Below are 72,089 nucleotides of genomic sequence, written 5' to 3' on the forward strand. Positions count from 1 at the left end.
GCCTAGAGTTTGACATGTGCTCAAAGAAATCTAACTACATCAACATCAACCATTACAATGCCAAGAGTGTGCAAAGTTGTCATCAAGGCAAAGGATGGCTACTTTGAAGAATCACAAATATAAAATAAATGTAGACTTGTTTAATACTTTTATGGTTACTACATGAGTCCATATGTGTTATTTCATAGTTTTGATGTCTTCACTATTATTCTACATTGTAGAAAATAGTAAAAAGAAAAGAAAAACCCAGGAATGAGTAGGTGAGTCCAAACTTCTGACTGGTACTGTATATATATATATTTTTTTACATCTTTATTGAGCTCATTTATACAGGACTGAACAGAATGGATACAATATATTTGTTGTGTATCTCTGGCTTGCTGTAGTGTGATAAGATCCTATGGAAACAGAAGTATCTGCCATTCTATTTCTCACAGTGGGTTAACCTTGTGAAAAGAGCTATATTTTCCTTGAGAAACATGTAAACATAAACAACAGCTTCTAAAATGATTTTCCTCCAATGGAAACCGCATAAGAAGTAGAGGTGACCGTACTATCGACAGGCTAGATGGCCACCAGCAAGTCAAGTGCATCTGGTGAGGGGACGAGCAGCAGTCTTCCTTTGAAGCCCATGTATGCGTCCCAAATGGCACCCTATTCCCTACATAGTGCATTACACCCCTATGGGATTTGGCCAAAAGTAGTGCACTACATAGGGAATAGGGTGCCATTTGGGAAGAAGCCAAATGGCATCTCACAAGTTAAACTGGAGTAAATTACGTTTTTTGAAAGTGTTTTAAAGGAAAATGCTTCATTCTTTGATGAAAGTCCTATTCAGTCCCACTTTAAACATATCAGTCCGAAGTAGGAGTTAGAAACTGTTACCCCCTTTTTAAAAGAATGAGCTGGAGGTCGAAGAGAGGACTTTCCTCTCATCCTCTTCCCCTTTCCTAACTGATGATAGCAGGGTATGGCAGAACAGGATAGCTAATGCTAAAACTGTTTTGCTGTCCCTTCTGCTGACTGATCTGTATTCATTTAATAAAACAAACGTAACAGCAATGATTCAATGGCAGAATCGTTCATTTAAATGTTTATTGTACAGTACAATCAAATAGCTAATTCATATATAATCAGTATAAACCCAACATAAGCTTCATGCAATGCAATGTCACTGATAAGAATATGCAGACATGTATGGTATTTACAGTATTAGCCATTACAGATGGATGTAAGGTGTGAGCTTTTTCTTCTGAAATTACATAACATTCACTACACCTTTCCTGCAGTCAAATGACCAAATCGCCCTCTAGTGGCCTTATGGGTGGAATGTTATTAATATTTTTTATAATTTCATAATTAATAAACATTCTTTTACAAAACACGGCAAAAATCTCACGGTTTTGTTATATTTCAGTCTTCTGTGAAGTATATAAAGTGTAATATTGGGATGCAAACTCAAAAGTGTAATACATTTTAACTCTATATCTGACATGGTGTCTTCTTTTTTTAAAGCCCATAACCATGTTTAAGAGATGTATACTTTGGTTTCAAAGTAGATTTGATTAAGACTACCAAGATATGTTTCCAATAGAGAGCCAACGCTCTGATCATCAGGGTCTATCTCTGAATTCTCTAAGTTAAGTTTATAGTTTCAGTCGCCTGTCAGAGGCCTTGTGTCCAGAGGTTAGGGTGTGAGATAACCAAACAAGCCTGCTGGTCACTCTGACCCATGACCGCTTACCCAAGCATGACAGGTCAGAGCTGGAGGCATGGGAGACGGGCACACTGCCGCTGAGCTCCTATCCACAGCTCATGTCCAAGGGGTCACTCTGTGTCCCTATATGCACCCTGCTGACACCTGTGTTACTGCCTTGGAGCTTAGTGGGGTCTGTGGGGTAGAGGTGGTGCTGCTGGTGCTGGTAAATGCTTTCCCCCTGCTGGCTACAGGTGAAGTATGTGTCTGGATGGAGTCATCATAACTGCCCCTGAGGCCTAACAGGTAGGTGGACATCATCCAGATCCAGAGGAAAGAAATCAGTTGGTGGAGTCACTCTCAATGTCTATACCTCCTACATAGAAGTCAAGGTTGAGGAGCTCAGGGTCAGAGTCAGTGCAGGAGGGGGCGGGCTTTTCTATACATATACACTGCAACAGTTCCTGGTCTACGGGACGCTGAGCACTCGGCATCCAATCAGATGTGTCCCAGTGATAGCCTATTCGGGGCGAAAATGTTATCAGTAAAAAACAAGCATGCATGTAACAATGGTTCATATTTTGGCACAAATAAGCTGTGCATCGCTGTGAATGAGAAGTGATTTAGCTTTATAATTAGTACACAAATAGATTCTCTCAAAGTGTCTGTCTCCCCTTAGACAGAAATATACATACAGACATGCGAAAATCATCTCAGTAGTCTGTTACTGTGGCCATTGCTGGAGAATAGTCTGATAGGAGGTTTGGAGAATATAAACTGTGGATTATTATAAAGTGTCCAATCAAAAACTCTTATTTTGACCAATAGGTAAAATAATGTGTAGATACTCCACTAAGAAAACCAATGGTCCAAACCTTATGTCTCTCTCATAATCTCATAACCCTTGTAGGATGGCCAAGATTAGGGTCACAGTAACTAAACTCATCATCTGTCTTCTCCAATCAGGAGGACATAAAACAACATAGAGGTAAGACACAGTTGAAGTCGGAAGTTTACATACACCTTAGCCAAATACATTTAAACTCAGTTTCACAATTCCTGACATTTAATACTAGTAAAAATTCCCTGTCTTTGTCACAGGATCCAACGAAAGTGGCGCCCCTCCTCGGTCGGGCGGCGCTCGGCGGTCGTCGTCGCCGGCCTATTAGCTGCCACCGATCGTTGTTTCTGTGTCGTTTAGTTTTGTCTGTCTGTTCCGCACCTGTTTTGTGTATGTCATTAGTGGGGACTTATTTAATGTGTGTTTTCAGTTGGGATTTTGTGCAGGATTGTTTATTGTCCACGTTGTGTGATCGATAGTTTGTTTTTGTGAAAGGATTTACCGGGCTGCGCTCCTTGCCTTAGAAAGTGTATTTTTGTTTGTGCTGTACGGGCGCAGTTTACCAGTTACTGGAACTTTGTATAGCACCCTGTGCTTTTCGGCGTGTGAGTAGGATCATTAAAGACACTCACCTCCAACACCTCTGTCTCCTGCACTTGATTCCACCCATCCACCAGTCCAAGTCAAACGTGACAGTCTTAGGTCAGTTAGGATCACAACTTTATTTTAAGAATGTGAAATGTCAGAATAATAGTAGAGAGAATGATTTATTTCAGCTTTTATTTCTTTCATCACATTCCCAGTGGGTCAGAAATGTACATACACTCAATTAGTATTTGGTAGCATTGCCTTTAAATTGTTTAACTTGGGTCAAATGTTTTGTGTTGCCTTCCACAAGCTTCCCACAATAAGTTGGGTGAATTTTGGCCCATTCTTCCTGACAGAGCTGGTGTAACTGAGTCAGGTTTGTAGGCTTCTTTGCTCGCACACACTTTTTCAGTTCTGCGCACAAATTTTCTATAGGGTTGAGGTCAGGGCTTTGTGATGGCCACTCCAACACCTTGACTTTGTTGTCCTTAAGCCATTTTGCCACAACTTTGGAAGTATGCTTGGGGTCATTGTCCATTTGGAAGACCCATTTGAAACCAAGTTTTAACTTCCTGACTGATGTTTTGAGATGTTGCTTCAATATATCCACATCATTTTCCTACCTCATGATGCCATCTATTTTGTGAATTGCACCAGTCCCTCCTGCAGCAAAGCACCCCCACAACATGATGCTGCCACCCCTGTGCTTTACGGTTGGGATGGTGTTCTTCGGCTTGCAAGCCTCCCCCTTTTCCATCCAAACATAACGATGGTCATTATGGCCAAACAGTTCTATTTTTGTTTCATCAGACCAGAGGACATTTCTCCAAAAAGTACGATCTGTGTCCCCATGTGCAGTTGCAAACCATAGTCTGGCTTTTTTATGGCGGTTTTGGAGCAGTGGCTTCTTCCGTGCTGAGCGGCCTTTCAGGTTATGTTGATATAGGACTCGTTTTACTGTGGATATAGATGATTTTGTACCTGTTTCCTCCAGCATCTTCACAAGGTCCTTTGCTGTCGTTCTGGGATTGATTTCCACTTTTCGCACCAAAGTACATTCATCTCTAGCAGACAGAACACGTCTCCTTCCTGAGCGGTATGACGGCTGCGTGGTCCCATGGTGTTTATTCATGCATACTATTGTTTGTACAGATGAACGTGGTACCTTCAGGTGTTTGGAAATTATTCACAAGGATGAACCAGACTTGTAGAGGTCTACAATTATTTTCTGAGGTCTTGGCTGGTTTCTTTTGATTTTCCCATTATGTCAAGGAAAGAGGCACTGAGTTTGAAGGTAGGCCTTGAAATACATCCACAGGTACCCCTCCAATTGACTAAAATTAGCCTATCAGAAGCTTCTAAAACCATGACATCATTTTCTGGAATTTTCCAAGCTGTTTAAAGGCACAGTCAACTTAGTGTATGTAAACTTCTGACCCACTGGGATTGTGATACAGTGAATTATAAGTGAAATAATCTGTAAAAAATTGTTGGAAAAATTACTTGTGTCATGCACAAAGTAGCTGTCCTAACCGACTTGCCAAAACTATAACTTGTTAACAACAAATTTGTGTAGTGGTTGAAAAACGAGTTTTAATGACTCCAACATAAGTGTATGTAAACTTCCGACTTCAACTGTAGATATCAATTTTGAGACATGACATCTTAATATTTTAGTATACACTTTTCATATTAATGAGACATTTCTCAGAAAAACAGGTGTATCTCTATGAAATGTCAACAGAGCACTGAGCGTACCGCAAGCTATTTATTTTCAAAGTCTTTTACATTTAATTTACAACATATTCAAATAATGATTGAGAGACATTTTCATTAAAAACATTATTTTGATGAATTTATTCATACTATTTCTTCCACAAGATATAGTCCTGACCCAAATCTGGGGTTGCAACTCAAGCTGGCTAGTCGTTCGTTCTATCGGTTCGGTTGCCAGAGACGCGATCCAGTAGTTAAGTCTTTTTGTTCTAAATCTATGGACACAACGTTCCGTTGCCATGATGGCTGGCAATGTTCTTATCCCTTGCCTGCTACCTAATCAACTTTGACTAACACAGTCAGGGACTGCGGTTGAAAATTAGCCGGCTGGCTAAAACCGGCACTTTTACTGAAACGTTGATTAATGTGCACTGTCCCTGTAAAAATAAAATAAACTCAAATAAACATTGTAGCCAGAATAACAGTAAAGTAGCTGCATTTGTGTTTGTTTAAGCTGTTTTTCAGTGACTTTTTGGGGGATACATCCATAACAATGAGCTAATGTGTGATTTCGCCTGGCCTAGAAAATGTGCTCTCTTGCTGTTCACTGTTCAGAAGAGATAGCCAACTACACAGCTAACATAATAATTTCAAACTGAAGCCGGAATGACAACAGACTAGCTGCATTTTGTCTTTTTCTATTGACATTTCTTTGTATATATCCATAAAATGCTGATTCATGATTTCGACTGGCAGCGAAAAGCTGCCAGCCTGTCTGTTTCGTCCCGGCACCACATTCATTACCATAGAACAGCTGGAGACTGAATTTCAATATTGAAACAGACAGCAAGGTTATTACACATCTCCGCTGTTGAAAACCAAATGCTAGTCTAAAAGAAACGGGAGATAATGTCTAGATGCTTTTTAGAATGTAGATCTAGTATATAAAATGCCTGTCTGAGCTGATTAGACTGTGGATTACGCAGTCAGACAGAACAGAGTAAATCGGCTAAATCTATGACGTTAAAATGCCTGTGGTAACTTGTGGAATAGACACTGGCTGGAATGCATTTTTAACCAATCAGCATCCAGTATTAGACCCACCCGTTGTATAATTAAGCTTTTTGCGACCCACGGAAAAAACTTTGCAGACAACCACAGCATATAAAATCCTCAAAAGTCACTGTGAGAAGATATTGGTACGTATTATTGGATGTATTAGGTTACAAAATCCAACTTTAGGATACAATGTTAATGTATTTTAGAGAAAGACCTCACAGAATGATTCAGAACATGAACAATCATATTTGTCTTGGTAAAATGTATTTTATAACATAAGGAAGTGAAATTCCATCACCAAACACGTTTTCGACACCTAATAATTAGTGATTTCTCAACATCATTGTGAAATCTCCTCTGTATTAAATCAGATTAGAGACCCACAGGCCTTCAGCAGCACATTCAACGGTAAGATGTTATAGAGGGTTTATTTACAAGGCAGCACATTGTTAAACGGTCCTTTCGGAGTACAATTCTGCATTCGCTATGGTAAGCTAACAGAGCATGAGAGGAGAGAAGACAAGCACATCACCTCTGGTGTTTTGAAGATCACAAGCCTAGTAATGACAGCTGAGAGAGAAATAAAATATTTCACGTTTAAAATCAAGAGTTTATACTACAAAGAGACAATTTAACACCCATGGGAGTCAGTGTATTGGACTGATGCCTACTGAAGAGCATATACTGCATGTAAGGATATAGCCAGAACCACTGAGACCTAGTCAGAACCACTGAGACCTCTAGCCAGAACCACTGGGACCTCTAGCCAGAACCACTGAGACCTAGTCAGAACCACTGAGACCTCTAGCCAGAACCACTGAGACCTCTAGCTAGAACCACTGAGACCTAGTCAGAACCACTGAGACCTCTAGCCAGAACCACTGGGACCTCTAGCCAGAACCACTGAGACCTCTAGCCAGAACCACTGAGACCTAGTCAGAACCCCTGAGACCTCTAGCCAGAACCACTGAGACCTCTAGCCAGAACCACTGAGACCTCTAGCCAGAACCACTGAGATCTAGTCTGAACCACTGAGACCTCTAGCCAGAACCACAGAGACCTCTAGCCAGAACCACTGGGACCTCTAGCCAGAACCACTGGGACCTCTAGCCAGAACCACTGGGACCTAGTCAGAATCACTTACAGCCAACATTACCTCATCTACTGACTCCCTAAACACAATGATCTACTGACTCCCTGAACACAACTACAGTGGCTTGCAAAAGTATTCAGCCCCTTGGCACTTTTCCTATTTTGTTGCCTTACAATCTGGAATTAACATTTATTTTGGGGGGGGGGGGGGGGGGGGGGGGTTGTATCATTTGATTTACACAACATGCTTAACACTTTGAAGATGCAAAATATTTTTTATTGTGAAACAAACAAGAAATGACACAAAAAAACATAACTTGAGCGTGCATAACTATTCACCCCATCAAAGTCAATACTTTGTAGAGCCACCTTTTGCAGCAATTACAGCTGCAAGTCTCTTGGGGTACGTCTCTATAAGCTTGGCACATCTAGCCACCGGGATTTTTTCCCATTCTTCAAGGGAAAACTGCTCCAGCTCCTTCAAGTTGGATGGGTTCCGCTGGTGTACAGCAATCTTTAGGTCATATCACAGATTCTCAATTGGATTGAGGTCTGGGCTTTGACTAGGCCATTCCAAGACATTTAAATGTTTCCCCTTAACCTGTCTGGGATAGGGGGCAGTATTTTCACGGCCGGATAAAAAAACGTACCCGATTTAAACTGGTTACTACTCTTGCCCAGAAACGAGAATATGCATATTATTAGTAGATTTGGATAGAAAACACTCTAACGTTTCTAAAACTGTTTGAATGGTGTCTGTGAGTATAACAGAACTCAAAAACCTGAGAAGATTCCAAGCAGGAAGTGGCCTGTCTGACAATTTGTAGTCCTTCTGTTGCATCTCTATCGAAATTACAGTATCTGTGCTGTTACATGACACTTTCTAAGGCTTCCATTGGCTCTCTAAAGCCTTCAGAAACCGGATTGACGCGTCTCCTGTCTCTGGGCAGATAACAGCAGCTTAGTTTGTCAGTGGACTGCCTGGTGACAGAGAGACTGGAGATGCGCGTTCACGAGACCTCGCCATTTTTTTCTTTCCCTCTTTGAATGAATACAACGTTGTCCGGTTGGAATATTAGCGCTATTTTACAAGAAAAATAGCATAAACATTTATTTTAAACAGCGTTTGACATGCTTCTAAGTACGGTAAAGGAACATTTTGAACATTTTTGTCACGAAATGCGCTCGCGCGTTACCCTTTGGATAGTGACCTGAACGCACAAACAAAACAGAGGTATTTGGATATAACTATGGATTATTTGGAACCAAAACAACATTTGTTGTTGAAGTAGAAGTCCTGGGAGTGCATTCTGATGAAGAACAGCAAAGGTAATCCAATTTTTCTAATAGTAATTCTGAGTTTAGTGAGCCCCGACCTTGGCAGGTGTCTGAATAGCTAGCCTGTGATGGCTGAGCTATGTACTCAGAATATTGCAAAATGTGTTTTCGCCGAAAAGCTATTTTAAAATCGGACATAGCGATTGCATTAAAGGAGTTCTGTATCTATAATTCTTAAAATAATTGTTATGTATTTTGTCAATGTTTATGATGAGTAATTTAGTAAATTCACCGGAAGTTTTCGCTGGGTATGCTAGTTCTGAACATCACATGCTAATGTAAAAAGCTGTTTTTTTATATGAATATGAACTTGATTGAACAAAACATGCATGTATTGTATAACATAATGTCCTAGGAGTGTCATCTGATGAAGATCATCAAAGGTTAGTGCTGCATTTAGCTGTGGTTTGGGTTTTTGTGACATATATGCTTGCTTTGAAAATGGCTGTGTGATTATTTTTGGCTGGGTACTCTCCTGACATAATCTAATGTTTTGTTTTCACTGTAAAGCCTTTTTGAAATCGGACAATGTGGTTGGATTAACGAGAGTCTTATCTTTCAAATGGTGTAAAATAGTCATATGTTTGAGAAATTGAAGTCATAGCATTTTTGAGGTATTTGTATTTCGCACCACGCGATTCCACTGGCTGTTGAATAGAGTGGGACGCTAACATCCCACCTAGACCAGAGAGGCTAAACCACTGGAGTGTTGCTTTAGCAACAGTGGAGTGTTGCCACTGGAGTGTTGCTTCGGGTCATTGTCCTGCTGGAAGGTGAACCTCTGTCCCAATCTCAAATCTCTGGAAGACTGAAACAGGTTTCCCTCAAGAATTTACCTGTATTTAGCGCCATCCATCATTCCTTCAACTCTGACCAGTTTCCCAGTCCCTGCCAATGAAAAACATACCCACATCATGATGCTGCCACCACCATGCTTCACTGTGGGGATGGTGTTCTCGGGGTGATGAGAGGTGTTGGCTTTGCGCCAGACAGTGTTTTCCTCGATAGCCAAAAAGCTCAATTTTAGTCTCATCTGACCAGAGTACCTTCTTCCATATGTTTGGGGAGTCTCCCACATGCCTTTTGGTGAACACCAAACGTTTGCTAATTTTTTTCTTTCAGCAATAACTTTTTTTATGGTCACTCTTCCATAAAGCCCAGCTCTGTGGAGTGTATGGCTTAAGGTGGTCCTATGGACAGACACTCCAATCTCCGGTGTGGAGCTTTGCAGCGCCTTCAGGGTTATCTTTGGTCTCTTTGTTGCCTCTCTGATTAATCCCCTCCTTGCCTGGTCCGTGAGTTTTGGTGGGCAGCCCTCTCTTGACAGGTTAGTTGTGGTGCCATATTATTTCTATTTTTTAATAATGAATTTAATGGTGCTCCATGGGATGTTCAAAGTTTTGGATATTTTTTTATAACCCAACCCTGATCTGTACTTTCCACAACTTTCTCCCTGACCTGTTTGGAGAGCTCCATGGTCTTCATGGTGCACCAGATCTTATTTAGGGGCTTCACAGTAAAGGGGTGAATACATATGCATGCACCACTTTTCCGTTTTTTCATTTTTTTTCATTTCACTCCACCAATTTGGCCTATTTTGTGTATGTCAATTACATGAAATCCAAATAAAAATCCATTGAAATTACAGGTTGTAATGCAACAAAATAGGAAACATGCAATGGGTGAAGAATACTTTTGCAAGGCACTGTATCTCCTGCCTCCCTCAACATAACTATCTCCTGCCTCCCTAAACACAACTGTCTCCTGAAACAACTAGTGTAGTATAAGATAGGAATGATACCTTATTTTCCACAGTAAATACTGTGTGATTGAAGTCCTATGAGGGCTAAGGAGGGAGTGACAAGAGAAATCTAACATTAGCACACAATAAATTTACCAAATACTTCATAGGGTTAATACTCCATTGAGTAATAGAGTTGGAAATAAATAGATGGGAATTTAACCATATTTTTCAGAATAAACAAATGCTAATGGTATGGATTGGAACCACAGAAGCCACAAACTACACTTAACACAAGAGTTCAGGACAACAAAAGGATGTGCTCTTACACTTACAACAGGAGACTATCAGGAGACTGTCAAACTATCAGGAGACTATCAGTTGATTGCCAGTTTATCAGTACTGTACATGTAGATTGCCAGACTATCAGCAGACTATCAGCAGATTATCAAGAGATTGTAAGACTATCAGGAGACTATTGGGCTACATCCCACGTCGTCAATGTAAATGACAACTTACACTGTGCCCCCTGTTAAACCCTGACCTGGGGCTGTGCATAGATTTAATCCAAACTGGAGCTGAGACTAGAGAAAAGGAGAGGAAGAAGGACAAGTGACGTAAGAGAGAACACTCATTCAGAGGTATCATTACAGGTAGAAGGTGTTACCTAATAACATGCATTAGCCTGGATTACAGCACTTACACTGTGATGTCTCACCCTGTCATCTTGGGACGAGTAACGAAACCTACCGTTCTCATCTCCTGATCCTGACTGGTAGGAACAGAGGGACTCTGAGGCACTGCCACGGTTTTCCAGGTCTTTCCTAGATCTCTGAGTGGAGACCGGCTCCAGCTCCACTACCTCTTCTGGGGGAGACAAAGATACAAATCACTTATTCATCCTTATGACCCTCCTGATGAAGACAACATTGTTTGATTCACCATAAACACAAAGGTATCATACTGTACTGTACGTAAAGCCACATCAAATGTGCAATTTAATTTTGTTGTTTACAACAAAAATACATGCATGTTATCAAAGTAAAGCTGATAGGTCAAAATGTGAAAACTATGAATGGCAAAACAGTGTCTTCTCATTTCCTGCTCCCAGCCTCCAGTCATCTGCTCTCTCACCATCATAGTGGTAGTCCCAGCAGGGTTTCTGGATGGACTCCGTCTCTGAAGGGGTGTTGGAATGCAAACGGCGTGGCAGGGTGGGAGCCACACTGCACACTGCCACCCCTCTCCTCAGCATGGGCACGGGGTCTGGGTCAGGGGTGCTGTGCTCTGTGGGTTCCACTAACCCAAGACTTTCGCAGGAACCCTTGTTCAGGTTGTAGCGTGAGTTGCTGGGGTAACTAGGGGTGTAGGAGATAGGTCTAACTGGGATCTGTGGTGGAACGTCCAAGTAGACTGGGACTCCCCGGCTGGACTTGACCTCCAGGTAAGCTCTCCCAAAGAACTCTTTACCATCTTCATCCTTAAGGTTCAAAGTTCGAACGTCACAATTATTTGCCATATATTCAAAAATACAATCAATCACTTACTGACAACAGATATGATACCTCATATTCCTTAGATCTGTCCTGTTTGGCCCTCTTCCGGACGGCTACAAAGAGCAGCGACAGGCCGAAGATGGTGACCAGGAACAAGGCCAGTCCCAGGAGTTCCTCCAGGCCGATGGACCAGCTGGTGAACAGCAGCTCGTTCCTGACCAACACCTCGAGCTCACACTGCCGCCCAGCGAACCCCATCACGCAGCTACAGTTGAAGGAGCCGTAGGTGTTTACACACATACCTCCGTTAGAGCAGAGGCTCTCTGTCTGCATACACTCATCTACATCCCCAAGGCACCTGGGCAGAAGAACACTGTCCAGAGTCACATTCACATACAGCATCTATATGGAGTGTGTTCCAAATGGTCCCAATATAGTGCACTACTTTTGACCAGAGCTCTGTAGTGCACTATGTAGGGAATAGGGTGCCATTTGGGACGCATACATCCAGAACCTATATACAGTATATATTGCAGCTCTGGCACAGTGTGACATCATGGATGTGTCATACCAAACCCGGAGTGGAAGAAAGCGGGTTAGTGAGAGTAATGGATGTTTCTGCTTACCGTTCTCCCTGAAACCCCGGCTCACACTCACACACAGCCCCATCCAGACTGTCGATACAACGTCCACTGTTTCTGCAGGGGTTATCTTTGCAGTACGGACCAACCGCACACCTGGAACATAGACACGCTTTTTAACTTCCCATACATCATCTATTTTCTTCAGTTTTTCACCAACAACAACAATGCTATGAGAAACGTCCAACCCCACAGGATAGCAGACATGTGACTAACACTATAAGGTTCTATCTGCGCAAAGCATAGTTCAGAGAAAATGAGCATTAAAGTCACAGAACTGTTTTGTAGTGATTTCGTCCTTCATAACCCATTAAGGTCCTCACCATAAAGGTACAGTGCTTTCAGAAAGTATTCACACCTCTTGACTTTTTACACATATTGTTGTGTTACAGCCATATTTGAGCCACTGGCCTACATACAATACCCCATAACGTGGAATTATGTTTTCGAAAAATTAAAAGCTGAAATATCTTGAGTCAATAAGTATTTAACCCCTTTGTTATGGCAAGCCTAAAGTTCAGGAGTAAAAATGTGCTTAACAAGTCACATAACAAGTTGCATGGGCTCACTCTGTGTGCAATCACCGTTCAGCAGGACAATAACCTAAAACACAAGGCCAAATCTACACTGGAGTTGTTTACCAAGACAGTGAATGTTCCTGAGTGGCCTAGTTACAGTTTTGACTTAAATCTACTTGTACGGCAAGACTGAAAATGGATGTTCAGCAATTGTTGTCCGGACCTCTGGCAGTCTCTATGGAGGTGCCACAGGGTTCAATTCTAGGGCCGACTCTTTTCTCTGTATACATCAATGATGTCGCTCTTGCTGCTGGTGATTCTCTGATCCACCTCTACGCAGACGACACCATTCTGTATACCTCTGGCCCTTCTTTGGACACTGTGTTAACTAACCTCCAGACAAGCTTCAATGCCATACAACTCTCCTTCCGTGGCCTCCAACTGCTCTTAAATGCAAGTAAAACTAAATGCATGCTCTTCAACCGATCGCTGCCTGCACCTGCCCGCCCGTCCATCATCACTACTCTGGACGGTTCTGACTTAGAATATGTGGACAACTACAAATACCTAGGTGTCTGGTTAGACTGTAAACTCTCCTTCTAGACTCACATTAAGCATCTCCAATCCAAAATTAAATCTAGAATGGGCTTCCTATTTCACAACAAAGCATCCTTCACTCATGCTGCCAAACATACCGTCGTAAAACTGACTACCCTACCGATCCTTGACTTCGGCGATGTCATTTACAGAGTAGCCTCCAGCACTCTACTCAGCAAATTGGATGCAGTCTATCACAGTGCCATCCGTTTTGTCACCAAAGCGCCATATACTACCCACCACTGCGACCTGTATGCTCTCGTTGGCTGGCCCTCGCTTCATATTCGTCGCCAAACCCACTGGCTCCAGGTCATCGATAAGTCTTTACTAGGTAAAGCTACGCCTTATCTCAGCTCACTGGTCACCATAGCAGCACCCACCCGTAGCACGCGCTCCAGCAGGTATATTTCACTGGTCACCCCCAAAGCCAATTCCTTCTTTGGCCGCCTTTCCTTTCAGTTCTCTGCTGCCAATGACTGGAACGAATGGCAAAAATCACTGAAGTTGGAGACCCATATCTCCCTCTCTAACTTAAAGCATCAGCTGTCAGAGAAACTCACAGATCATTGCACCTGTACATAGCCCATCTGTAAATAGCCCATTCAACTACCTCATCCCCATATTGTTTTTTTGCTCCTTTGCACCCCAGTATCTCGATTTGCACATTCATCTTCTGCACACCTATCACTCCAGTGTTAATTGCTAAATTGTAATTACTTCGCCACTACGGCCTATTTATTGCCTTACCTCCCTAATCTTACCTCATTTGCACACACTGTATATAGATTTTTTCTATTGTGTTATTGACTGTACGTTTGTTTATTCCATGTGTAACTCTGTGTTGTTGTTTGTGTCGCACTGCTTTGCTTTATCTTGACCAGGTCGCAGTTGTAAATGAGAACTTGGTCTCAACTGTCCTACTTGGTTAAATAAAGGTGAAATAAAAATAAAAATGATCAACAACCAATGTGACAGCTTGAAGAATGTTGAAATGAATAAATGGCAAAATGTTGTACAATTCCGGTGTGGAAAGACTTACCCAGAAAAACTCACAGCTGTAATCGCTGCAAAATGGGCTTCTACAAAGTATTGACTCAGGGGTGTGAATACTTATGCAAATGAGATATTTCTGTGTTGAACTGAGGTCTGTGACTAGAGGGAAGGTTATATCTGGCACGGAATGTTAAAATAATTCACATTTCCTTAGAAAAGTACAGACATTTAATGATTATATAAAGAGAATAGCCTTCCTTCTTTCTAATCACATCATGAAATATATTAATTCATGTTCATCACACATTTCTTAAAGCGATAGCTCTCGAAAATGACAAATACACTATATCCTATGGATAACTAGCAGCATTGTTAAAGCTTAGCTCTGGATGAGTAAACTGATATGTGTGTCTGGTCTCTGACACCCAAAGTCAGTAAACTACTTGCTAGTTATAAATAAAATGTGGTAAGTTTGACATTTTTGTGAAATACCTCTACCTTGGTGTTTTTCGTATTGATATAGAACAAGACAAAAGCAGCAATGCCTCTCCTAAGGTCCTTAAACATGCCCTAAGGCACCTGTATTTATTAAGTACTGGGAAAAAGAGGGCCAGAACCTATGATATGAATAATCAAGGACTTGGGACTAGAACCTATGATATGAATAATCAAGGACTTGGGACTAGAACCTATGATATGAATAATCAAGGACTTGGGACTAGAACCCATGATATGAATAATCGAGGACCTGGGACTGGAACCCATGATATGAATAATCAAGAACTTGGAATTACAAGGTTCTACCTGTAAAATGTATAGTTTGGAGTTAATGAGTATTTTTCAAGTGCCAGAACTATTTTGTGATGTCTTCCTCTTTCATGACTCAATAAGTATATGACCTTACATACAGTTAATTTTGATTGGCAGCCCAGCTTTGTGTGATTGGATTGCAGATATAACCTTAAAGCATCAAGTTAAAAGGTGTTTGCGCACAAAGAACATTCAGATTTTGATTTTTTTTTTTTTGTAAATTTACTTTGTAACAAATCTGACAGATCTCACATGTAAAGGACCACCTAATGAGCAACTCTATGTGAATAACTCATTTTTTACCAAGATGTCAAATAGAATCTCAAGGTCACGATTGGTTATGTCCCAACTGGCACCCTGTTCCCTATACAGTGCACTACTTTCAACCAGAACCCTAAGGGTCCTGGTCAAAAGTAGTGCACTTCAAAGGAATAGGGTGCCATTTGGGACACATTATTCCAAATGTCAGTTCATAATGGGTAACTGCTCTATATACCGTGGTCCTGAGTACTGTCCTCTACACTGGCAGTAAAAATCCTGGTTGTCCAGCACACAGGTTCCTCCATACAGACAGGGGTTGGAGGAACAGGGGCTAGCTGCCACCTCACAGTGAGACCCCATGAACAAGTCACTGCATTTACAGAAGTAACCTGCAATAGAAACAAGTGTATAATGTACAAAATAATATATATAGGACAATAAGATGTTCGAGACCAATATGTTCTGTATAGACTGTGAATAGGACTGTATGGTGATTTATCTATGTCAATAAATGGTGTCTGTCTCCTACCTCCATGAGGCAGAGTGGAGCAGGTTCCTCCATTCACACAGGGCTGAGAGGAGCACTCTGGGACAGGGAGGGCCCCACAGCCTGGTGCTACCCCCACCACCTCCTCTACTAGAACATAGGCCTGGGCCTCGGTGTCCAGGTTCAGATCATAGCCATTAAACCTGACAAAATAAAATCAACAGTTATTTAGTCATTTCACAAGCAAGTTGGTCACAGATCACGTTACAATTTTATTTATTTTTTTAACAAAAAGGTTGACAAAAGGAAGGGAAACATCAAATACCTGACTGCCTCCATACAACCCTGTAGATCATGACTGTGAGAGACTGGCAAACGCTGTGAGGCTGTCTTTGCTGCCCTCTGCTGGTCAGATTCAGAAACACCACCCAGGAACAGGCTTCCGTCCAGGTTGAGGGAGCGGAGGGTGCCTGGTGCCGTGCCCGAGGCCGTGTAGAGCTGATCCAGAACCAGCATGGCATGGTTGCCGTTTACCTCAAGGGATACGGTGTGCCACTGGCCATCACTGACCTGGGCACTGTGGATGGAGACGATGCCTGGGCCACTGCCGCAGTCAAACTGGTACTGGAGCCTACCGTCCACTATCTGGGGGCAGGAGTGGGTACATAAAGATAGAAAATGGCTGTTAGGCCTGGGAATTTCCAGGGACCTCACGATACGATATTATCATGATACTTTGGTACCGATTCGATATGCATTGCGATTCTCACGATTCTATATACACTATATATACAAAAGTATGTGGACAACCCTTCAAATGAGTGGATTCGGCTATTTCGCCACACCCGTTGCTGACAGGTGTATAAAATTGAGCACACAGCCATGCAATCTCCATATACAAACATTGGCAGTAGAATGGCCTTACTGAAAAGCTAAGAAACCTTTCAACATGGCACTTTTCCAACAAGTCAGTCCCGGTCAACTGCATGTGCTGTTATTGAGAAGTGTAAACGTCTAGGAGCAACACGGCTCAGCCGCAAAGTGGTAGGCCACACAAGCTCACAGAACAGGACCGCCGAGTGCTGAAGTGCATAGCACGTAAAAATCTTCTGTCCTTGGTTGCAACACTCACTTCCGAGTTCCAAACTGCCTCTGGAAGAAACGTCAGCACAAGAACTGTTCACCGGGAACTTCATGAAATGGGTTTCCATGACTGAGCAGCCGCACACAAGCCTAAGATAACCATGCGCAATGCCAAACGTTGGCTAGAGTGGTGTAAATCTTGCCGCCATTGGACTCTGGGGCACGAGAACCACCTGCCCGAATGCACAGTGCCAACTGTAACGTTTGGTGGAGGAGGAATAACAGTCTGGAGCTGTTTTTCATGGTTCGGGCTGAGCCCCTTAGTTTCAGTAAAGGAAAACTTAACGCTACAGCATACAATGACATTCTAGACGATTCTGTGCTTCCAACTTTGTGGCAGCAGTTTGGGGAAGGCCCTTTCCTGTTTCAGCATGACAATGCCTCTGTGCACAAAGCAAGGTTCATACAGAAATGGTTTGTCGAGATCGGTGTGGAAGAACTTGACTGGTCTGCATAGAGCCCTGGCCTCAACCCCATCGAACACCTTTGGGATGAATTGGAACGCCGACTGCGAGCCAGGCCTAATCACCCAACATCTGTCCCCAACCTCACTAATGCTCGTGGCTGAATGGAAGCAAGTCCCTGCAGCAATGTTCCAACATCAAATGGAATGCATTCCCAGAAGAGTAGAAGCTGTTATAGCAGCAAAGGGGGGACCAACTCCATATTAATGCCCGTGATTTTGGAATGAGATGTTCAAAGAGCAGGTGTCCACATACATTTGGTGATGTAGTGTATATTGAAATTCGATACTGTGATTTTTTTTGCGATTCGATGTTCCACACATATTGCTCACCATATGTCTGTTGCAGAGGGACAAGAAAGCCATGAGAAAACAAGTTTTGATCAGACATAAAAGTGCTGAAAATAAATTGGCTCCCTATTTAAAAAGAAGATGGAGAACAAGCTATGAAGGAAAAATACTGTAACTTTGGCACAGGTACAGTCAACTAGAGCAGCAAAAATTATTTTGCAATATTGTCAAAACTATATGATATGTTGGATTGAGTTTTTACTCATCTCTAATGGTTATGTCTCAAATTGCACGCTATTCCCTATATAATGCACTCAGTGGACAGTTTATTAGGTACACCACCCCGTTCACGAAAATGGTTTCTAGGGTTTACCGACAATGGTGCGACAAACAAAAAACATCCATTCAGCAGCAGTCCTGTGGACGTAAACCGCTTGTTGATGAGAGGTTGAAGGAGAATGGCAAGTATTGTGCAAGCTAACAGGCGGACAAATAATGGAGCATTACAACAGTGGTGTGTAGAGCGGCATCTCGGAACGCACAACTCGTCGGTCTTTGTCACAGACGGACTATTGCAGCAGACGACCACAGCGGGTTCCACTCAGCTAAAAACAAGAAGAGCCCCTCCAGTGGGCACGCCATCACCAACACTGGACAGTTGAGGAGTGGAAGAACATTGCCTGGTCTGACGAATCCCGGTTGCTGTTGCGTCATGCTGATGGCAGAGTCAGAATTTGGTGTAAGCAGCATGAGTCCATGGACCATCCTGCCTGGTGTCAACGGTACAGGCTGGTGACGGTGGTGTAATGTTGTAGGGAATGTTTTCCTGGCAAATGTTAGGTCCCTTCATACCAATTGAGCAACGTTTGAACTACACAGCGTAACTGAACATTGTTGCTGACCAGGTGCACCTCTTCATGGATACAGGGAGTCCGACCCGGGACTAGATTGGTGTACCTAATAAATTGTGTAGATGGAGTAGGGTGCCATTTTGAACACAAGACAATGTGATGTTAGAGAATACTGACTAAACACTTACTATTTTCCAATGAAACATGTGAGTGTCTACATGTGTACAGTTTAGTGTTGTAGTGACTGTATTCACTGTCATTTCTTCTCAAAGTTTAAATCCTGAGTTTATGGCCTGTTTTATTAAAATGTAATTTTTGATTTTCCTAACTGAACAACCAACAGCAACTTGTGACCTATCCCCTACTACTTTATAGTGCACTACTATTGACCAGAGCCCTATATAGGGAATAGGTGCCATCTGGGACTTATCTATAGACCTACCTCTAGAATGCAGTAGTCTGTTCCTCTGGCAAACAGGAGAGTGGCATGGTGGGACAAGGTTCTCAGTCTGAGAGACAGTTTCATCTCCTCTCTATAGCGGTTCTCCATCAGACGGTACCTGATGTAACCCTTCCCACTGAACCATAGCAACTGACCTCCTGTGGTTTATAAATAACATATAGACGGATCAGTTATGTGACATCTTACATCTCTGTTACTAATATCTGTTTTGCTGGTGACTGAAGTAATGGTTATATCGGATCTGAAGAAACAGGAGCCATTCTATTCATCTTGAATGTGAGAATTATGTCAAGCAAAGTTAGACTAAAGAAACAGTCATTGAAACACTATCTTGGTTGATGATCTGTTTGGTTGTTTGAGTGACAGACAGTACCTGAGCAGCCTCCCTGTTGGTCAGGTGGACAGACACAGCTGTATGGTCCCTCTCTTTGGTTGGACACACATCCCTCAGGACAGGGCTTCCCCTCACAGATCTGCTTCAACACAGGACACTCACCACCTAGTACCAAACATATCAAATCATTACAATGAGGGAGAGGACACATCCTAAATGGCACTCCATTCCCTATACAATGCACTACTTTTTGTAGGGAAAAGGGTGCCATTTGGGATGCGGCTGAAATCTAGTGTATTGGATTCTATTGTTTTATCAATAACTTGACGATATGTGATGAGTGATGTGTGGTGTGTGATGTGGTAGTGTGGTGTGTGATGGTGTGTGGTGTGGTAGTGTGTGATGTGATGTGTGGTGGTGTGTGATGTTTGGTGTGTGATGTGTGGAGTGTGGTGTGATGTGTGGTGTGTGTTATGTGGTGTGTGGTGGTGTGTGAGGTGTGTGGTGTGATGTGTGGTGTGTGTTATGTGGTGTGTGGTGGTGTGTGAGGTGTGTGAGGTGTGATGTGAGGTGTGTGGTTTGATGTAAGGTGTGATGTGAGGTGTGTACTGTGATGTGAGATGTGTGGTTTGATGTGAGGTGTGTGAGGTGTGATGTGAGGTGTGTGGTTTGATGTGAGGTGTGTTGTGAGGTGTGTACTGTGATGTGAGATGTGTGGTTTGATGTGAGGTGTGTGAGGTGTGATGTGAGGTGTGTGGTTTGATGTGAGGTGTGTGGTTTGATGTGAGGTGTGTACTGTGATGTGAGGTGTGTGGTTTGATGTGAGGTGTGTACTGTGATGTGAGGTGTGTACTGTGATGTGAGGTGTGTGGTTTGATGTGAGGTGTGTGAGGTGTGATGTGAGGTGTGTGGTTTGATGTGAGGTGTGTACTGTGATGTGAGGTGTGTACTGTGATGTGAGGTGTGTGGTTTGATGTGAGGTGTGTGGTTTGATGTGAGGTGTGTACTGTGATGTGAGGTGTGTGGTTTGATGTGAGGTGTGATGTGAGGTGTGTGGTTTGATGTGAGGTGTGTGAGGTGTGATGTGAGATGTGTACTGTGATGTGAGGTGTGTGGTTTGTTGTGAGGTATGTGAGGTGTGATGTGAGGTGTGTGGTTTGATGTGAGATGTGTGAGATGTGATGTGAGGTGTGTACTGTGATGTGTGGTGTGATGTGAGGTGTGTGGTTTGATGTGAGGTGTGATGTGAGGTGTGTACTGTGATGTGAGATGTGTGGTTTGATGTGAGGTGTGTGGTTTGATGTGAGGTGTGTGGTTTGATGTGAGGTGTGTACTGTGATGTGTGGTGTGATGTGAGGTGTGTGGTTTGATGTGAGGTGTGTGAGGTGTGATGTGAGGTGTGTACTGTGATGTGAGATGTGTGGTTTGATGTGAGGTGTGTGGTTTGATGTGAGGTGTGTGGTTTGATGTGAGGTGTGTACTGTGATGTGAGATGTGTGGTTTGATGTGAGGTGTGTGAGATGTGATGTGAGGTGTGTGGTTTGATGTGAGGTGTGTTGTGAGGTGTGTACTGTGATGTGAGATGTGTGGTTTGATGTGAGGTGTGTGAGGTGTGATGTGAGGTGTGTGGTTTGATGTGAGGTGTGTGGTTTGATGTGAGGTGTGTACTGTGATGTGAGGTGTGTGGTTTGATGTGAGGTGTGTACTGTGATGTGAGGTGTGTACTGTGATGTGAGGTGTGTACTGTGATGTGAGGTGTGTGGTTTGATGTGAGGTGTGTGGTTTGATGTGAGGTGTGTGAGGTGTGATGTGAGGTGTGTGGTTTGATGTGAGGTGTGTGGTTTGATGTGAGGTGTGTGGTTTGATGTGAGGTGTGTACTGTGATGTGAGGTGTGTGGTTTGATGTGAGGTGTGATGTGAGGTGTGTGGTTTGATGTGAGGTGTGTGAGGTGTGATGTGAGATGTGTACTGTGATGTGAGGTGTGTGGTTTGTTGTGAGGTATGTGAGGTGTGATGTGAGGTGTGTGGTTTGATGTGAGATGTGTGAGGTGTGATGTGAGGTGTGTACTGTGATGTGTGGTGTGATGTGAGGTGTGTGGTTTGATGTGAGGTGTGATGTGAGGTGTGTACTGTGATGTGAGATGTGTGGTTTGATGTGAGGTGTGTGGTTTGATGTGAGGTGTGTGAGGTGTGATGTGAGGTGTGTACTGTGATGTGAGATGTGTGGTTTGATGTGAGTTGTGTGGTTTGATGTGAGGTGTGTGGTTTGATGTGAGGTGTGTACTGTGATGTGTGGTGTGATGTGAGGTGAGGTGTGTGGTTTGATGTGAGGTGTGTGAGGTGTGATGTGAGGTGTGTACTGTGATGTGAGGTGTGTGGTTTGATGTGAGGTGTGTTGTGAGGTGTGTACTGTGATGTGAGATGTGTGGTTTGATGTGAGGTGTGTGGTTTGATGTGAGGTGTGTGGTTTGATGTGAGGTGTGTGGTTTGATGTGAGGTGTGTACTGTGATGTGAGGTGTGTACTGTGATGTGAGGTGTGTACTGTGATGTGAGGTGTGTACTGTGATGTGTGGTGTGATGTGAGGTGAGGTGTGTGGTTTGATGTGAGGTGTGTGAGGTGTGATGTGAGGTGTGTACTGTGATGTGAGATGTGTGGTTTGATGTGAGGTGTGTGGTTTGATGTGAGGTGTGTACTGTGATGTGAGGTGTGTGGTTTGATGTGAGGTGTGTGAGGTGTGATGTGAGATGTGTACTGTGATGTGAGGTGTGTGGTTTGTTGTGAGGTATGTGAGGTGTGATGTCAGGTGTGTACTGTGATGTGTGGTGTGATGTGAGGTGTGTGGTTTGATGTGAGGTGTGTGAGGTGTGATGTGAGGTGTGTGAGGTGTGTGGTTTGATGTGAGGTGTGTGAGGTGTGATGTGAGGTGTGTGGTGTGTGATGTGTGGTGTGTAGTGTGATGTGAGGTGTGATGTGTGAGGTGTGATGTGTGGTGTTGTGTGTGACGCGTGATGCGTGGTGTGTGGGGTGTGGTGTACCTTTACAGAGGCACACAGCAGATCTGTGATGTGGCGGGGTGATGAGGCTGAGTCTAGCCGTGCTGTAGGTGGTCAGGAAGTTCTGGTCCAGGGTGACCACCTCACTACAGAGCATGGCAGGACAGTCCAAGCCTGCACATAGCTTCCTGAACACCCTGACCACGCGGAGGCCTGTAACCTCCTGGATTGTACCCACAGACGCATTGAGCTTACGAAGGAGGATCCCGTCCTTGGTAGTGGTCAGGGGGCTACCGGGAGGTGACCGCTCCAGAGCCAGCAGGACATCCAGGCTACCAGGGGGCTCACAGGGCTGCAGACTGACGAGCTGAACATCACTCCTCTTGATCCCTGCCACCATGCGCAGCGCCCTCAGGAAGCCCCTCCAGTGCTCCCCTATGAACTCCTCGGGGCCCACCCCAGCCAGACGGACGGCCACGGAGCTCTCCAGCATGCGCTTGGTCACCTGGTGGACGTGCACACTGACACTGGTTGCCGTGGTGAAGCGTCCGTCAGTAACGGTGACGTTGAGCAGGTAGTGGCCCAGCCTGAGGACGTGACCAGGCCGGGTCACCAGACGGCCATCTGAGGGGGACAGGGAGAACAGTAGTGTGTTGGATAAATTGGGCTGGAGGTTGTAGGTCAGGGAGTCATAGAGGTCCTGGTCAGTGGCTCGGATCTGACCCAGCACCCCACCCGGGTAGGCCTCTCCTGGGGTGGAGATGAGTACCTCCAGGGGGAGGATAGCAGGGGGGTGGAGGCTCTCTTGGATCACCCTGATATTGATCAATGTGGAGGCCAGGATTGGTGGTCTGCCACTGTCTAGCACCTGAGGAAACACAACAGAACCACAACATCATTATTACAACCTATCAATATAATCACTACCCAGTGCTTGAATTCCTCACTTCAGGTTAAGAGGATAAAATAACAGGCTTGCAAGTGCCATTGCTGACCAGAGGGGGGGGAGTTGGTGGATTTTGAGTCACTGCTGCTTCTGCGATTAAAGGACAGAATCAATACCGGAATGAGGGCAATCTGTACAAACTCTGGGATTAAAGGAGGAAATCAATACTGGAATTAGGGCAATCTGTACCTACTCTGAGATTAAAGGAGGAAATCAATACTGGAATGAGGGCAATCTGTACCTACTCTGAGATTAAAGGAGGAAATCAATACTGGAATTAGGGCAATCTGTACCTACTCTGAGATTAAAGGAGGAAATCAATACTGGAATGAGGGCAATCTGTACCTACTCTGAGATTAAAGGAGGAAATCAATACTGGAATTAGGGCAATCTGTACCTACTCTGAGATTAAAGGAGGAAATCAATACTGGAATTAGGGCAATCTGTACCTACTCTGAGATTAAAGGAGGAAATCAATACTGGAATTAGGGCAATCTGTACAAACTCTGTTATGATCACAGAAGTTTACAACCATTCCTGTGTTTCCAGTGAACCTACTGGTGCTCCCTAATACAGACAGCAGGTATACTACCCTTCCACTATTCCCTGGTGCCGATTAAGTGGATGTCGATTAAGGCAGCCCCCCGCAACTCTCTGATTCAGAGGGGTTGGGTTAAATGCGGAAGAAACATTTCAGTTGAATGCATTCAGTTGTACAACTGACTAGATATCCCCCATTCCCTTTCAACCATTCCTGTGTTTCCGGTGAACCTACTGGTGCTCCCTGATACACACAGCAGGTATATGACCCTTCAACCATTCCTGTGTTTCCAGGAATGATTGAACCTGGGTAGCCATTTGATTAGCTGTTCAGGAGTCTTATGGCTTGGGGGTAGAAGCTGTTAAGAAGCCTTTTGGACCTAGACTTGGCGCTCCGGTACCGCTTGCGGTGCGGTAGCAGAGAGAACAGTCTATGACTAGGGTGTATTTGACCATTTTTAGGGCCTTCCTCTGACACCGCCTGGTATAGAGGTCCTGGATGGCAGGAAGCTTGGCCCCAGTGATGTACTGGGCCGTTCACACTACCCTCTGTAGTGCCTTGCGGTCAGAGTCCGAGCAATTGCCATACCAGGCAGTGATGCAACCAGTCAGGATGCTCTCAATGGTGCAGCTGTAGAACTTTGAGGATCTGAGGACCCATGCCAAATCTTTTCAGTCTCCTGAGGGGGAATAAGCTTTGTCGTGCCCTCTTCACGACTGTCTTGGTGTGTTTGGAACATGATAGTTTGTTGGTGATGTGGACACCAAGGAACTTGAAGCTCTCAACCTGCTCAACTACAGCCCTGTCGATGAGAATGGGGCAGTGCTCGGTCCTCCTTTTCCTGTAGTCCACAATCATCTCCTTTGTCTTGATCACGTTGAGGGAGAGGTTGTTGTCCGGTCGCTGACCTCCTCCCTATAGGCTGTCTCATCGTTGTCGGTGATCAGGCCTACCACCGTTGTGTCATCGGCAAACTTAATGATGGTATTGGAGTCGTGCCTGGCCATGCCGTCATGAGTGAACAGGAAGTACAGGAGGGGACTAAGCACGCAGCCCCAGAGGGGCCCCTGTGTTGAAGATCAGGGTGGCAGCTGTGTTGTTACCTACCCTTACCACCTGGGGGTGGCCCGTCAGGAAGTCCAGGATCCAGTTGCAGAGGGAGGTGTTTAGTCCCAGGGTCCTTACTTTAGTGATGAGCTTTGAGGACACTATGGTGTTGAATGCTGAGCTGTAGTCGATGAATAGCATTCTCACATAGGATAGCATTCTCCAGTGGGAAAGGGCAGTGTGGAGTGCAATAGAGATTGCATCATCTATAGATTGCATCATCATCTATAGATCTGTTGGGGCGGTATGCAAATTGGAGTGGGTCTAGGGTTTCTGAGATAATGTTGTTGATGTGAGCCATGACCAGCTTTTCAAAGCCCTTCATGGCTACAGACGTGAGTGCTATGGGTCGGTAGTCATTTATTCAGGTTACCTTTGTGTTTTTGGGCACAGGGACTATGGTGGTGTGCTTCAAACATGTAGGTATTACAGACTCAGTCAGGGACATGTTGAAAATGTCAGTGAAGACACTTGCCAGTTGGTCAGTGCATGCTCGGAGTACACGTCCTGGTAATCCATCTGGCCCTGCGGCCTTGTGAATGTTGACCTGTTTAAAGGTCTGACTCACATAGGCTATGGAGAGCGTGATCACACAGTCATCCGGAACAGCTCTCATGCATGTTTCAGTGTTACTTGCTTCGAAGCGAGCATAGAAGTTATTTAGCTCGTCTGGTAGGCTCGTCTCACTGGGCAGGAGGATAGAATTATGGTCAGATTTGCCAAATGGAGGGCGAGGGAGAGCTTTGTACGCATCTCTGTGTGTGGAGTACAGGTGGTCTCAAGTTTTTTTTTCCCTCTGGTTGCACATTTAACACGCTGGTAGAAATTTTATTTAACCAGGTAGGCTAGTTGAGAACAAGTTCTCATTTGCAACTGCGACCTGGCTGAGGTAAATGAGGTAAAACGGATTTAAGTTTCCCCGCATTAAAGTCCCCGGCCACTAGGAGCGCCTCCTCTGGATGAGCGTTTCCCTGTTTGCTTATAGCCATGTCCAGTGAACCTACTGGTGCTCCCTGATACAGACAGCAGATATACCACCCTTCAGTCACCTCAATGGTTGATCTATAACTATTAATTAACTGTATCAAGAACAAAACACATTTCAGAAAAATGTAATACTACTGTTAGCCTAATTAGCATTTTGTGAATGTAGTCCAACCTGAGCATGTAGTATGTAGTGGTCCTTTACTGTGCGGTCCAGCAGTGTGGTGGTCCTGAGGGTTCCCTGGGGGTCTATTAGGAAGGAGCCTCCCTCATCTCCCCCAAGGATGGTGAAGGAGAATGGGGGGCCGTTGTGGGAGGCATCCCTATCTGTTACAGTCAGCTTGAGAACACTGCTCCCTACTGGGACACTCTCCTGGGGTAGAGAGGGGGGGAAAGAAAGAAGGGGACAGAGGAATGGAGAGAGAGAGAGAGAGGGAGAGAGAGAGATTCCATATCCATGCCTTTCGATGTTGATTCAGGAGCTACTGTTCAGAGGCTTAATGAAGCTCCCTCGTTTATCCTTTCTCTTCTCAGCTTTACATCCTGTATCTGTACCTCACACTATTCCTTACACTCATCTGCTTCAAGTGCAACTCTATGGCACCCAATAACGTTTCTGAGGCATATTAACTTCAGTTAACTTGCACCCTCCAGCTAAACCTCACTTCATTTAAGAAGTGTAGTCAGTGTTGTCGGATGTAATCTCTCTCTCATCTCTCCGTGGCATGTCTACCGCTGACCTGTCTGTCTTACCTTGATGACAAGGCTGTAGTCGGCCTCAGAGAACACGGGCGCATTATCATTCACATCCGACACGTCAATGTTGACCAGGGCACTGCTGGATCTGGATGGACTCCCACTGTCTGATGCCAGTACCGTCAGAGTATATGCAGGCACCTTGTTAAACACAGAGTAAAGGGGTGGAAAAAAATCAACTCTAGACTTTGTGAGCAACTAACAACAATTGAGGCTTGTAACATTGCCAATACTTCAAACTGTGACAATTGGAGTGTTAATTGTGCTCTGTTGAATGAGAGGAACATGGGAAGAATGTGAAAAGTTAGTTAGCTACCTTTTCTCGGTCTAACGGGCAAACAACCTTCACCTCACCGCTGACCGTGTCTATGGTGAAGGGCCCGGCTTGGTTGCCCTTGACGATTGAAAAGTGGATGTGATTGTTGGAGGGACCATCGATGTCATCAGCCATCACCTTAACAACAAAGAACAGAGTGCATGAATGGACATGTTAACAATAGTAACAATAGTGCATCAGACGTTTTCTAGTAAAATGACACTGCAGGATTTCCCTTTCTTTCTACAGAGCATTTGAGTACAAATCAAAGCTTGAAAATGTTTCATTTATAGTGATTGGGGCCTTAATACCACTGGACACTCACCGTCAACATGGTCAGGCCCATGTCGGTATCTTCACTGATCACAGCAGAGTACACCTCCTGGCTGAAGATAGGAGAGTTGTCATTGACATCTGTCAAGTAGATGGTTACCGTGGCAATGTCACCTTGGCTCGTCCTGCCTTTTTCCGAGGCCTGTACTGTCAAATAGTGCTCATGGGACGCTTCATAATCCAGAGCCTTGGTCACAAATATGTCACCTGTAGACACACATACATACGCTCAGTAAAGGGACACTAAACTCACATGACTAGGACAGTATTTTCAATGGAAATCCTCATTTTATGTCATAAACAATAAAGATGACATTTATAGTATAGCTACCGGTGTGTGAGTCCATGCTGAACATCCCATGCTCGTTGCCGTTGATGATGGAGTAGGTGATGTCAGCGGTGGCCTTGGGGTCTCCGCTAGCCGCAAACACCCTGACCACCTGGGTCCCCAAGGTGACGTCCTCTGACACCGTGACGCCATAGTCCCTGTTTTGGAAGGCTGGGGGTTTGTCGTTGACGCTGAGCACAGAGACCAGCACGGAGCAGACAGAGGACAGTCTTCTGGGTGAGCCCTGGTCTGTGGCCCGGACACGCAGCGTGTACCCAGCCTGGGTCCTCACCAGGGGTCGCTCCACACGGACCAGCCCTGAATGCTGCTGGATGGAGAACCGGCCATCAGCTGAGTCCTCAAAGGAATACAGGATCCTGTTGTTGTTTCCTAGAGAGGGACAGAAAGTTTAACCCATAAACGCACAGCCATCTCCACTCTATCCTACATGAACAACCCAGATGAAATGGGAGGTCAATGGCGTTTTGACCAGAGCTTGCCCAGCCCAAGCATATCCAGCATACTATATCTGACCGCAGTCATTTGTTAAGATAACTGCACGACAGCTGAGTGAATTGGGGCCAAATCTCTCCATGATCTCAACGACCTCTAGAGTCATCAGATGACAAGGCATTTCATTAACTGATCCTGAACGATGCGCGTTATTGAGACCAGTGAGAGAGTCTGTCTGTGATGACATGGACATCCTCTGGGCAGTTCTGTGTTTAGGTCTGTGATTAGCGTACAGTCGTGGCCAAAAGTTTTGAGAATGACACAAATATTAATTTCCACAAAGTTTGCTGCTTCAGTGTCTTTAGATATTTTTGTCAGATGTTACTATGGAATACTGAAGTATAATTACAAGCATTTCATAAGTGTCAAAGGCTTTTATTGACAATTACATGAAGTTGATGCAAAGAGTCAATATTTGCATTGTTGACCCTTCTTTTTCAAGACCTCTGCAATCCGCCCTGGCATGCTGTCAATTAACTTCTGGGCCACATCCTGACTGATGGCAGCCCATTCTTGCATAATCAATGCTTGGAGTTTGTCAGAATTTGTGGGTTTTTGTTTGTCCACCCGCCTCTTGAGGATTGACCACAAGTTCTCAATGGGATTAAGGTCTGGGGAGTTTGCTGGCCATGGACCCAAAATATCGATGCTTTGTTCCCCGAGCCACTTAGTTATCACTTTTGCCTTATGGCAAGGTGCTCCATCATGCTGGAAAAGGCATTGTTCATCACCAAACTGTTCCTGGATGGTTGGGAGAAGTTGCTCTCGGAGGATGTGTTGGTACCATTCTTTATTCATGGCTGTGTTCTTAGGCATAATTGTGAGTGAGCCCACTCCCTTGGCTGAGAAGCAACCCGACACATGAATGGTCTTAGGATGCTTTACTGTTGGCATGACACAGGACTGATGGTAGCGCTCACCTTGTCTTCTCCGGACAAGCTTTTTTCCGGATGCCCCAAACAATCGGAAAGGGGATTCATCAGAGACAATGACTTTACCCCAGTCCTCAGCAGTTCAATCCCTGTACCTTTTGCAGAATATCAGTCTGTCCCTGATGTTTTTCCTGGAGAGAAGTGGCTTCTTTGCTGCCCTTCTTGACACCAAGCCATCCTCCAAAAGTCATCGCCTCACTGTGCTTGTAGATGCACTCACACCTGCCTGCTGCCATTCTTGAGCAAGCTCTGTACTGGTGGTGCCCCGATCCCGCAGCTGAATCAACTTTAGGAGATGGTCCTGGCGCTTGCTGGACTTTCTTGGGCGCCCTGAAGCCTTCTTCACAACAATTGAACCACTCTTCTTGAAGTTCTTGATGATCCGATAAATAGTTGATTTAGGTGCAATCTTACTGGCAGCAATATCCTTGCCTGTGAAGCCATTTTTGTGCAAAGCAATGATGACGGCATGTGTTTCCTTGCAGGTAACCATGGATGACAGAGGAAGAACAATGATTCCAAGCACCACCCTCCTTTTGAAGCTTCCAGTCTGTTATTCAAACTCAATCAGCATGACAGAGTGATCTCCAGCCTTGTCCTCGTCAACACTCACACCTGTGTTAACGAGAGAATCACTGACATGATGTTAGCTGGTCCTTTTGTGGCAGGGCTGAAATGCAGTGGAAATGTATTTGGGGATTCAGTTCATTTGCATGGCAAAGAGGGACTTTGCAATTAATTGCAATTCATCTGATCACTCTTCATACATGCTGGAATATATGCAAATTTCCATCATACAAACTGAGGCAGCAGACTTTGTGAAAATTAATATTTGTGTCATTCTCAAAAATTTTGGCCACGACTGTACACAATATGGTTGTTTATGATAGAGGCCCAGCTGGAGCGTGACATGAATGCCTCACAACAACAGGCCCTGATGAATACAGCCAGGCAGGCATCACAAATTAAACCCAACTCCCGCCATTTATGATGCAACCAAAGAAAGAGAGGAGTATGCTGCATAACAACTCTTATCACAGATTAAAGTCTGTCTGGCTCTCTATCACAGCAGGCACCAATGGAGATACGGAAAGTCCAAGGTAGGAGTCCATGGAGAAATATCCAGGCAAAGCAATATTTTCTCAATATGAAGTGCTGAAAAGCACCAGTAAGAGGTCAATTAGAGGTATATTGGAACAAATAGCTACAATTTGTTGTAAATCCACACAACAACACTGTTGTTGCACAACTACATCATCATACAGTAAACTCTTTCTGCTGGGAACAGAACCAAAGGCTGCGTCCCAAATGGCACCCTCCCTATTCCCTACTACATAATACACTACTTTTGACAAAAGTAGGGAACTAAATAGGGAATAAATAGAGTGTCATATCCAGCGTGACTTAAGTTAGTGCATTCATCTTAGGATAGCTAGGTGAGAGAACCACATTTCACAGTCATTGTAAGTACATTTTCCCTCAAAGTAGTAATCAGCAAAGTAGATACTAGTATGAAATTACAAGTGCAAGTGTTTTAAAATATAGACTGTATATATATATATATACAGTGAGGGAAAAAAGTATTTGATCCCCTGCTGATTTTGTACATTTGCCCACTGACAAAGAAATGATCAGTCTATAATTTTTATGGTAGGTTTATTTGAACAGTGAGAGACAGAATAACAACAAAAAAATCCAGAAAAACACATATAAAAAATGTTATAAAATTATTTGCATTTTAATGAGGGAAATAAGTATTTGACCCCTCTGCAAAACATGACTTAGTACTTGGTGGCAAAACCCTTGTTGGCAATCACAGAGGTCAGACGTTTCTTGTAGTTGGCCACCAGGTTTGCACACATCTCAGGAGGGATTTTGTCCCACTCCTCTTTGCAGATCTTCTCCAAGTCATTAAGGTTTCAAAGCTGACATTTGGCAACTCGAACCTTCAGCTCCCTCCACAGATTTTCTATGGGATTAAGGTCTGGAGACTGGCTAGGCCACTCCAGGACCTTAATATGCTTCTTCTTGAGCCACTCCTTTGTTGCCTTGGCCGTGTGTTTTGGGTCATTGTCATGCTGGAATACCTATCCACGACCCATTTTCAATGCCCTGGCTGAGGGAAGGAGGTTCTCACCCAAGATTTGACGGTACATGGCCCCGTCCATCGTCCCTTTGATGCGGTGAAGTTGGCCTGTCCCCTTAGCAGAAAAACACCCCCAAAGCATAATGATTCCACCTCCATGTTTGACGGTGGGGATGGTGTTCTTGGGGTCATAGGCAGCATTCCTCCTCCTCCAAACATGGCGAGTTGAGTTGATGCCAAAGAGCCCCATTTTGGTCTCATCTGACCACAACACTTTCACCCAGTTGTCCTCTGAATCAGATGTTCATTGGCAAACTTCAGACGGGCATGTATATGTGCTTTCTTGAGCAGGGGGACCTTGCGGGCGCTGTAGGGTTTCAGTCCTTCACGGCGTAGTGTGTTACCAATTGTTTTCTTGGTGACTGTGGTCCCAGCTGCCTTGAGATCATTGCCAAGATCCTCCCGTGTAGTTCAGGGCTGATTCCTCACCGTTCTCATGATCATTGCAACTCCACGAGGTGAGATCTTGCATGGAGCCTCAGGCCGAGGGAGATTGACAGTTCTTTTGTGTTTCTTCCATTTGCGAATAGTCGCACCAACTGTTGTCACCTTCTCACCAAGCTGCTTGGCGATGGTCTTGTAGCCCATTCCAGCCTTGTGTAGGTCTACAATCTTGTCCCTGACATCCTTGGAAAGCTCTTTGGTCTTGGCCATGGTGGAGAGTTTGGAATCTGATTGATTGATTGCTTCTGTGGACAGGTGTCTTTTATACAGGGAACAAACTGAGATTAGGAGCACTCCCTTTAAGAGTGTGCTCCTAATCTCAGCTCGTTACCTGTATAAAAGACACCTGGGAGCCAGAAATCTTTCTGATTGAGAGGTGGTCAAATACTTATTTCCCTCATTAAAATGCAAATCATTTTATAACATTTTTGACATGCGTTTTTTTCTGGATTTTTTGGGTTGTTATTCTGTCTCTCACTGTTCAAATAAACCTACCATTAAAATTATAGACTGATCATTTCTTTGCCAGTGGGCAAACGTACAAAATCAGCAGGATCAAATACTTTTTCCCTCACTGTATATATACTGCTCCAAAAAATAAAGGGAACACTTAAACAACACAATGTAACTCCAAGTCAATCACACTTCTGTGAAATCAAACTGTCCACTTAGGAAGCAACACTGATTGACAATACATTTCACATGCTGTTGTGCAAATGGAATAGACAACAGGTGGAAATTATAGGCAATTAACAAGACACCCCCAATAAAGGAGTGGTTCTGCAGGTGGTAACCACAGACCACTTCTCAGTTCCTTTGCTTCCTGGCTGATATTTTGGTCACTTTTGAATGCTGGCGGTGCTTTCACTCTAGTGGTAGCATGAGACGGAGTCTACAACCCACACAAGTGGCTCAGGTAGTGCAGCTCATCCAGGATGGCACATCAATGCGAGCTGTGGCAAGAAGGTTTGCTGTGTCTGTCAGCGTAGTGTCCAGAGCATGGAGGCGCTACCAGGAGACAGGCCAGTACATCAGGAGACGTAGGAGGGCAACAACCGAGCAGCAGGACCGCTACCTCCACCTTTGTGCAAGGAGGAGCAGGAGGAGCACTGCCAGAGCCCTGCAAAATGACCTCCAGCAGGCCACAAATGTGCATGTGTCTGCTCAAACGGTCAGAAACAGACTCCATGAGGGTGGTATGAGGGCCCGACGTCCACAGGTGGGGGTTGTGCTTACAGCCCAACACCGTGCAGGAGGTTTGGCATTTGTGTCCTCCTCCCAGAGTGCTAAGAGCCTCGGCGTGACCCTGGACAACACCCTGTCGTTCTCCACTAACATCAAGGCGGTGACCCGATCCTGTAGGTTCATGCTCTACAACATTCGCAGAGTACGACCCTGCCTCACACAGGAAGCGGCGCAGGTCCTAATCCAGGCACTTGTCATCTCCCGTCTGGATTACTGCAACTCGTTGTTGGCTGGGCTCCCTGCCTGTGCCATTAAACCCCTACAACTCATCCAGAACGCCGCAGCCCGTCTGGTGTTCAACCTTCCCAAGTTCTCTCACGTCACCCCACTCCTCCGCTCTCTCCACTGGCTTCCAGTCGAAGCTCGCATCCGCTACAAGACCATGGTGCTTGCCTATGGAGCTGTGAGGGGAACGGCACCTCCGTACCTTCAGGCTCTGATCAGGCCCTACACCCAAACAAGGGCACTGCGTTCATCCACCTCTGGCCTGCTCGCCTCCCTACCTCTGAGGAAGCACAGTTCCCGCTCAGCCAAGTCAAAACTGTTCGCTGCTCTGGCACCCCAATGGTGGAACAAGCTCCCTCACGACGCCAGGACAGCGGAGTCAATCACCACCTTCCGGAGTCACCTGAAACCCCACCTCTTTAAGGAATACCTGGGATAGGATAAAGTAATCCTTCTAACCCCCCCTTAAAGATTTAGATGCACTATTGTAAAGTGGTTGTTCCACTGGATATTATAAGGTGAATGCACCAATTTGTAAGTCGCTCTGGATAAGAGCGTCTGCTAAATGACTTAAATGTAAATGTAAATTTGCCAGAGAACACCAAGATTGGCAAATTCGCCACTGGCGCCCTGTGCTCTTCACAGATGAAAGCAGGTTCACACTGAGCACATGTGACAGACGTGACAGAGTCTGGAGACGCCGTGGAGAACGTTATGCTGCCTGCAACATCCTTTAGCATGACCGGTTTGGCGGTGGGTCAGTCATGGTGTGGGGTGGCAATTCTTTGGGGGGCCGCACAGCCCTCTATGTGCTCGCCAGAGGTAGCCTGACTGCCATTAGGTACCGAGATGAGATCCTCAGACCCCTTGTGAGAACATATGCTGGTGCGGTTGGCCCTGGGTTCCTCCTAATGCAAGACAATGCTAGACCACATGTAGCTGGAGTGTGTCAGCAGTTCCTGCAAGAGGAAGGCATTGATGCTATGGACTGGCCCGCCCACTCCCCAGACCTGAATCCAATTGAGCACATCTGGGACATCATGTCTCGCTCCATCCACCAACGCCACGTTGCACCACAGACTGTCCAGGAGTTGGCGGATGCTTTAGTCCAGGTCTGGGAGGAGATCCCTCAGGAGACCATCCGCCACCTCAGGAGCATGCCCAGGCGTTGTAGGGAGGTCATACAGGCACGTGGAGGCCACACACACTACTGAGCCTCATTTTGACTTGTTTTAAGGACATTACATCAAAGTTGGATCAGCCTGTAGTGTGGTTTTCCACTTTAATTTTGAGTGTGACTCCAAATCCAGACCTCCATGGGTTGATAAATTGGATTTCCATTGATTATTTTTGTGTGATTTTGTTGTCAGCACATTCAACTATGTAAAGAAAAAAGTATTTAATAAGATTATTTCATTCATTCAGATCTAGGATGTGTTATTTTAGTGTTCCCTTTATTTTTTGAGCAGTGTATATATATATATAGACCATGTGTGGGTGTGTTTTCACCTTGGTTAGGGCTGTTGACTGAAACAAACTATGTATAGTGGATACCATCTCTTTATACTCGTATTGCTGAGGACCAATGGACAAAAGCACTGTCCGTATCAATCACTCACTGCATTAAGTCCATATAGAGGAAGTCTTTCATTCTTTTGTTGTTGTTTTCCTGTAGCTTGGTTGGTTGGAGAGGAAATATTATTTACACAGCTTGCCGGTGTTTAATTGAATTTCGAGGAATATTTGGGCTTGACTGTTAAGAGGAAAGGACTACTGTCAATAACAGACTAAATAACATTGTCAGTTTATCATCAAAGCAATCTTTTTCCAGTTTAATAATTCCATCAGTCTGGGCAGTGTTATTTTGTGTTTGTATGTGTGTGTGTCTTCCGTTAATACCAGGATAAAGCATAGACCTCATTCTCTGTCTTACTACATAATTGACTGCTTGCAACAAAGAGCAACCAGCGCTTACACGTTCATTATGACTTTGGAAACTTCTGCAAGACTAATTTCAAAAGGTATACCACACCAACCATTTCTTTTGAATGTGAATTAGGACTTTTCTCAAGGCTCTTTATTCATTGCATCAGCATATCTATTCTAATTGAGCCGTAAATCGTAATTATTGCCGCACATTTATTACATTAGTTCTGTCTAATAACAGGATATATCTTATCATAACATGAATACTTTTTGGCAAGTTAATTCCTCTTACCTGCATCCAGATCAGTGGCCTGTAGCCGTGCCACATACGCGTTTATCTCAGTGTTCTCAAAGACAGTGACAGGGTAGGGGTCAGCTGTGAACTCAGGAGCGTTATCGTTGACATCTCCCACTGTTATCACCACATTAGCCTGGCAGTAACGCTGTCCTCCGTCCTCCGCTTGCACCAATAGACTGTACACATCCCTCTCCTCACGGTCCAACGGCAACAGGGTTCTCACCCGGCCTTCAGAATACACACAGCACAGACAATTACGTCTTAGGTTCTACAGGCTCCACTCTTAGAACATTTACTAGTAACATTTGGTGAACAATTTTCTCCAAACATGATGATTATATGTTTGATTGATATACAGTACCTGTGTCTGATTCAATGCTAAAGTAATCAGCTCCATCTCCAGAGAGAGTGTACGAGATCTGAGCGTTGGATTGGATGTCTGCATCAGTGGCAGAGACTTGCAGGACCAGCCTCCCTTCAGGAGTGTTCTCAGGGACTGTCTGGGCATAGAGAGCCTGTAGAGGAGTCATGGACGTTACATGAAGTAAACAACTCTGTAAGAAACTCAACAAAATACATATAAACTTTGGACTTCGTATTACATAGAAATGTCATATTACAAAGAAACTTCACAGGACTTCATATTACATAGAAACTTCGTAGGGTCATTTTGTTTAAAAGTACTTTCACTCTGTTACAGTATGTTCTCTAAGTGCCTTTGTACTGCCCAACCCTTACCCTCTCACAGACAGGACTGTTGTCGTTTTGCACTGCCCAACCCTTACCCTCTCACAGACAGGACTGTTGTCGTTTTGCACTGCCCAACCCTTACCCTCTCACAGACAGGACTGTTGTCGTTTTGCACTGCCCAACCCTTACCCTCTCACAGACAGGACTGTTGTCGTTTTGCACTGCCCAACCCTTACCCTCTCACAGACAGGACTGTTGTCGTTTTGCACTGCCCAACCCTTACCCTCTCACAGACAGGACTGTTGTCGTTTTGCACTGCCCAACCCTTACCCTCTCACAGACAGGACTGTTGTCATTTTACACTGCCCAACCCTTACCCTCTCACAGACAGGACTGTTGTCGTTTTGCACTGCCCAACCCTTACCCTCTCACAGACAGGACAGTTCTCAACTGCACTGCCCAACCCTTACCCTCTCACAGACAGGATTGTTCTTGTTTTGCACTGCCCAACCCTTACCCTCTCACAGACAGGACTGTTGTCGTTTGCATCGAGGACACTGATCTCCACAGTGGCTGTGGTCACAGACGTTCCGTCGGAAGCAGTGACGTTCAGGAGGTAACTGTCCCTCTCCTCCCTGTCCAGAGCTCTCCTCACCACCACCCTCCACTCCCCCTGAGAGTGCTCCAGGTCAAACTGAGCCCGTGGATCACCTCCTGGGAGAGGCAAAATAAATTTCACATTCAGGGTAAAAAACAATCTTGCAAAATTATCCAAAGCAACTGAAACATCCCTGTGACATTCTGTAATTCAAAGACAATCTGTTTACTCAAGCCAGCTAGAGTACCTGTGATGAAACAGCAGATTGGCTTGTTGAGGTCTTCAGAGTCTCTGTCGGTGGTCCTCAGGACTGCTATGGCCCTGCTAGGAACGGGGATGTCCTCACTGACGCTGGCCCTGAACACCTCCGCCGTGAAGCGCATAGGATTGTCATTCACGTCTACCACCGTCACCTCCACCGTGGCAGCGGTATTCAGCCTCCCGTCATGCCCTCTGTCTGTAGCCAGTACTGCTACTGAGTACTGGTCATGCCGCTCCCGGTCCAGCTCCTTCAGGGTTGTGACCCACCCTGACTCTCCATCCACAGCAAACATCCCCAGGACCTCTACAGAGTTTTGATACTGGTCCAGACTGTAGGTAACCTGGCCGTTCACTCCTGAGTCTAGATCAGTAGCTCTCACCTGAATCACTGAGGTCCCTTTAGGTAGGTTCTCAACAACAAATGATCTGTAAGAGTCCGATTCAAACTGTGGACTGTTATCGTTGACGTCCTGTACCTGAATATGGAGTTGGGCAGTAGTAATCACATCAATGTCCTCTAGGTCGCCCTGTGCCTGCAGAGTCAGCAGGTACCATTTAGTGGTTTCAAAGTCAAGACGTTTGGCTAGTTTGAGCTTCCCTGTGTCTGTGTTGACAACGAAGACTTGGTCTTGGTTGCTCTCAGGGGTGCTGCCCTTAACAAGGTTGTATATCAAAAGCTGCTCACTCTCTTGGATGACATCAATCTCAGAACCTATAGGAAGACCCTCACTGACTGACCATCTCTTCTGTAACTCAACTAGTTTTGGCACGGTCACCTCCTTGGGCAGTAGTCTGATGTATACTGGCACCAAAGTTTTTTTCGGTGGATCTCCAGCGTCTTTAGCACTCACATAAAAGGAAAAGAGGTCATTTGTATAAGCTGTAAATTTGTTTTTGGCAATTATATCACCATTGAGAGGATGTATGTCAAAACCTCCCACCTCAGATTCTACAGTGTAAGTGATGTCAGCATTGCTGCCTTCATCTGCGTCCACAGCAGTAACTCTGACTATGACAGTTCCTTCAGAGACATCCCTGGGAATATTGGCATTGTATTCTGCTGCCCTGAACTGAGGAGCGTTATCGTTAACATCAGTCAGGATCACGTTGACAGAGGTGAAGCCTAGCTTTCCCCCTCCATCTTTAGCCATCAGACTAATAGAGATTAGGTTACTGATTACATTCTCTCTGTCTAAGCTTTCCACAGTAAAAATCTCCCCATTTTCATTGATAGTGAATCTGTCCTTTGCGACATCATTCACTATGTAATATGTCACCTTGCCATACACTCCAAGATCTTTATCGGTAGCTGTGACTTGAGTGACCAACGTGCCAACAGGTGAGTTCTCCAACAGCTCTACAACAGAGTCAGTGTGTGAGAAAGAGGGGCTGTGGAGGTTAGAAGTGACCACTGTGACCTGTACGTTACATACACTACTATAAAGCCCATCAGACACAGACACACTGAGGTTATAGAGTGTCTCCCTGTTCAGCTTGCGGTATTTCGATATGACAATCTCTCCACTCCTTCCGTCGATGGTGAAGCTGGAGTCCTCATTGCCAGAGAGTAGGGAGTACTCCAGGTGGTTAGTGTCTGACAGGTCAGCATCAGAGGTCCTCACACAGGCTACAAAATGACCCCTTTGGGCCAGCTGGCTGACCATAGCCTTATACAGATGCTGTGTGAAGACTGGTGGGTTGTCATTGATGTCTGTCACTGAGATGATGACTGGGACCTCACTGGATTGGGCAGGGACACCCCCATCCACAGCTCTGACCACCAACCTATGTTGTGGTCCCACCTCAAAGTCTAACAGGCCAGATGTTATGATCACCCCACTGTCTTGGTCAATGGTGAAGTAATCTGAGGAGCCACCCCCCTCCTCCACTAACTGGTAAAACAGCACTTTGTTGTTGCCCGAGTCTGAGTCTGTGGCAGACACCTGTAACACTGACGAGTCAATGTCAGCCAACTCAGACACACTAGCCTCATATAACCTCTCTTTGAAAGTCGGTGCATTATCATTGACGTCCTCCAAGATAATGTCAAGGAAAACTTCAGAGTGAGCCCCTGTAAGTGAGTCTGAGGCTCGGATACTAAGTCTGTATGCTGGGTGGGTCTCGTAGTCCAACGGCTGTACAACATGGATGACACCAGTGATGAAACTAATGGAGAACTGACCTAAAGGGTCTCCCTTAGAGATGCTATAGACAGTCCTTGGTCCCTCTGAAGCATTGGCCTGGATCTTCACAAAGGAGGTGTCTAATGGAACATCCTCTGGTATAACTATGTCATAGGATGATTTTTCAAACACAGGTACGGCTTTGTTCACCACTGTCACCGCCACCTCCACTGTTGCCGAGAGAGACGGGTCCCCTCTGTCTTTAGCGATGACGCTGATTGCAAACTTAGTGTCAACGTCTTCTGGGTGAATGGTCCTTTTGAGTGAGATTTCCCCTGAGGGGCTGATCTGAAAATATCCCCAGTCTTCTTTCAGCTGGTATTTGATCTCAGCATTCCTACCAATGTCTTTATCCACTGTGGTTATCTGCCTGACAACCTGACCCACTGCTGAATCTAACTGCACCAGGGCTGAGTAGGGGAGTCCCACGAACACAGGCTCATTGTCATTTACATCTTCAATGGTCACCACCACAAGAGCATGAGCCACCCCTGAGGATCTGTGTTCCTTCGTCACCTCCACAACGATCTCAAACGTATCCTGTTCCTCTCGATCGAAAGGTACTCCAGTCGTAAACAGCACACCAGAGGTGTGTCCAATTTCAAACCTCCCCTGTGGGTTCAGGATGGTGTAAAACAGAGGTTCGTTTAACCTTTTTCTCGCAGCAGTCACCACAGCCAGGGTTTTCCTCTCAGATGAGTTCTCTGGTAGAGAGACAGTATACAGGTCCTTGGCAAACGCCAGATCCTTGTTCTGATTCTCTCTTATGTTAATTTTGACCATGGCAGTCTTGGTGAACTTCCCATCAGACACTCTGACTGTCAACTCGTATCCATTTCGCAACTGGGCTGGATTCAAAACAGAAATAACGCCTGACTTGGGATCAATCATGAATTGACCTCCTATGTTTCCATCTGAGATAGAGAACAGCAGTTTGGAACCAGCTTCTGAATCCAGATCAGTGGCGTTTATAGAAATCACCTTCACTCCACTGTAGGTTGGCACTATGACAGACGTCTCAAACACGTCTTGGCTGAATGTTGGGGGGCAATCATTGACATCAGTGATGTGGATGGTGACATAGGCTATGGTCTCAGAGAAAAGTTGTGGCTTTCCACTGTCATGGACCTGCACAGTGAAGTTGAACTCTGACCTCTGCTCATAATCCAGGCCAGTGACAGTGCGAATGGCTCCGGTGCTGGAGTCAATGGCGAAGTAGTCAAGGGCATAGGGCTCTACAATCTGGTAGACCAGCCTGCCATTCAGATCACTGTCAGCATCAGTGGCTTGGATAACCAGAGGAGACTTTCCATTGGTTAGCACCATACTGTTAACAGGGGCGGACTCACTGACAACTCCTCTGAACTCTGTCTGTGTGAACACTGGACTGTTGTCATTCTCATCTTTGAGGTGAATAAGGACTGTAACATAGTTCACCATCTCTGCCATGTTGGTGGCCTGCACTGTCAGTCTATATGAAGACACACTCTCATAGTCCAACAGCCTCTGAGTGACAACAACCCCAGAGGTTGGATTGATATCGAAGGCGTTGTTGACATTTCCCTCTCTGATCTGGTAGAGGACAGAAGAGTGACTGGAGGCAGAGACCAGAGTAACTAAGCTCCCTACAGGGGCTGTCTCACTGATAACAGCTGAGATCTCCTCCTCAGGGAACCTGGGCCTGGTGTTATCTGGCACAGTGACAGCTATACGTACTGCTGTCACCGCACTCAGTGGAGGCGCTCCTCTGTCTGACGCCTTTACAGCCAGCTCAAACTGACTCTTGTCATCACGATCTAGCTCCTTAGCCACTGTAATGGTCCCCAGGACTAGGTCGATAGCAAACATGTTGTCCTCGTTCCCTGTGAAGGGAAAACAGCAAAAGAGAGTAAAAACAAAAATATTAGTAACAGCATGGATTGTTATTCTACAGTCTGGTGTACTGTAGTTATTAATTAATAGTCAAAGACTAAAAAGTCATGGTACACAGAGAGTCATGGTTTCAACAGTGTGGTAGGAACAGTACTGTACCTGACTCTATGATGTAGCTGATCTCTGCATTGCTTCCTCTGTCTCGATCCTGAGCAGTAACTTGAAGTACAGCTGATCCCACAGCAGCTGACTCAAACACCTGGCCTGAGTACCGGGGGCTGGTGAACCAGGGGGTGTTATCATTGGTGTCCTCCACGTTAACTATCACTCTGACCAGGTTACACTTTAAAGGCACACAATCATCACACACCTGGAAAACACATGGATCACAGTACTCATATAAGACATATCACACATGGGTAGGTGCTACACTGTACCAGTTATTCCTACAGACCTGTTTCTCAAACAAAACATCAACCAAGACATCCACACAGTGACACAGAAAGGCCTGTTTATCCGCTTGATTTTATCTGAAAGGCTTGTTTGTCAGCTTGATTTGATCTGATTTGAAAGGCTTGTTAATCAGCTTGATTTGATCTGATTTGAAAGGCTTGTTTATCAGCCTGATTTGCGTGTTATGAGTGATACATGACTCATTGTGCGTTCCAAATAATAGCACCCTTCTCCCTATATAGTGCACTACTTTTGTGGGCCATGGTCAAAAGTAGTGCACCATAAAGGGAATAGGGTGCCATCTGGGACAAAGCCACATTAAATACCTAGTGTTGTCTTACCATGACAGTGAGGGCGTGGCGGTAGATCCCTCATGTCGTCTTACCATGACAGTGAGGGCGTGGCGGTAGATCCCTCATGTCGCCTTACCGTGACAGTGAGGGCGTGGCGGTAGATCCCTCATGTTGTCTTACCATGACAGTGAGGGCGTGGCGGTAGATCCCTCATGTTGTCTTACCATGACAGTGAGGGCGTGGCGGTAGATCCCTCATGTCGCCTTACCATGACAGTGAGGGCGTGGTGGTAGATCCCTCATGTCGCCTTACCATGACAGTGAGGGTGTGGCGGTAGATCCCTCATGTCGTCTTACCATGACAGTGAGGGTGTGGCGGTAGATCCCTCATGTCGTCTTACCATGACAGTGAGGGTGTGGCGGTAGATCCCTCATGTTGTCTTACCATGACAGTGAGGGCGTGGCGGTAGATCCCTCATGTCGTCTTACCATGACAGTGAGGGTGTGGCGGTAGATCCCTCATGTCGTCTTACCATGACAGTGAGGGTGTGGCGGTAGATCCCTCATGTCGTCTTACCATGACAGTGAGGGTGTGTTTGTTCATGACCTCGTGGTCCAGCGGTTCTGTGTTGTAGAGCTGTCCCGTCCCAGGGTCCAGCCTGAACCTCCTCTGGCTGAAGAGATCAGTGCTGCTCAGCAGAGTGAAGGTTAGCTTGTTCCTCTGGTCTCTGTCTGTGGCACTGAGCTGCAGAATGCCTGATTCTGGTGCTGTGTCCTCTGGGATGCTGACCTCATACTGGGGCTGAGAGAACTGGGGCCGGTGGTTGTTGGTGTCAATCACTTTGATGAACACCTAGGTAAATGAAGACAGAGGCTGTGTATTTGTTGCACCAATTTCCAACATACTGCAAATTGAAAAGAGGCTGTTTGTTTCAAAATGCATTTAGTTACAACAGTATGCAAATGAAAATAACAGTATGCATTGCTGTGTAAGTATTTGTTGCACCGATTTCCAACATCTTGCAAATGAACTTAACAGTAAGCTTTAAGTGCGGACATCTTCATTGCTGTCATGCATTACACTTTTATATTTAAAATAGTCTTCCCTTGTTTCCTGAGTGGAATCAGCACTAAAAGTGTTCACTTCTAAGATCCTGTTTGAATGTCCAATATTTTGGTACTGTAGCTATTTTCAACATTAGTTCCATACTCCATAAACCCACATAAGAGGGGAAAGAGATGTGACTCAACGGCATTATGTGCAGGAACATATGGTAGTGTTATACTGAGGTAGAAATTGCCATAAATAAATGTGCTTTTTAGAGAAAAAGTCACTACAAACAAACAAATGAAGAAATTGATTGGGTGTTTGGCAGATGTCTAGATTGCAATAAAACCGCTTGGGTAAACAATTCTCTAAACCTGGACCTTTAAAACCATATGAAGGCCATGTGTGCGTCCACGATGACAGCCTATCCCTAATGTAGTGCACTACTATATAAGGAATAGGGTGCCATTTAGTATGCAGCTCATGATTATCATTTCATGGTGGAATTTCTCTGGAACCAGAGACACTGAAACTGAGACTGAAACTGAACCATAACAAAACAGTGAATGTCATTCCCTGTCTAACCAATCGCTTCACCCCAGGCAGTTGGTCATGGTGATGCATGCCATTTATGTGCACACACACCTACAGATCCTCCACCAACAACAAGCACACATGGACGGCCTGAGGATGTTGTGGCTGTAGGAACAAGGAGGTATATGTATTTGATGCCGATCACTCAACACAAACCTTAGCTAGATAAAATTGCCTTGATCTCAAGGTAATGTGTGCAGTATATGAAATCTCTTAAAAGGTTGCAGCCTAAGGCCCACAACATTATAGCTAGTGCTTCTTCTTTTTGATTCCCTAATGTCAGTCTTCACTGATTTATTGCATTTAACATTTTACAACTATACTGAACAAAAATATAAACGCAACATGTAGTGTTGGTCCCATGTTTCATGAGGTGAAATAAAAGATCCCAGAAATGTTCCTATGCACAAAAAGCTTACTTCTCTAACATTTTCTGCACACATTTGTTTACATCCCTGTTAGTGAGAATTTCTCCTTTGCCAAGATATTCCATCCACCTGACAGGTGTGGCATATCAAGAAGCTGATTAAACAGTATGATCATTATACAGGTGCACCTTACGCTGGGGACAATAAAAGGCCACTATAAAATGTGCATTTTGTCACACAACACAATGCCATCAATGACTCAAGGTTTGAGGGAGCGTGCAATTGGCATGCTGACTACAGGAATGTCCACCAGAGCTGTTGCCAGAGAATTTAATGTTAATTTCTCTACCATAAGCCGCCTCCCAATGTAATTTTAGAGAATTTGGCAGTATGTACAACCGGCCTCACAACCGCCCAACCAGCCCAGGACCTCCACATCCGGCTTCACCTGCAGGATCTTCTGAGACCAGCCACCCAGACAGCTGATGAAACTGAGGAGTATTTCTGTCTGTAATAACACCATTTTCTGGGGAAAAAAATCATTCTAATTGGCTGGGCCTGGCTCCCAAGTAGGTCGGCCTATGCCCTCCCAGGTCTACCGATGGCTGCACCCCTGCCTAGTCATGTGAAATCCATAGATTAGGACCTAATGAGTTTATTTTAATTGACTGATAACTCAGTAAAAATATTTGAAATTGTTGCATGCTGCGTTTATATTTTTGTTAAGTATAGTCGGGGGGACGCAACATAATTATAATAATTTGTACACTGCAAATTGACCACAACTAAGCCCAAAAATCAATTTTATTTGAAAATAATCATTTCATACCTTAATTACATTGAGACACGATCACGTCTCTTTTTTTATTCATTAGAATACTTTTATTCAAAATAAAGTTTTTTACTAAAAACATTGCCCCCTAAATAATCCCTTTACGGGCCGGTTTTGCCCAGTAGGCCTGTTGCCAACCCCTGCTTTACAATATCTCTGAATCATTTAAAATACGTTGGAAGATATACATAAAAATCCAAAAGCCAACTCATTTGTCATTCGGCAGTGTGACAAGACGGCATTCCCTGGATGCTAGCATGGCACCCATATGGCAGGAGTTATCTGTAAAAAAAATATATTCAGTCCTGTGTTTTTCAGTGTCGTGAATTACCTGGGTGCTGATGTATCTGTTTCCATCTGTTGCCTCCACTGTCAGGCTGTAATTTGATTTTGGTTCTGCATGGAGGGGTTTGGCTAAAATGACGGTTCCACTGCCCTTGCCTATATCGAAGCGGCTGTCAGCGTTGCCACCTGTTATCAGCGTAATGAGAAGTGACAGTGGATTAAATTAACGTTTCCCTTTCTCTCAACAGGAGGCATATTGAGCTTTTTTTGGATGCATTGTCTTCTATGCTTAAGAGTAAACCCATATAATCCTATTTAATATTATTCTATTTGATAACACCACAAGAGTGGAAAAATGTCAAAAATAGACATACACAATTTGATTTAATCAACGATGTTACATTTTTCTATGAAATCTGTACAAGTTGGGCATTCTGAGAAAGCATCACAAAGCCTAACAAAGAACAGGAGGTAGATAACAAGATCTGGGTAATCTCTGCAGCAGATACCTTCTGTAGTACACGTCAAGTCGCAAGCCATTTGAGCGATGTGAAACACTTCTTTAGCGTGCATGTCTCCTTGCCAATTAAAGAGAAATCCAAAGAGGGTGAGAGAAAGAGGAGAGTTGGATTGGAGGAGCAGAACAGAAGAGAGAGCAAGGTGTCAGTTGTAGGACAGTTAATTAGTGCAGGAGAAGAGGTAAAGAGAAAGAGAAGTGAACGACGTCTAACAGGGGTTGTTACCTAGCAAGCCTTACTTCTAACTGGGGTTGTTACTTAGCAAGCCTTACGTTTAACAGGGGTTGTTACCTAGCAAGCCTTATTTCTGACAGGGGCTGTTACCTAGCAAACCTTTGGGAAAGTAAGCCTAAAGATTTCAAGATAGCAGCTCAAGTTTTTACAGAATAATGGTGATATCAACAATAGTAACCCACATTCACATATTTTCTGCCTGGGAAAGGATTAATGTGCTGGATTCCTGTAATTTCGATGCAGACAGGTGAGTCTGGAAAAACAAATGTGTGTTACAGGTTACCTGTGATTTGGAACCAGACAGGTGAGTCTGGAAAAACAAATGTGTGTTACAGGTTACCTGTGATTTGGAACCAGACAGGTGAGTCTATGGGTTGGGTGGAGATGACCCCCACCATGTGAGCCACTGGGTCAGTCTCCATGACAGAGAAGGCGAGGGAGGTCTCTTCAAACACCAAGGGCTCAGAGGAGGGCTCAGGCCTCACGATCCACTCAATGTGCAGCCGACAGGTAGAGGACCTTTGGGGTCTCCCGTTGTCCACCACTTTAATCTGGGCAACGGCACAACATGGAAGAGCAAGGGATAATAACTGTGTTATTAATAAAAATACTTAAGGTGCTGCCTTGTGCTAAATGGATTTAATACACATTATACATCAGTAGCACGTTGAGCAGAATTAATACACGTTATACATGAGTAGCACGTTGAGCAGACTTAATACACGTTATACATCAGTAGCATGTTGAGCAGACTTAATACACGTTATACATCAGTAGCATGTTGAGCAGACTTAATACACGTTATACATCAGTAGCACGTTGAGCAGACTTAATACACGTTATACATCAGTAGCATGTTGAGCAGACTTAATACACGTTATACATCAGTAGCATGTTGAGCAGACTTAATACACGTTATACATCAGTAGCACGTTGAGCAGACTTAATACACGTTATACATCAGTAGCATGTTGAGCAGAATTAATACACGTTATACATCAGTAGCATGTTGAGCAGAATTAATACACGTTATACATCAGTAGCATGTTGAGCAGACTTAATACACGATATACATCAGTAGCACGTTGAGCAGACTTAATACACATTATACATCAGTAGCATACTGAGCAGACTTAATACACGTTATACATCAGTAGCACGTTGAGCAGACTTAATACACGTTATACATCAGTAGCATGTTGGCAGACTTAATACACATTATACATCAGTAGCATGCTGAGCAGACTTAATACACGTTATACATCAGTAGCATGCTGAGCAGACTTAATACACATGTTATACATCAGTAGCATGTTGAGCAGACTTAATACACGTTATACATCAGTAGCATGTTGAGCAGTCTTAATACACGTTATACATCAGTAGCATGTTGAGCAGACTTAATACACGTTATACATCAGTAGCACGTTGAGCAGACTTAATACACGTTATACATCAGTAGCATGTTGAGCAGACTTAGTACACGTTATACATCAGTAGCATGTTGAGCAGACTTAACACACATGTTATACATCAGTAGCATGTTGAGCAGTCTTAATACACGTTATACATCAGTAGCATGTTGAGCAGTCTTAATACACGTTATACATCAGTAGCACGTTGAGCAGACTTAATAGACGTTATACATCAGTAGCATGCTGAGCAGTCTTAATACACGTTATACATCAGTAGCACGTTGAGCAGACTTAATACACGTTATACATCAGTAGCATGTTGAGCAGACTTAATACACGTTATACATCAGTAGCATGCTGAGCAGACTTAATACACGTTATACATCAGTAGCATGTTGAGCAGACTTAATACACGTTATACATCAGTAGCATGCTGAGCAGACTTAATACACGTTATACATCAGTAGCATGTTGAGCAGACTTAATACACGTTATACATCAGTAGCATGTTGGCAGACTTAATACATATTATACATCAGTAGCATGCTGAGCAGACTTAATACACGTTATACATCAGTAGCATGCTGAGCAGACTTAATACACATGTTATACATCAGTAGCATGTTGAGCAGACTTAATACACGTTATACATCAGTAGCATGTTGAGCAGTCTTAATACACATTATACATCAGTAGCATGTTGAGCAGACTTAATACACGTTATACATCAGTAGCACGTTGAGCAGACTTAATACACGTTATACATCAGTAGCATGTTGAGCAGACTTAGTACACGTTATAGATCAGTAGCATGTTGAGCAGACTTAATACACATTATACATCAGTAGCATGTTGAGCAGTCTTAATACACGTTATACATCAGTAGCACGTTGAGCAGACTTAATACACGTTATACATCAGTAGCACGTTGAGCAGACTTAATACACATTATACATCAGTAGCATGTTGAGCAGTCTTAATACACGTTATACATCAGTAGCATGTTGAGCAGACTTAATACACATTATACATCAGTAGCATGCTGAGCAGACTTAATACACGTTATACATCAGTAGCACGTTGAGCAGACTTAATACACGTTATACATCAGTAGCATGTTGGCAGACTTAATACACATTATACATCAGTAGCATGCTGAGCAGACTTAATACACGTTATACATCAGTAGCATGCTGAGCAGACTTAATACACATGTTATACATCAGTAGCATGTTGAGCAGACTTAATACACGTTATACATCAGTAGCATGTTGAGCAGTCTTAATACACGTTATACATCAGTAGCATGTTGAGCAGACTTAATACACGTTATACATCAGTAGCACGTTGAGCAGACTTAATACACGTTATACATCAGTAGCATGTTGAGCAGACTTAGTACACGTTATACATCAGTAGCATGTTGAGCAGAATTAATACACATTATACATCAGTAGCATGTTGAGCAGTCTTAATACACGTTATACATCAGTAGCATGTTGAGCAGACTTAATACATGTTATACATCAGTAGCACGTTGAGCAGACTTAATACACATTATACATCAGTAGCATGTTGAGCAGTCTTAATACACGTTATACATCAGTAGCATGTTGAGCAGACTTAATACACGTTATACATCAGTAGCACGTTGAGCAGACTTAATACACGTTATACATCAGTAGCATGTTGAGCAGACTTAATACACGTTATACATCAGTAGCACGTTGAGCAGACTTAATACACGTTATACATCAGTAGCACGTTGAGCAGACTTAGTACACGTTATACATTAGTAGCACGTTGAGCAGACTTAATACACGTTATACATCAGTAGCACGTTGAGCAGACTTAATACACGTTATACATCAGTAGCATGTTGAGCAGACTTAATACACATTATACATCAGTAGCATGTTGAGCAGTCTTAATACACGTTATACATCAGTAGCACGTTGAGCAGACTTAATACACGTTATACATCAGTAGCACGTTGAGCAGACTTAATACACGTTATACATCAGTAGCATGTTGAGCAGACTTAACACACATGTTATACATCAGTAGCATGTTGAGCAGTCTTAATACACGTTATACATCAGTAGCATGTTGAGCAGTCTTAATACACGTTATACATCAGTAGCATGTTGAGCAGACTTAATACACGTTATACATCAGTAGCATGCTGAGCAGTCTTAATACACGTTATACATCAGTAGCACGTTGAGCAGACTTAATACACGTTATACATCAGTAGCATGTTGAGCAGACTTAATACACGTTATACATCAGTAGCATGCTGAGCAGACTTAATACACGTTATACATCAGTAGCATGTTGAGCAGACTTAATACACGTTATACATCAGTAGCATGCTGAGCAGACTTAATACACGTTATACATCAGTAGCATGTTGAACAGACTTAATACACGTTATACATCAGTAGCATGTTGAGCAGACTTAATACACGTTATACATCAGTAGCATGTTGAGCAGACTTAATACACGTTATACATCAGTAGCATGTTGGCAGACTTAATACACATGTTATACTGTTCATCAGAAGCATGTTGCCAGACTTAATACACATGTTATACATCAGTAGCATGTTGGCAGACTTTAATACATGTTATACATCAGTAGCATGTTGGCAGACTTAATACACATGTTATTCATCAGTAGCATGTTGCCAGACTTAATACACATGTTATACATCAGTAGCATGTTGGCAGACTTAATACATGTTATACATCAGTAGCATGTTGGCAGACTTAATACACATGTTATACATCAGTAGCATGTTGGCAGACTTAATACACGTTATACATCAGTAGCATGTTAGCAGACTTAATACACATGTTATACATCAGTAGCATGTTGAGCAGACTTAATACACATGTTATACATCAGTAGCATGTTGAGCAGACTTAATACACATGTTATACATCAGTAGCATGTTGAGCAGACTTAATACACATGTTGAGCAGACATATTGCATGTCTTTAACTAGTTCATATTTAAACAAAGTTTGAAGCTGCAGGCTGGTGTTGAATGGATATATAGATATGATAGATAATTGAATACATCTCATCGCTAAACAGATGTAATACCAAAGTAGCTACTGCAACTGTACAGACTTACTGTAAGGATGGCATGCTGTCCTGCCAAGACAATCTCTCTGGAGAACACATGGCCAGTTTGGGGTTCGATGAAGAACCTCCCCTGCTCGTCTCCCCCCTCGATGCTGTAGGACACCTCAGCGTTGGGGCCCGTGTCTCTGTCAGAGGCGATCACTCTGTAGATGGGCTCTCTCTTAGCAACCCCCCTCCTCTCTGTTGGTCTCTCCCTGTCTCCATCTGACCTGTCCCTCTCTGACCTGTCCCTGTCTCCATCTGACCTGTCCCTCTCTGACCTGTCCCTCTCTGACCTGTCCCTGTCTCCATCTGACCTGTCCCTCTCCGACCTGTCCCTGTCTCCATCAGACCTGTCCCTCTCTGACCTGTCCCTCTCTGACATGTCCCTCTCTGACCTGTCCCTGTCCCTCTCTGACCTGTCCCTCTCTGACCTGTCCCTCTCTGACCTGTCCCTGGCCCTCTCTGACCTGTCCCTGACCCTCTTTGGGAGCTGGACCTTATAGATCTCCTCCAGGAACTGTGGGGTGTTGTCGTTCTCATCCTGCACCCTCACCACCACCCGGACAGCTGTGGACCTGGCTGGGACGCCCTTGTCTGTTACTGTGATCTGGGAGTGAGGAAGGAGAGAAAGGGTCAAGCAAGCATTAGGTGTCACTTTTACAGTATGTTAGATATTCATATTTTGATTAATTGGATATTGATTTCCAGAACGTCCAATAGGATGACACTACGTATAAAAGATGGTTCACCTCCAGTGTATGTTCCTCTTGCTGCTCTCTGTCCAGTTTTCTGGAAGTGGTTGTCACCAAACCTGTCAGGTCAGACATCAAACACAGACTGTATTAATACAGTCATGATCTACATGTAAGATACTCCTCTGTTCTTGCAAAACTCCTATTTGCATCACTGATAATGTGGGTTAATGTTATTCAAAGGCAAATCAACATGGGTATGTTTCAGAGGCATACTGTAGAATGTTTCTGTCTTGTACCCAGCTCCACCCAGCCCTGAGGAGCTGGAATAGACCTTCAGACATGTTCTACTTTATATATGGTCCTTAAACACAGGGCCATAAACACAGGTTTTATACACAAATTCATGCACATAAGCCCAAAGAAATTAACCACTTCCATTACAACAAATTTGTGCCATATTCTGAGGAAAGGAAAACAGTTTTTTCCCAAGACTTAACGGGATGCTTGTTAGGTTAAATGTGGAGTCCACTTGCCCATTGAAACCACATAAACGATGGCTGTTTAATGTGCAATGTATGATTAGCAGTGGGAAAAACATACATTTTGTAAGCCAAGCCTGTTGATAGCATAGCATTATGTTAGTTATGGAGGGGGAAAGTCCACCACAACATAGGGCTGGGAAGGTTCTTGATTGCTACTTGAATTAACAATGAAGTAACTAAATAATGACATAATGGAAGTAACTTATTCTTCTCAACAGTTATAGTATAAAGAAACAAGACAAGATTTACTGTATCAGAGGGAAAACATATTCTAATACTGTAGCTAAGGATAGGTAACCTATTATAGGTCTACAGACTACAGTAGGACTGTCTGGAAGTTGTTAGAGGAGGAATACATTTCCTACTTGGCTGTTCTCCACAGGGTCTTTTTTTGTAAAAACGCCGACATTGTTCTCTTCAGAGAATTGGTAGCTAAAACCAGACACAGTCCCTGTCTCAAATGGCACCCTATTACCTACATATTGCACTCCTTTTGATCAGCACTCTGGTCAAAAGTAAGTGCACGATATAGGGAATAGGGTGGCGTCGGGGATGCATCCACTGGCTGTGTGTGCAGCGGTAGAAGTTGGTTGATTTACAGTGAAAGGGCTTTCTCATGGACAGTAAACCCTGTTGGCTGGGTGCACAAGGGCTTTCTCATGGTCAGTAAACCCTGTTGGCTGGGTGCACAAGGGCTTTCTCATGGTCAGTAAACCCTGTTGTGTTGGCTGGGTGCACAAGGGCTTTCTCATGGTCAGTAAACCCTGTTGTGTTGGCTGGGTGCACAAGGGCTTTCTCATGGACAGTAAACCCTGTTGGCTGGGTGCACAAGGGCTTTCTCATGGATAGTAAACCCTGTTGGCTGGGTGCACAAGGGCTTTCTCATGGTCAGTAAACCCTGTTGGCTAGGTGCACAAGGGCTTTCTCATGGTCAGTAAAACCTGTTGGCTGGGTGCACAAGGGCTTTCTCATGGTCAGTAAACCCTGTTGGCTGGGTGCACAAGGGCTTTCTCATGGTCAGTAAACCCTGTTGTGTTGGCTGGGTGCACAAGGGCTTTCTCATGGTCAGTAAACCCTGTTGGCTGGGTGAACAAGGGCTTTCTCATGGACACAACAGAAAGTAGTGTAGTGTTAGAAATAAACTAAATTACATGGTGTGGCCATCAATCTCTAGCCTGGTCCCAGATCTGTATTTGCATTAGCCAAGTCCTCTGACTGTTTCATGACATAACAAGGAGTTGGCTAAACAAGCACATACAGATCTGGGACCAGGCTCACCCAGATGACACTGACATGAAACACAGAGATATATGCTGGACAGACAGCAACACTATCTCTACACTGGACTAGCAATGTTAGATTTACTTTACAGGGAGTGCTGCCATAAAACTTTGCATAACAGGAGCGCTTCCATGAGAAGAGTTTATACTGAGTGTGATGTCTATGCAAACTGAAAACTCATGTTTAAATTAGCCTACTGTGCAAAACTTTTCAGGGATGTTGCGCTTGTTATGACATCAAATGGTTTACAGTATAACGAAAAGTACAACACTTTGGCTAAAATCAGTTAAACATGATGACGCAATAGGACAGTCCCACACAAAGTTCAGTGTGTAACAATACAAAGCATAGTGAGGATATTCCTTTAAAAGTTTTGAGCTTATGCCGCGACCGTTTGTGGTAGATGGTGGCAGATTGTGGTAAATTGCGTCATTCTGGCAACAATGGCTGACACTTAAATAACGTGCCATAGAATTCTGTGGCACCCCGCTAGCTGTGCTGCAGTGCGCCACAACTTTTAAAAGAAGAAACACTGTAGAAATGCATGAATAGTGTTTAGGATCGCACCAGTCTGGTGGTCGATGCTGAAGAATCCCTGTGGGTTCCCGCTGGTTATCTTATAGTAGAACTGGTCACTGTTTCCAGAGTCAGGGTCCACCGCCTCCACCTGGATAACAGAAGGGGAGAGAACACTCAGCATCTCTCGGAGGACAGTGGAAGTTTACAAAAGTGCTTCTTTACTTGGAGAAGTATGGACCTGGATAACAGATACATCCTTGGGGGAATTCTCCATGACCTCAGGGTAATAGACTGGCTCGGAGGTCTGTGGTGCGTTGTCGTTGACATCTTCAACCTGAATAATAAATACTCATACATTAGATTTCGAACATGGATGTCATTGAAAAACAATCGCAAAGTGCTACAGTGTGTGCATTAAGAGAAATAAAAAAGAGGGACATGGACAAAAAGTAACACAATCCAACAATAAACTAACCTCAATGTAGACCTCCATGAAGGACGACTTAGGCACCACAGCTAGGTCGGTGCCATAGATAGTCAGCCAGTAACGATTGGTGGTCTCATGGTCTAAAAGCTCCTGTGTCTGTATGACACCTGTGAGGAGAAAGAGAAGAAGCATGTTTCATGTCAGTCACAGTTTGGGCTGAGCTTCCACTGAGCAAGGCATCACTGGGAACTCTGGTCTCTCACATGGCTCGAGATCCCAGCTCTGTGCTCTCTACTTTACATAGCAAACATTACAGGCTGAAAGTCCAGATATAAGTCAAAAACATAATTGAAAATGCAAAGTAAGTTGAAGAATAACCAGGTTTTAAATACCTCACTGATAAAGGGTTGTGTTGGCCTAAAGGGACAAATGTTTTGGCCAAACAAGAAAATATATGCATATATTTTTGCATTCACCTGGTTACAACATGCAATATATAGTACATTTCAATGCTATAGCAGGGTTAGGTTTAAATGTTATCATTTTTGTGGGAAAATCATTTTAAAAAGAAGAAATCTCTTACCACTCTCTTCATCTATGGTGAATACTCCGAGGCCTGATCCGTCCCTTATAGAATAGCGTATTTCTCCATCTCTACCTTGGTCATTGTCTTGTGCAGTAACTGTCATTATAGTTGTGCCAATAGGAGCATCTTCTCTCACACTTCCCTTATCCACAAAAGATGCAAACCGAGGCTGGTGCAGATTCTCATCCACATCTACTACGTAGACTTCAATAAAACAGGTGCAGGACAACGACTCAGGTTTCCCTTTATCTTTGGCTCTGGCTGTCAGGTTATACACTTGTCTCCTCTCAAAGTCCAGGGTCCTTAATATACGAACAGCACCGTTTGTTTTATCAACATCAAAGTCTCCATCTCCATTGTCCAGCAGGCTGAAACGGACCTGTCCAGACTGACCTTGGTCAGGGTCATGGGCCTGTAGCCAGACCACCACCGCCCCTAGCGGGAGGTCCTCCCGCACCTTCACGCGCTGGAGGAGGGGGAAAAACCTAGGAGGGTTGTCATTGACATCCTCTAACACTATTTTCAGAGATACTGTAGAAATCATCTGAAGTTCATCAACTGCCTGATCACAGGCCACAACTTTTAGGATAATTGTTGGGTGTAGCTCCCGGTCCAATGGACTTTTAACCTTCACCACTCCCGTCTGGTCATCTATGACAAAGTGATCGGACTCAGCCATCAATGAATACCTGATGATTCTGTTGGCCCCTGAATCTTTATCTGTAGCATCAACCTGAATGACAGCTGTTCCTACGTCTGTATCCTCCCTTATCGATACAGTGTAGCTATTCTGGAGGAAGTTTGGGCTGTTGTCATTTGAATCCAGGACATTGATCTGTAAGACATGTGACACTGACCGCTGTGGTATTCCCAGATCATACACAGTGATGTTGAGAGTATATTGATCCGTTATTTCTCTGTCTAACGGCTCCATAATCTTTAGCCAACCAGTGTCCATTTCAATCATGAAACGACTCTCAACATCTCCTCCAGATATCACAAACATCAATGTTCCACTGAAGCCACTGTCTGCGTCTATGGCACTTAGATGAGCTATCCTCATCCCAACTTGTAGGTCCTCTTTAACCTCAATGACCTTAGGAGTAGAGTCCACAAAGTGAGGAGAATAATTATTTATTGAATGAATGTCCTCAAAATGATCTTCCCTTTGAGAGTGGGGCATGGTGCCAAGAAGCAGCTTCTCAGCCATACGCCCAACCACTCCTGTATCCACACACTGTTCGAAGACGGCTCCTGAACCAGACAGGACTGTGATGTTCACAAACATTGGCTTACTTGATGTCTCCCCATCGTTGGCACTAATTTGTAAGGAGTGGAAGGACAAACTTGCAGCCTCGCCGTCATGTAAGGGCAACTTGAGTGATAACAGCCCAGTGTCTGGTGTCAGGTCAAAAAGACCAAGGCTGTTACCATCTATGACTACATGCTGAACCCCTTCCATGTTGTCTGCATCGATAGCAGACACCGCGGCTATCTGCCCACCCACCCTGTAGTCTCTTGGTAAGCTCACTTCACAGTCAACCTTCTCAAACAAGGGCTCATTGTCATTGAGGTTGTTGAGTGTAATAGAAACTGGAGTCTCCACTTCACGGCAGAAAGGAGAGCCCCAATCTGAAGCTCTGACTCGGAGGTTGTAAACCCGTGGCATCCTTTCATAGTCCAATTCTCTGGCAGTGCTGATGACACCTGTGAAGTAATCTATGGTAAAAGGCTGTGGTGGGTTTACATTGGCGATGGTGTAAGTAACGTAACCATTCTCTCCTTCATCCATGTCACTAGCACTGACCGTGAGGATGCTGGTCCCCACTGGTACATTTTCATTGACATTGCCTTTGTAGGACGGTTGCTGAAAAACTGGTGCGTTATTATTCACATCAATCACGTTGATGACCACCCTGGTTGATGCTTGTTCTTGGTTAATAATCACCTCAAAGTCATACTTGCTGGCACGGTCGGCTTGGATAGCTGCAGTTGTTGTTATCAAGCCTGTGTTTGAATTAATAGTGAAAGGATGAGTGATCTGTTGGATCTTGGGGTATTTGATGGAGTATTTTAACATGGGGTGATTTGGCATAGCTCTCACCATTACAACAAAAGTGTTGGGCGGGGCAAATTCTGTCAGGTTGACTCTGTAAATGTTTTTTTCAAATGTAGGAGCCCTTACATCAACACGTGGGGATTGCACTCTAATGACTTCAGCGAGGGAGAACTGTGGTGGGCTACCTTTATCCTCGGCCTGTAGTGTAAGATTGCATCCAAACTGACAACTATCCCAGTCCACATCCTTAATGGCTTTGACCCTGTATTCTTTTCCACCAAGGCTGGTTTTCACTGCCCTAAACTGCTGGAGTGGGTCCCCAGCGACTATACTCAGTGACGCTATCTCACCATTAGGCCCTTGATCATTGTCTTCCAAGGTTACTAGTGCATATGTAGGGTCAGTGTCTGTGGCTGATGGAGCTAAGGGAACAGCTGTGAGGACGGGAGCGTGCTCATTGGCCTGCAGTACCCTGACCGTCAGCTTGGCTGTGCTGCTGAAGCCACTGCTCCCATAGAGTTTCATGCCCCGATCTACAGCCAAGACATCCATCTCAAACAGCCTCCGCTCAGCGTAATCCAGCCTGGCCATGAGAGTAATCACCCCACTGGTGGGATGAATGGCAAACATATCGGTGTGTTCTCCTCCCAATCTGAAATAGTACTCTGCATTTGAGCCGACGTCGGCATCGGTGGTGGTGACTCTCACGATGCTAGTTCTGATGGCAGCGTTTTCAGGCACGGAAACAGTGTAGGAGGTTGGTGAGAAAAGTGGCCGGAGATCATTGGTGTCCAGAACTCGCACGTGAACTCTTGTTTGAGCGACAGCGTTGGTGCTCCATTTTAGTGCTTTGACTCTCAGTGAGTAGTGCTCCTTCACTTCCCTGTTGAGTATAGCAGAGCTGCCTCCTTTGGTCCTAATTCGCAGGAAACTGAAGTCTCCCAGTACATATTCTTCAGCCTTGAATAAAACCTCACCATCTCCAGATTCTATTTTGTATTGAATGTCCCAGGATGGGTCTGTGATGTATATTCCCATTTTAATTGGACATTCTACATAGCTTTTAGCAGCTGAGTTTTCATATATAGTGGTATTGTATACTATTTGTGTAAATTGAAATGGTGATGTCTGCTGTCCAGGTATTCCTGAGCAACTCCATAAGATCTGCATAACAATTGCTGTGAAGAGCATTCCCATGTTGGCTTCGTATATCAACATAGTTCCTAAAAGAAATTATGACTCAAGTGTGAATAAATTGCAGTTGGATGTATGTTTTGAGAACTACTATGCTTAGGTATGCTGCCAACTTAAGCCAAATCCCCAAATCCAATTAAACGTTTCAAGAGTATCTTAAATAAATCCCACAGCCGACTGTAAATCGCTCTGGGTAAGATCCGTCTGCTAAATGACAAAAATGTCAAAATGTAGGATAATAGAGCACTCTCACACGCAGGCACTCTCTCTAACAGGCATAAAACAAGTAAACTATAACTGTCCTGTTGCAAGCTACACTTGCGATCATTTGAGAGGAAGAATAGAAATAGCCTACTGTAAATTATTGTCAATAGGCTTATTCAATTAATCCACTTCTCAAGTAAAATGTTTAAGCAAATGCATAATTTATAACAGAATGTGAAAATTAACATCAATACTCTAAAAACGATTGCAGGGTAATTAGCCTACAGACAGCCCTACATGGAAACTCACCTTCTCACAACTTTCTGCTACTCAAGTAGTTGCCAACATTCCTTGTTGCCAAAACAAGACGAATTTGAACAGGGATACTGCAAACTGAATTCATCTGAAGTTATGTTTTATCCTTTAATATCTAAAGGAAGAGTATATTTGGAAGTCGTTAATGAGTCAGAGATGACATTCCTGGCTCCTCGCTCTGAATGAGCGGCTCGAGCGCAGCAGCAGCGTGGGATACGCGTACACTGCAAGAAGTGACGTAATCCAGCTCGAGCGCTCGCTCCTGTCTGGAAGAAATCCTGAGAATGCCAGACAATGGATGGAGTTGGCAATACAACACAGAACTTTTGAAAATGAAATCTTGCCCGACACCCACCTATGAGCGTGCACTGGTAATGTTATCAAGCTATTTGATATTTACAGTCAGGTTCGACTTTCCCTTCCTTTGTATTTTATCGGTGTCAAGGCGAATGGCAGACACCCATCTTGTGTTTTTGCATAAATAATACCCACAAAAATAAGATTTTTACAACAATTAACAGATTTTCAGTAAAAAGTAAAATCTTGTAACAGGTATTATGAATAAAATAGAATAATTGCATTTATATGTTTCTGTTCACTGTCAGGTAAAGTCTATATCTGGTCTCTGAGTAACAAGACTTAATAAGCTGCCTGAACTGAATGGTCTGCACCCAGTAATTTCCTGAGCAATTCAACTAAAGATAAACCCTGTTCTCAGTCATAAAACCAAGAGAAAGAAAGAAACTGCATTTCATCCTATAAATAATTTCCCTGTGGTGGGGATTTACAGTATGAGAGGGGTAGGGTTAGTTCCAAATTGCACCCTATTCCCTATTTAGTGCACTACACCAGAGTCTCTATTTCCCTACACTATACAGTATAGACAATAAGGAGCCATTTGGGACTCAGGAGTACATTATCAAATGTGTTTTCAGGTAACATATTGTAGGAAAGGATTTGAAGCATCCTCTCTATGGTTCACAGCTCTTCATATTGCGTACAGCTAAATCTTTATGGGGCTAAAGGGATTCATTTTGACCACAGATCAATAGGGGTTAAAGATGAGAGACTGAAATATTTTCATCAAAGATTGAAGAAGCGGAAGAACAATTGATTGTCCACAAATTGGGTCAACTGAATCCAGCGAATTGGGCAAGAGAATTATAATTCCATGGACAAGATTGCCACAGATTAGATCTAGCAGAGACACTAGATCCAGTGAAAGTTTGACAGATATGTGTAAATTACACATTTGTCTAAAAACATAATTTATATGATCTGTCAATAGAGCAATTGTTCAACCAAGAAATGTGCATATAGTTTTAGTGCAGCCTTAGACAATTTGGCATCCCAAATGGCACCCTATTCCCTACCAGGACCCATAGACAATGACAGAGCAGAGCCACTCGGTGGGTATAATGGCAGTGCTGTCTGATAGACACTTTTTGTGTCAGTGATGTATAGCCACACTGATACAATATTCCCATTTCTATTTCTGCGCCTTAAAGATAAACAACATAAATCACAGACTTTCGTCATCTCATCACCTATTCAGTCAAGTGGACTGTACTGTATACATACATTGATATAGCCTACAGTACTTACTCTTAATCAGAGACACCATAGCCATAGCGGATGCTGTATATAAGAGCAATAAAATAGGACGCTTTTAAAAGGGAGATGAATGCATGCTGTCAATCTCCTCCAACCTCAAGACAATTTCCAATGAGGATCTTGGTGAGAACTGTATAGTACACCATAGAGGACTTAGCCTACTATATCCTCACAAGGTTTGGTCTCAGATTGAACTGTTCTTCATCAACACATACAGTTTGTGTCTATTTGGCCCACATCTAAGGAAGGTTAATGATGATCCCTGACTGTCAGATAGAATTTGTTAAACATGTACTAATATAATTAGGCTGTGTCATGCCTTGGTCTGTGTGATCCCCTGGATAAAGCTCTTTTGGAAGTAAGTAAGTAAGTAAGTTTATACAGTATGTAGTAATGTAGTGCAGTATGTGGTAGTGCAGTACAGTTTGTTGTAGTACAGTACAGTATGTAGTAGTACAGTACAGTATGTAGTAGTACAGTATGTGGTAGTACAGTATGTGGTAGTATAGTATGTGGTCGTACAGTAGGTTGTAGTACAGTACAGTATGTGGTAGTGCAGTACAGTATGTTGTAGTACAGTACAGTATGTAGTAGTACAGTACAGTATGTGGTAGTACAGTATGTGGTAGTACAGTATGGTGCAGTACAGTACAGTATGTAGTAGTACAGTATGTTGTAGTACAGTACAGTATGTAGTAGTGCAGTACAGTATGTTGTAGTATAGTACAGTATGTTGTAGTACAGTACAGTATGTGGTAGTACAGTATGTAGTAGTACAGCACCGTATGTAGTAGTACAGTACAGTATGTGGTAGTACAGTACACATGTGGTAGTACAGTATGTAGTAGTACAGTATGTTGTAGTACAGTACAGTATGTTGTAGTACAGTACAGTATGTGGTAGTACAGTATGTTGTAGTACAGTACAGTATGTAGTAGTACAGTACAGTATGTTGTAGTACAGAACAGTATGTGGTAGTACAGTATGTTGTAGTACAGAACAGTATGTTGTAGTACAGTACAGTATGTGGTAGTACAGTATGTTGTAGTACAGTACAGTATGTGGTAGTACAGTATGTTGTAGTACAGTACAGTATGTAGTAGTACAGTACAGCATGTAGTAGTACAGTATGTAGTAGTACAGTATGTTGTAGTACAGTACAGTATGTTGTAGTACAGAACAGGATGTGGTAGTACAGTATGTTGTAGTACAGTACAGTATGTTGTAGTACAGTACAGTATGTTGTAGTGGCGTTTCCCTTTGCATTGCTCAAATCAAGAATACAATTCTAACAAATTACAAAGTGATATCCCATGTTTATCCTTTTAGAATACATTTCGATTGCAACTTTTAGTCAGAAGCAATAGCCCAAATAGGTCATGCAAATTGTGTTGTTATTTATTCTCCTGTATGATTACTCTGGATGTGTTAGAGCTGTCATGTATCACCTCCCTTCATGAAATGCATGATACATATTTCAAATAATTCCTGTGGGAAAGTTTTGCACTTCTGATGAAATTATGATTATTTATTAAATGAGAATATTGCCTCATACAGTCTATCCACTTTTTCTTTTCACAGGAAGACGTGCTGATAAAATAATAATGTGCTACTTCTTTCTCTGAAGAAAGTAATTCTCAGTCACTCCAGTGAGAAGTATGTATGATAGCCAGGTACTAGACTATATCTGCTGTCCTTGTAAAAACACAATGGCTCTACAGTTTCACATTGCTATGCACCCTGGGGCACCTCACATGAGAGGGAGTTCTGTGCACATATCTTACTCCATGAGTGACAGACACACAGCAGTTTAAGGCAATATCAGCCCAGCCCATTCCAGGGGATCCAGGTAAGGATGCTCTGTGCTTTAGGCAATGCTATCTTTCCCACTGAAAACTGAAACCCACACCAGAATATGTTTTTCTCCTCTAGGTGTCTCATTGACCCATTCTTACGGAATAGTATCCTGGGTCTGGAACACAGAATGGAATCTGAAAGAATGTTGAATCTATTATTGCTGAGACACCCATCAAAGAGGGAAGGTGGAGAGACAGGTGGTAGAGAATTCTGTCAGAGGAGAGACATGTCCAGGCAGGGCTCACAAGACCTGCTTAGTCTATCAGGCTTGTCATTTCATTTACTGCCTCAAAGGCTAATGAATATGATGAAGAAATATACCATTCTGTACAGTAGCCTGTTGTTTCAATATGCTTTGTGTTGTTGTCATGACAGACAGAGATATATAGTTAGGAGAACCTTACTGAGCATGTTGTCAAGTAGCTACAGTACATCAAGTAGTAAACAAGCAGTTTCTGTTTCCTGTGTAACATCAATATTGCTGCTACACCTGTGCCTGCAACCTCTCTGTATCTCAGTGCTGGCCGATACATATTACCCCATCATTTTGGAACATTTTGCAAATCACTAAGTTGTAGTTAAAGAAGCCTGGCTAAGAGAACAACAACAACATCACTTACAGTTGTATAACTGCCTTAATTTTGATGGACCCCAGGAAGAGTAGCAGCTGCCTTGGCAGCAGCTAATGGGGATCCATAATAAATACAAATACAGTATATTTATGTAGACTTCAGAATCATATCCACATTACTGAATAAAAATGTAAAAAACACATTGAAGCATAATGGACTTCATAAAATGAAAGCATAATGAAAGCACAATAAGCACTAATTGTTGTAAGGCTAACTGGTCTTCAATATACTGTTATTATGAAAAAGTATCTCTCAAAAGTATTTCAAACTTTTATATGCCTACATCAATCTCAGAAACCCTGGGTGCCGGAGTCACAGTCCATTATGCTGCTCCATCCAGGCAGTCAGACGATCCTGTTCAGATTGTTGCCTCTTCCCCTCTATGACACTGTTCTGAGTGGGCTGATGGGCTGGCATGAGGCCTGGTTTGATGACTTCCCATCTTCAGCTCCATTGAGCTTTGTGCTCGCCACATCTCCTGGGAACTGTGGGGTATCTGAGCTGCCCACTTCTATAGCGAGGCCATCTTTAAGCGGCCACTACTGTAGTCACCACCCCTACCTCTTCACAACATGAGGCTTATAGCTGTGGAATGACAGCAGATGTCCTCCCTTTCTCCCGGGATGCACTGGCAACCACAGACATGCTGTCTTTGACTTTCAATGCCCTCCCTCTCACAGAGAATCTTATGTCTGTCATGACAAAATGCTGAAATGAAGGAACAACTGAGCGTAAATGGCTTGTGACAGACTTGTGTGTGGGATTTAACTTGGTATTCTGGAATCCAAATAAGATTAGGGCTTCCCCCTGGGTCCATCTAATTCTATTTTCTCCTAATGCCATGTGACATTGTTTTAATAAGTCACCTCTTAGTCCTGTTTGTAATTATCCTAAGCCGCAAATCATCTTCTGAGCTGGTTAAAGGGTCTTAGTCTAACTAGCTTTGGGCCGGTAAAGGCCAGCTGGACATCTCTCCTAGCTGTTCACAGGGCTCCATACCAGAGCTCTATCCCTGGATTAAAGAGAGGCCAGTAGATCAGAACATAGATCAGAACATGTTCCACTGTTCTTCAGTGTTAACTCTGTGAGCCGCCTGGGAGAATACATGTTTGACATTTTAGCTGAATTTGTATGGTTAGTCTCATCAAATGTTGACAAGTGTTCAGCAATATGCTTCAATAAGAACAGAAAGAAAACATGTTATTTCTGTTCAGGATAACTGATTGGACATGACACAGTATAAGAAAAGCTTAGGTTGATATCTTGAGATAGGACTTCAGAAAGTGGATTCATTTAAAGAATGCATTCTTATACACGCCAATCGTTCTGTGATTGTTATCTTTTCTTTGCATGACATCTGATCCTTACTTTACCCATTCAACGTATGCAGATAACAAATGCTTCAACTAGGGTTAATTGTGTCAGATAAAAATTGAGGGCTAAATAATATATCGAAATCATTACCATCATTTTTATTTTATTATGGAGAATTGTTACAATTACCATTACTCCATAGCATGTTTTCTCTTGGCAGTTTTAGCTTGCTTCAAGAGAAGAGGAGGAGAAGCCTGTAGAGATGGACAGAGATTGACAACATGATTACATAATTATTTGATTTAAGTGCTGTGGATTGAAAAAATAAGATTGGTCTGTGATTTAGATTAGTCCCAGCGAGTATGACTTTTTTTATCTTGTGAAATGTGTGCTTGGTGCACATTTTGATGATGTGGACCAATCAGTGACCCACCAAACACTGTTTAGTTTTAGCTCAAGTTATTACAGTATGGTAAGGAGATGATTAACTGATCTTCTGATAACAAAATACACATTGGGTCAAAACATACTGGAAACAATTGTCATTAGATAAATGAGTCTCAGGTGGGGGTTGGACAGACAACATTCTCTCTCTTTATCACTGGGGATTCACAGAGATAAAGGTGTGAGAGAGAGAGAGACGGACATATCACTGTCAGGACTGAGGGCGTAGGAGAACTAACCACATGGACATTTTTAGGGATAGGACATCGTCATTTATCGGAGTGTACACAATGACACGTCCTCCAGTGAGATTCCTAAGACTGTGTTGCCATGACAGATCTACAGTAACTTCTCCTCCTCATGTAGTCTTCATCTGATGGAATGAACAATGAGGAGCAGATGAGTTGTACAGCGTGGTAACTGGATGGCCTGGAGTGACAGACACACCCTCCATCAAGTACACTGCAAACTCACATTAGAGTTAGACTCCCAGAGGTAAATATGGAACAAGGTGGCGAGGGTTTTTGCTGAGTGAAGTGAACTTCCAAAGACTTCTATGAGAAAATAGTTGTTCAGTCTGTTGAATAAAATACTCTACTGTGGAGATCAGTTCTGTCAGTCACAGCCAAGTTCTGAGAGACATCTAATTATGGAGGTTTTTAGGCTTGTGGAGGTTTTCTAACTTAAACATGAACTTACACACCGCTGTGACCGCTTTAATAACAATATGGAAGTGTGAGAGATTAAAGAGCCACTGAACACACCGATTGGCGCATGTGATTTCAGTCTTGGAAGTGTTTCTTGACTGATTCTGCGTTTGGTTAATGATGTTTGTCCCCCATAAGACACCGTAGACGTGGAAGCCTATTTCACTTCTTCAAAATCCCTGAAATTATGTTTTAGTTGCACAATTTTACATCTAAGGTGTTTGGTGCAGTATTTCTCAAGTAAAAAAATGTGCGACGTTTTGTCTTATGCAAACAAAGTTGGAGCTTCTGGGCATGTCTGTCTTATGCCAGTGGTCACTAACCATTTCTGTGTCAAGATCACTTTCTGAGTCAAAATGCAAGTTGAGATCTACCACTCAGATTTTTTAAAAACATAACTTAAAAAACGTAAGCCTATGCAACATTAACCAATTAAAAACAGTTTGTAGCAATGAGGTTTGTGCAGTAGGCTATTTGCCCAATACATTATCACTGCACATTGGCTATGCTTGAATTGCCATGCCAATGTTGTTCTTCTCAGACCATTTTGAAATTATATTGAAAAAATGTTGGTATATGATCACAATGGTAATATATAATTTGTTGTATTGCTTGTGAGACACAGCTGAGTGAGCGTAATAATTTTCTTATTTTTTGTATTACTGGACTGATGGCCTGCATCTGATGGTCAGTTTGAGAGGAGGGAGGGAGAAGCGGTGAGGCTGCCTCTCACTCCCTCCGCTGAGAAACGGGAACGCAGTCTTCCAGCTGATGCCTCATGCACCAATTCATGTTGTTACTCCTATGACCAGAGAAAGTGAAATATTCCTAAAAAAAGCTTATCGGAACACTTTGCTGTCGTCTTTCATTGCAGCTGCAGTGCTGGTTGTAGCGTGAGTGGAAGTAGGGAGAATGCACATTTTATGGCTTATAAAAGTGTTGAACAAAGTGTTTACAGTGCTGAATAACAACTTAAACATGAACTTACAAATAAAAACAGCCGCTCTTTGCTGTATTCGCTGAGTATCTCTCTATTTATGGTTTTAAACGTTTTAAATCTCACAGTACCAACTTTGCTGTGCGTTCGAGGCTTCTTTTTAAGGTCAATGGCTTGAGGAAACTGTGCAGACATGGTGATCTGAGCTATCTGTATTTGCTCTCTGGTCCTGCCGGGTAGGCGGAGTTCTACCTTCAGACACATTAAATGGTTCAAAATGGGAACACTGCCTTCCCGGCACAAGGGCAGCTGAATCAAGTGCACCTACCACCAACAGCACTAGGGCAGCTGAATCAAGTGCACCTACCACCCACAGCACTAGGGCAGCTGAATCAAGTGCACCTACCACCAGGCAGCTGAATCAAGTGCACCTATCACCCAGAGCACTAGGGCAGCTGAATCAAGTGCACCTACCACCCACAGCACTAGGGCAGCTGAATCAAGTGCACCTACCACCAACAGCACTAGGGCAGCTGAATCAAGTGCACCTACCACCCACAGCACTAGGGCAGCTGAATCAAGTGCACCTACCACCAACAGCACTAGGGCAGCTGAATCAAGTGCACCTACCACCCACAGCACTAGGGCAGCTGAATCAAGTGCACCTACCACCAACAGTGCGGAACTAATAAAAAAATTGGATTGCAAGGCTTTATCGTTGGGTTTTTTAAAGAAATGTTTGGTGATGGACTAGGAATGCCTTGGACTTCGACCAGTTGATGACTACTGGTCTATGCTATCGGATAGAGAGCAATCACCGCAGCTGTTCACCCCATGTTAGTGGGCAAATGGACATTGTCAAATCAAAACCCAACCTTCATTTACCCGTTGTGATGCACGGATGTTCCAAACTCCGTTTTAGACGAGACTGACTATGACCAAAATGATCCTATTTACACTTTGTAGTAGATTTTGACACTACAATAATTGTTTCTGACTCATATCGATGCCACATATAGTGCATTCAGAAAGTATTCAGACCCCTTCACTTTTTACACATTTTGTTACAGCCTTATTCTAAAATGGATCAAATGTTTTTTTTCCCCTCATAAATCTACGCACAATAGCTCATAATGACAAAGCAAAAACAGGTTTTTAGAAATTTCTGCAAATGTATAACCCCCCCCTCCCCCAGAAATATCACATTTATACAAGTATTCAGACACTTTACTACTCAGTACTTTGTTGAAGCACCTTTGTCAGCGATTACAGCCTAGAGTCGTCTTGGGTATGATGCTACAAGCTTGGCACACCTGTATTTTGGGAGTTTCTCCCATTCTTCTCTACAGATCCTCTCAAGCTCTGTCAGGTTGGATGGGGAGCGTTGCTGCACAGCTATTTTCAGGTCTCTCCAGAGATGTTCAATCAGTCCAGAATCTGTCTGGGCCACTCAAGGACATTCAGAGACTTTTCCTGAAGCCACTCCTGCGTTGTCTTGGCTGTGTGCTTAGGGTCGTTGTCCTGTTGGAAGGTGAACCTTCGCGCCAGTCTGAGGTCCTGAGTGCTCTGGAGCAGGTTTTCATCAAGGATCCGTTTGTGCTTTGCTCTGTTCATCTTTCATTCGATGCTGACTAGTCTCCCAGTCTCTGCCACTGAAAAACCTCTTCACAGCATTAAGCTGCCACCACCATGCTTCACCGTAGGGATGGTATTGGCCAAGTGATGATCGGTGCCTGGTTTCCTCCAGACGTGACGCTTGGCATTCAGGCTAAAGAGCTCAATCCTGGTTTCATCAGCACAGAGAATCTTGTTTCTCATGGACTGAGAGTCCTATAGGTGCCTTTTGGCAAACTCCAAGCGGGCTGTCATGTGCCTTTTACTGAGGAGTGGCTTCCGTGTGGCCATTCTACCATAAATGCCTGATTGGTGGTGCTGCAAAGATGGTTGTCCTTCTGGAAGGTTCTCCCATCTCCACATAGGAACTCTGGAGCTCTGTCAGAGTGACCATCGGGTTCTTAGTCACCTCCCTGACCAAGGCCCTTCTCCCCCGATTGCTCAGTTTGGATGGGCGGCCAGCTCGAGGAAGAGTCTTGATGGTTCCAGACTTCTCCCATTTAAAATGAATGGAGACCAATGTGTTCTTGGGGACCTTCAATGCTGCAGACATTTTTTGGTACCCTTCCCCAGATCTCTGCCGACACAATCCTGTCTCGGAGCTCTACGGACAATTCCTTTGACTTCATGGCTTGGCTTTGCTCTGACATGCACTGTCAACTGTGGGAATTTATATAGACAGGTGTGTGCCTTTCCAAATCATGTCCGATCAATTTAATTTACCACAGGTGGACTCCAAGTTGTAGAAACATCTCAAGGATGATCAATGGAAACAGGATGCACCTGAGCTCAATTTCGAGTGTCATAGCAAAGGGTCTGAGTACTTACAGTGGGGCAAAAAAGTATTTAGTCAGCCACCAATTGTGCAAGTTCTCCCACTTAAAGAGATGAGAGAGGCCTGTAATTTTCATCATAGGTACACGTCAACTATGACAGACAAAATGAGAAAAAGAAATCCAGAAAATCACATTGTAGGATTTTTTATGAATTTATTTGCAAATTATGGTGGAAAATAAGTATTTGGTCAATAACAAAAGTTTATCTCAATACTTTGTGATATAGGTGGCTGACTAAATACTTTTTTGCCCCACTGTATGTAAATAAGGTATTTCTGTTTTTTATTTTTTATTCATTTGCAAACATTTCTAAAAAACAGTTTTTGCTTTGTCATTATGGCTTATTGTGTGTAGATTGATGAGGATTTTTATTTATTTAATCTATTTTAGAATAAGGCTGTAACATAACATTTTTTTTAAGGCAGTTGCTCTTTATTGCTGATTCTCTGGTTATTAGGAACATAAATCCAAGTGCATCCCACATGGCACCCTATTCCCTAGAGTGCAAGGGCCCTGGTCAAAAGTAGTGCAGTAAATAGGGAATAGGGTGACATTTGGGACGCACATAAAATCCTTGGTGCTAAGAGATAACATCCCTTTTATTCCTAGGAGAGAAACTGTGTCTCAGAGCTGTTGGAGAAACAATGTAAGACGGTTTACAAAACAAGGAAGTGATGCCAGGTCACTAACTGATCTAGCTCCATAAGAGTTCTTGTTGTGGCGAAATGTGACGTTCCAACTTCTGCCAAAGCCTATTTTCCTCTACTTAGGTTTATCAAGCACGAGTCTCATTGAATGAACTCACATAAATGTGAAAGTAATTCTGTTTCTGGATTGTGGTAGGTTTTTGGTCTCAGGTACAGTTCATTATTGTACACTTCAAAAGGTACTAAGTTTGACTGGGGTAGGCTATCACCCCAATAAATTGCTTTAAAGGCAGTTGTTCAAAGCAACAGGAAAATCAGAGGCGTCTTTGTGTCACTGATTTAATCTCAGCCAGTCGCTGTGTTCCCTCAAGCATTTCAGCAAAACAACTCATCACAAGTTACTCCTAAAAACAACTCTTGATAACCACTTTTCTGACTCACAGAACTTGCAGTTCATGGATGGTGAGGTTTGAATTATTCAAAGGCCAAAGAGCAGGGGTGCTTATTTCAGTCTGGTGAAGAAAGAGTACAGTTCTGAATGATGTGTACAGTAAAAACACAGTGGCACCAATTCCACTTCTGTTCAGGTTAATTGCATTTTATAGTCTAAGCACAGTCATTTTTATTAACAGAGTCGATCCAGAAAACTACAGTAGAAGAGTGTTCATAAGTGATGAGGCCAAAACAGTTGGAACACTATTGGAAACTGGTTGGCTGGTCTACCAGAAAATCATTAGACATGGAGATACATCTAGTGAACAAACTAGATACAGACAGTATGCAAAACTTGACGGAATTCATCAAATACACCACACTGGCCCAATATTGGAACACAGTACTGTCTGCTACTGTACGCTCTCCTCTGGCAACCGTGAATTATTATGTTGTGAGTCAACAGAAAGGCAGGTTTTATGGACAGATAAATGACGAGTCTGACCATTTCTGTTGCAGTATTTAAAAAAATGTTTACCTTTATTTAACTAAGCAAGTCAGTTAAGAAAAAAATTCTTATTTTCAATGACAGCCTAGGTACAGTGGGTTAACTGCCTTGTTCAGGGGCAGAATGACAGATTTTTATCTTGTCAGCTCAGGGATTCGATCTTGCAGCCTTGCGGTTACTAGTCCAACGCTCTAACCACTAGGCTACCTGCCGCCCCCTGTTGAGGCTGTTGTCTACTTATTCAGCGCCCATCAAGACCAAGCGTCAGAACAGTCTGTTCCTACACATTCTCTTCACACAAGGAAAAATGTTTTATTTAATGTTTGCTATGTCAATACTTTTTGTATGACATATTTAAGCTTGTTATAGACAAATAAAATAGGATTTAAACATGGGCAAGACTACACTTCCCATACTTCCGGCGCTGACAGTGATGGCCGCCTCGCTTCGCGTTCCTAGGAAACTATGCAGTATTTAGTTTTTTATGTGTTATTTCTTACATTGTTATCCCAGGAAATCTTAAGTTTTATTACATACAGTCGGGAGGAACTACAACAAAGTAGACAAAATCCGAGCAAGGGTTGCCTTCCAGAGAGACATCAGAGATTGTAACGTTCTTTGTTTCACGGAAACATGGCTCACTCGGGATACGTCATCAAAGTCGGTACAGCCACCTGGTTTCTTCACGCATCGCGCCGACAGAAACAAACATCTCTCTGGTAAGAAGAAGGGCGGGGGTGTATGCCTTATGATTAACGAGACGTGGTGTGATCATAACAACATACAGGAACTCAAGTCCTTTTGTTCACCTGACCTAGAATTCCTTACAATCAAATGCCGACCGCATTATCTACCAAGAGAATTCTCTTCGATCATAATCACAGTCGTGTATATTCCCCCCCAAGCAGACACATCGACGGCCCTGAAAGAACTTCATTTGACTCTATGTAAACTGGAAACCACATATCCTGAGGCTGCATTTATTGTAGCTGGGGATTTTAATAAGGCTAATCTGAAAACAAGGCTCCCTAAATTTTATCAGCATATCGATTGCACGACCCTGGCTGGCAAAACCCTGGATCATTGTTATTCTAACTTCCGTGACGCATACAAAGCCCTCCCCCGCCCCCCTTTTGGAAAATCTGACCACGACTCCATTTTGTTGCTCCCAGCCTATAGACAGAAACTAAAACAGGAAGCACCTGTGCTGAGGTCTGTTCAACGCTGGACCGACCAATCGGATTCCACGCTTCAAGATTGCTTCGATCACGTGGACTGTAGAGTTACTGTAGAGACAAAGTAGAGTTACAATTCAACGGCTCAGACACGAGAGCTATGTGGCAGGGTCTACAGTCAATCACGGACTACAAAAGGAAAACCAGCCCCGTCGCGGACCACAATGTCTTGCTCCCAGACAAACTAAACAACTTCTTTGCTCGCTTTGAGGACAATACAGTGCCACTAACACGGCCCGCTACCAAAACCTGTGGGCTCTCCTTCACTGCAGCTAACGTGAATAAAACATTTAAACGTGTTAACCTTCGCAAGGCTGCCGGACCAGACGGCACCCCCAGCCGCGTCCTCAGAGCATGCGCAGACCAGCTGGCTGGTGTGTTTACGGACATATTCAATCAACACTTATCCCAGTCTGCTGTTCCCACATGCTTCAAGAGGGCCACCATTGTTCCTGTTCCCAAGAAAGCTAAGGTAACTGAGCTAAATGAGTATCGCCCCATAGCACTCACTTCCGTCATCATGAAGTGCTTTGAGAGACTAGTCAAGGACCATACCACCTCCACCCTACCTGACACCCTAGACCCACTCCAATTTGCTTACCGCCCCAATAGGTCCACAGACGACGCAATCGCAATCACACTGCACACTGCCCTAACCCATCTGGACAAGAGGAATAGCTATGTAAGAATGCTGTTCATCGACTACAGCTCAGCATTTAATACCATAGTACCCTCCAAACTCGTCATTACGCTCGAGATCCTGGGTCTCGACCCCGCCCTGTGCAACTGGGTCCTGGACTTTCTGACGGGCCGCCCCCAGGTGGTGAAGGTAGGAAACAACATCTCCACCCTGGTGATCCTTAACCCTGGGGCCCCACAAGGGTGCGTTCTCAGCCCTCTCCTTTACTCCCTGTTCACCCATGACTGCGTGGCTATGCACGCCTCCTACTCAATCATCAAGTTTGCAGACGACACTACAGTGGTAGGCTTGATTACCAACAACGACGAGACGGCCTACAGGGAGGAGGTGAGGCCCTCAGAGTGTGGTGTCAGGAAAATAACCTCACAGTCAATGTCAACAAAACAAAGGAGATGATCGTGGACTTCAGGAAACAGCAGAGGGAGCAGCCCCCTATCCACATCGACAGGACAGTAGTGGAGAAGGTGGACATTTTTAAGTTCCTCGGCGTACACATCACAGACAAACTGAAATGGTCCACCCACACAGACAGCGTGGTGCAGAAGGCGCAGCAGCGCC

General features: G+C 43.8%; 1 protein-coding gene across 1 annotated transcript; it reads right to left on the bottom strand.

Annotated features, from left to right (window-relative positions):
* Positions 1-1,065: 1,065 nt before the first annotated feature.
* Positions 1,066-57,630, bottom strand: fat1b (FAT atypical cadherin 1b). Its single transcript, XM_082956014.1, has 30 exons — positions 54,280-57,630; positions 53,745-53,863; positions 53,508-53,603; positions 53,318-53,417; positions 50,982-51,043; positions 50,240-50,839; positions 46,023-46,233; positions 44,977-45,116; positions 42,381-42,656; positions 41,218-41,428; positions 36,990-41,048; positions 36,662-36,858; positions 35,816-35,969; positions 35,449-35,682; positions 27,729-28,115; positions 27,390-27,604; positions 27,065-27,202; positions 26,746-26,889; positions 26,168-26,365; positions 22,457-23,282; positions 19,459-19,584; positions 19,065-19,222; positions 16,200-16,519; positions 15,917-16,077; positions 15,623-15,776; positions 12,194-12,304; positions 11,637-11,925; positions 11,206-11,551; positions 10,822-10,938; positions 1,066-2,216 (listed from the first exon to the last, which is right to left on the bottom strand). The coding sequence occupies exons 1-30, from the start codon at positions 57,557-57,559 to the stop codon at positions 2,038-2,040; spliced, it is 13,608 nt and encodes a 4,535-aa protein (XP_082812140.1). The 5' UTR covers positions 57,560-57,630; the 3' UTR covers positions 1,066-2,037.
* Positions 57,631-72,089: the final 14,459 nt, after the last annotated feature.

The sequence above is a fragment of the Salmo salar genome, chromosome 09, assembly GCF_965601325.2.
Source record: "Salmo salar chromosome 09, fSalSal1, whole genome shotgun sequence".
Classification (NCBI taxonomy): Eukaryota; Metazoa; Chordata; class Actinopteri; order Salmoniformes; family Salmonidae; genus Salmo; species Salmo salar.

What these genes read in the sequence shown, in the direction of transcription:
- fat1b (XM_082956014.1), bottom strand. Translation starts at nt 57,559, where the DNA reads ATGTTGATATACGAAGCCAACATGGGAATGCTCTTCACAGCAATTGTT. An exon ending in AAGAGGAACATACACTGGAG is followed by an intron (nt 50,840 to 50,981) that starts GTGAACCATCTT and finishes CCTCACTCCCAG; the next exon opens with ATCACAGTAACAGACAAGGG. An exon ending in AGGATCAGGAGATGAGAACG is followed by an intron (nt 2,217 to 10,821) that starts GTAGGTTTCGTT and finishes CGCCCCGAATAG; the next exon opens with GCTATCACTGGGACACATCT.